At 29.2% G+C, this 71,404-nt stretch overlaps 2 long non-coding RNA genes across 22 annotated transcripts; one reads left to right on the plus strand and one right to left on the minus strand.

Annotated features, from left to right (window-relative positions):
• Positions 1–7,718: 7,718 nt before the first annotated feature.
• On the minus strand, positions 7,719–54,215 carry LOC147816018 (uncharacterized). 20 transcript variants are annotated; one of them, XR_015431567.1, is made up of 11 exons: positions 51,975–52,590; positions 50,524–50,630; positions 49,424–49,628; positions 47,081–47,226; positions 45,995–46,206; positions 25,864–25,953; positions 20,856–20,989; positions 16,997–17,082; positions 14,419–14,545; positions 13,021–13,090; positions 7,719–10,877 (listed from the first exon to the last, which is right to left on the minus strand). It is a non-coding gene; the product is annotated as an uncharacterized LOC147816018 (long non-coding RNA). The 20 variants fall into 20 exon arrangements; XR_015431582.1 differs by lacking the exon at positions 7,719–10,877 and adding an exon at positions 54,067–54,215 and having other exon boundaries at positions 12,650–13,090; positions 14,419–14,501; positions 52,479–52,572; XR_015431566.1 differs by lacking the exon at positions 7,719–10,877 and having other exon boundaries at positions 12,650–13,090; positions 14,419–14,501.
• Positions 29,411–35,604, plus strand: LOC147816019 (uncharacterized). 2 transcript variants are annotated; one of them, XR_015431587.1, is made up of 3 exons: positions 29,411–29,858; positions 31,476–32,324; positions 35,340–35,604. It is a non-coding gene; the product is annotated as an uncharacterized LOC147816019 (long non-coding RNA). The 2 variants fall into 2 exon arrangements; XR_015431586.1 differs by lacking the exon at positions 35,340–35,604 and having other exon boundaries at positions 31,476–31,519; positions 32,238–32,558.
• Positions 54,216–71,404: the final 17,189 nt, after the last annotated feature.

The following is a 71,404-nucleotide window of genomic DNA, read 5'->3' on the forward strand; positions in this document are numbered from 1 at the left end:
AAGGGTCGACTTTGAATTTTTTTTATTTATTTTATATTATGTTTTTTAATATACTTTTCAACAATTTAACGTGAATCAAGTGTTCTATATATAGAAATAACTGTTTTTCTTTTCTGAAATAGCGAATAATAGCTAATAAACGGTTAAATTTGGATAATTTTTATTTAATTATTTATTTTACTTTATGTGATTTTTTAACTTCTTTTTCAATATTTTTAAGTGAATAAAGTGCTCTGTATAAGAAAAAAATTATTATTTTTTTGTTAAAGAGCGAATAATGACTGAAAAAGGGACAAAAGTCGTACCATGAGGCACGCGCACATCACACCCCGTAACTCCCTATAATATTAACCTATAAATTTCAAACTGGGGCAGACATTAGAGTTTAATGTGACGAACAACTGTACCCGAGACCATTTTTATAGACCCATTAGTGTGCCGAAAATGGGCCAAAATATGTTTTTTTGAACTAACCGGGAGGAGGTGTTTTAAGCTGTATATTCGCGGGCCTGGCATGTGAAGCATGGGTCAGTTGGTAGCTCTGTGGGAAAGTTAGATTTGAAGGCACGGAGGTCCCGGGTTCGACACCCTGCAAGGGTCGACTTTGAATTTTTTTTATTTATTTTATATTATGTTTTTTAATATACTTTTCAACAATTTAACGTGAATCAAGTGTTCTATATATAGAAATAACTGTTTTTCTTTTCTGAAATAGCGAATAATAGCTAATAAACGGTTAAATTTTGATAATTTTTATTTAATTATTTATTTCACTTTATGTGATTTTTTAACTTCTTTTTCAATATTTTTAAGTGAATAAAGTGTTCTGTATAAGAAAAAAATTATTATAATTTTTTTGTTAAAGAGCGAATAATGACTGAAAAAGGGACAAAAGTCGTACCAGGAGGCACGCACACATCACACCCCGTAACTCCCTATAATATTAACCTATAAATTTCAAACTGGGGCAGAAATTAGAGTTTAATGTGACGAACAACTGTACCCGAGACCATTTTTATAGACCCATTAGTGGGCTGAAAATGGGCCAAAATATGTTTTTTGACTAACCGGGAGGAGGTGTTTTAAGCTGTATATTCGCGGGCCTGGCATGTGAAGCATGGGTCAGTTGGTAGCTCTGTGGGAAAGTTAGATTTGAAGGCACGGAGGTCCCGTGTTCGACACCCTGCAAGGGTCGACTTTGAATTTTTTTTATTTATTTTATATTATGTTTTTTAATATACTTTTCAACAATTTAACGTGAATCAAGTGCTCTGTATATAGAAATAACTGTTTTTCTTTTCTGAAATAGCGAATAATAGCTAATAAACGGTTAAATTTTGATAATTTTTATTTAATTATTTATTTTACTTTATGTGATTTTTTAACTTCTTTTTCAATATTTTTAAGTGAATAAAGTGTTCTGTATAAGAAAAAAATTATTATAATTTTTTTGTTAAAGAGCGAATAATGACTGAAAAAGGGACAAAAGTCGTACCAGGAGGCACGCACACATCACACCCCGTAACTCCCTATAATATTAACCTATAAATTTCAAACTGGGGCAGAAATTAGAGTTTAATGTGACGAACAACTGTACCCGAGACCATTTTTATAGAGCCATTAGTGGGCCGCAAATGGGCCAAAATATGTTTTTTTGACTAACCGGGAGGAGGTGTTTTAAGCTGTATATTCGCGGGCCTGGCATGTGAAGCATGGGTCAGTTGGTAGCTCTGTGGGAAAGTTAGATTTGAAGGCACGGAGGTCCCGGGTTCGACACCCTGCAAGGGTCGACTTTGAATTTTTTTTATTTATTTTATATTATGTTTTTTAATATACTTTTCAACAATTTAACGTGAATCAAGTGTTCTATATATAGAAATAACTGTTTTTCTTTTCTGAAATAGCGAATAATAGCTAATAAACGGTCAAATTTTGATAATTTTTATTTAATTATTTATTTTACTTTATGTGATTTTTTAACTTCTTCTTCAATATTTTTAAGTGAATAAAGTGCTCTGTATAAGAAAAAAATTATTATTTTTTTGTTAAAGAGCGAATAATGACTGAAAAAGAGACAAAAGTCGTACCATGAGGCACGCGCACATCACACCCCGTAACTCCCTATAATATTAACCTATAAATTTCAAACTGGGGCATAAATTAGAGTTTAATGTGACGAACAACTGTACCCGAGACCATTTTTATAGACCCATTAGTGGGTCGAAAATGGGCCAAAATATGTTTTTTTGACTAACCGGGAGGAGGTGTTTTAAGCTGTATATTCGCGGGCCTGGCATGTGAAGCATGGGTCAGTTGGTAGCTCTGTGGGAAAGTTAGATTTGAAGGCACGGAGGTCCCGGGTTCGACACCCTGCAAGGGTCGACTTTGAATTTTTTCTATTTATTTTATATTATGTTTTTTAATATACTTTTCAACAATTTAACGTGAATCAAGTGTTCTATATATAGAAATAACTGTTTTTCTTTTCTGAAATAGCGAATAATAGCTAATAAACGGTTAAATTTTGATAATTTTTATTTAATTATTTATTTTACTTTATGTGATTTTTTAACTTCTTTTTCAATATTTTTAAGTGAATAAAGTGCTCTGTATAAGAAAAAAATTATTATTTTTTTGTTAAAGAGCGAATAATGACTGAAAAAGGGACAAAAGTCGTACCATGAGGCACGCGCACATCACACCCCGTAACTCCCTATAATATTAACCTATAAATTTCAAACTGGCGGCAGAAATTAGAGTTTAATGTGACGAACAACTGTGCCCGAGGACATTTTTATAGACCCATTACTGGGCCGATAATTAGCCAAAATATATTCTGTTGACTAACCGGGAGGAGGCGTTTTAAGCTGTATATTCGCTGGCGTGGCATGTGAAGCATGGGTCAGTTGGTAGCTCTGTGGGAAAGTTAGATTTGAAGGCACGGAGGTCCCGGGTTCGACACCCTGCAAGGGTCGACTTTGAATTTTTTTTATTTATTTTATATTATGTTTTTCAACAATTTAACGTGAATCAAGTGTTCTGTATATAGAAATAACTATTTTTCTTTTCTTAAATAGCGAATAATAGCTAATAAACGGTTAAATTTTGATAATTTTTATATATTTATTTATTTTATTTTATGTTATTTTATAACTTCTTTTTCGATATTTTTAAGTGAATAAAATGTTCTGTGTATGAAAAAAATTATTATTTTTTTGTTAAAGAGTGAATAATGACTGAAAAAGAGACAAAAGTCGTATTAGGAGGCACGCACACATCACACCCCGTTACTCCCTATAATATTAACCTATAAATTTCCAACTCGGCCCGAAATTGGAGTTTATGGTTACAAATAATTGTACTAAAGGACTTTTTTATAGACCAATTAATGGGAACTCAATGGGCCAAAATAAGTTTTGTGGACTAACCGGGAGGTGCTTTAAGCTAAATATTCCGCGCGATGTGCCCTCTTAAAGCTTGGGGGGGGGGAATTTTTACACTAAATAAAACGAATAGTTTGGGGGGGGGAATTTAGACGAGAGAATTTTTTTTAAGTGCATAAATAAAAGAAGCATTATCATATTATGAGCAAGCAAAGTAGCACTATTTAGAACAAGCTAACATGGAAGGGGGAAGTTAGAAAAAAAATTTTTTTTTGGGGGGGGGGATAGGGACCACTACCGCATGCTAGTGTACCCAACCAGAGGAAATAATTATAGGCTTAATAAGGGGCAAACAATATGACAATCAATTTAATATGTATATACATAATAGAGTGTTTATTATACTACGTTTCACCTTAAGTTGGCACTGCCGGGAAGGGTAGGAAATGTAATAAAAAAAGTATATTTTTATTTTTAACGTTATTTAATTTTCTTATTTAAAATAAATTATTTGTGATACTGAAAAGTGAAATAAGTTCTCTCTATCTCTTTATTACATAAGTATCATTCCTCTATGCTTTGTTTTAAAAAAATTAAATGAATTTTTTTTTTTTACATTTTATAAGGAAAACTAAATGAAAAGATCATAAATAAATAAATTTCTCATTTAAAAAAGAGGATTGGAACGTGTGCGGGGAGACTGTTTCATTTATTGTGGAGAAAGGGAGAACTCTGTCTGAGTCATCACGACAAAAATCTCCAATTCGGCGACATTTTACCTCCAGGAGAAAAATTATTCTTCCTGGATTATTCCTTGCTGCCATATTCTCAGTTTGGAGAGGAAAACCACCCACGGTTAGCCTAACGTCAAATAGACTCTAACCAGTGATCTGTCTATCACGGAGGATATTTTTCATCAGCACTGTGGTCGGTGCAAGTCGGATGCGGAATTTGTATTGACCAGTCATCGCTGGGATTCGAACCCGGTTAACCCCATTGGAAGGTGAACGCTCTATCCCTTGAGCCATCACGGCTCTAGGTAAGTGATATTGGTGAACGCCTTATAAAGCCACTCAGCTTCTTGTAGCTGGGTATATACATTAGCTGCGAGCTGTCAATTTCTTGACCAACTAAACAGGGGTTCGAATCCCAGCGTTGACACCACACTATTTACTTCATTCCTTCTGCACATCAGGAGTTTCTACTGCCTGGCACTTCTCATATACACGGTAAGGTGAAATGCAATAATATTCATACTTACAAAAAATTCATTTACACAGACCCAGAACCGAAGCAATCAATCCGGAGCTCTCATATAGCTCCCCACGTAACTCTTAGTTCTTTTTTTTTTTTTTTTAATAATAACCTATTATCAGTCTTTTAAATTTTTCAGGCTTAACATTAAAAAAGAAAGATTCTCGCGTTTTTAATGCATATTTCATTTAAATACAGATAATTTGTGTCGGGTCGAAATATTTAATTTTCGATTGGATTATGCAACATTAGTTTTTCTTCTGATGTTTAATAATTATGACATACAAATCCTAATGCTATCTAAAATTCCTTAAATATCATGGTCCATTTTATAAAATAAATTTTAAATTAAAATCTAAAACTTAAAAGCGCGCATAAATAAATAGTAAAAATGTTAAGGCCTTAGCAGAGTTTAGGTCATGCGGAACTGCAGCATCAAAAACTGTTCGGCTCCCCTGATCATTAGCTATGAAAGCATTATCTCATTCTAAAATAGTTTGACAATAAATTCCTTTGTTCACCAGATTTTTTATTTAAAATAAATACTTTAGGCTAGGCTTGAATGAACAACGTGAAGGTATCTAAAAAAGAAAATTAATGGCAAAAAGTTTTTTAATACAAAGATTAGCATTATTTGGTCCTTATCCATGTTTAGCTTTATTTATGATTACATAAAACGTGTCTCATATAAGGCGATTAAAAAAATCATTCACTGAATGATAAACTGAACAATCGTGTGTCTTTTTTTTTTGCACTCAGTTTGGCTTTTAAAATGGTGATTTTGTATTTTGATTTTAGACATTCTGTGAAACTGACGTAAAGGAGTCTCGTAATATCGGAAATGACAAAAGGCAATTACATTGGCAAACACCACTCTTTTTGAAAACAACAAATTTTCAAATGTAATTGGGGTTTTCATTTTTCTTTTTCAGACTCTTATGATTTTGCTTCAAAATATTCTGCATTCCAAGAAACCTTTTAACTGTGAATCTTTTATAATAATAATAAAATAAAAACACTCGAGTGTTCAATATTTGCATCATAATCACCGTTTGTAATTAGTTTTCTTTTTCTTAATTGATTAAAATACTGTATCAATCATTCATTTTATTTATGAAGATTAAGCAAAGAATCACGTGAAAGTTTCAAAAAAAAAATAAGATAAAATTAATTTACATTTTAAATAATCTTCTAGATCAATTTTGAAATTTTCCAGTTTTCAATTCTTGAATAAAAACGTCAGTAAATTTAAAAAAAATTAACTTTGGTATCCAGTTAACGGAGATCTGTCTAAGTGAGATCTCTCTGACAAAAACTTATACTATATATCAGGGCTCGAAAAACCACCCGTCCTCGGCGGTCAAAAATTCCCCACGGACAACGAATTTCTCGAATCCGACGTTCGCGCGGACGGCCATTTCCCCGTTATACATTTCAATGAGTGGTGATACATTTTCAATTTTTGTTATCTTATAAGAGTCTATCGCCTCACTTCTAAAATGACCCTCTAATCTAGAAATACATACTGAGCATGGTGGAATTGATGTTTTCTCTGTCTCCCGTACTGCAGCGGTTGAAAAGGACTTTTCAGCAATGAACTTAGAAAAAAAATAAGCATTACGTACTGGTCTTAAACAAGAAGCGTTAAACGCAATTATGAACATCTACCTAAATGGAAAACCCCTTTCAGATTTTTGTGCAGAAACCTCTGTAAATCATTAGCTTGATTGCGGAACTGGCAGACGTCATATTTTATTCATTTAAAAAACGCAGTACCCTCGGATACATTGACATTCCAGATAACTTGACATTTAAATTATTTCATAAAAGAAATAAATTATTTTATAAAAGAAATACTAGGTTCCTATTAGTAACCTAATGTTCCTTTTATTACTGTATAATGCAATCCTAGTAATTGTAATCGTAGTAACTACTAATTCATTGTGCAATTTATATAAATGTTTGTAATAAATAAGAGAAAATTATATTTTTATTTATTTAGAAGCGACGGGTTAGTTTCAAAGGAGGACGGGTACATTGTTGGACAAGCCGTCCTCGGGGACGGGTAAAATTTTTGAGTTTTTTCGAGCCCTGCTATATATAGGTTCCCTGATATGGAAATATATTGATAAAAACTAACTGCAATCAGAGCAACGCAAGAATCAAGCAAGCTGATCATCAGACTCTAAACCAGTAATTTTGTCGCTTTTAACGATCTCGAAATTTGACTGCAGACAAAGAAAAAAATAAATTAAAAAAAAAATGTTGTTTACTTACCTTTAATACACTGTGAAAAATTACAGGTCAATGAAAATAGGGAAAAAGATAATAATAAAAATCTGGAGAAAAAAAATATATATGATTCACACTATTGTATTGATATATTTTGCTTCGGCTATATTTATACAATATTAGAAAGCACTCCTTTTTGCAGACATAATCGTGTGAGCTGATGAAAAGATTATATCTTTTATTTTCCGGATTTTTCTTAATTTTTTTCCTTCAGATTTTTATTATTATTTTTTTCCCCTTTTTTCATTGTTCTGTAATTTTTTTTTCATGTTTTCTCCAGATTTTGAACTTATTTTATGAGTTCTATTTACTTGCAGCTTAAGCGCATCAAATAAACCTAATTGTTTTTCTTCTTTTTGTATTTATTTATTATGCTATATATATATATACCTTGTAACTATTCACATAAAGTGTTGGTCAAAGTCTTTTTAATCCAAATGTTGAAACAGAAATTCTGTTATCCCTATAAATATTTAAGAAAAATCTCTGATTAAAAGCCAGAGAAGTTGACAGGTCTATGTTTGTCATGAGATTGCGGAGCCCTAACCTTCATCACCCTCTAGGCATACAATGGGCTGTTGTAAGAATGCTTTGCTCTTATACTTGAACTATAATGCAGTGAAGAACAATGCTTGGTGCTAATTTTCAAATAAATCTCTTGGCCTGGTTCATTTATTTTTATTCTTTAATTATTCATTCTGCTTATTTTCTTGATGAATGTAGCAAGGAAAAAGTTATTTTCACAATTTTAAAGTAATATTAAAAAAATGAAAAAAGATAACTTGTAAAGCTAAACTAAAAATCCTTTATTTAAACTATTAGCAAATGTTGATACATGACTTCAAATAATATTTAGTACAAAACATTTTTTTTTTATTTTATTTTATAACCGTCGTTGAACAGCCGACCCAAGTTCATGGGTTTACGACTACTAACGTTCAACTCCGTAGCCTTGTAATTTTGAACCAATCCAGAAGACAAGGAAACTCCTGGATCAGTACCCCCAGAGGTATTGATTTGTTGTGGGAACATGGAGGACTTTGAGACTCGACAGATTTAACGTGCATCAGTCACCATTTACTACACGGGGAGTCTTCGGCCGGCGAGGATCGAACCCACGACCTCTTGGATATGGGCCCAGCGCCCTACCGACCAGGCTATCCCGGCCCCAGTACAAAACATTTGAGTTCATTTGAACACTTGCGATAAAAAGCTATTTATTTTAAATTCTACACATGCAGCAGCCTATGAAGGGTTAAAGCCTACTGAGCCCATACAAGTTTTTGTGACTCTAGGCTCTGGAGTGCCAGAGCAAATATTGGGTGATCAACCAAGTGTGGAAATCCCCAATGCTTGGTACTCATTCAAGGTTCCCACTCAATTTCAGAAGGAAAAAAATTCCCTGACTTTTCCAGGTATTTCAGGAAAAATTCAGTGAAAAATAAAAAATCAGTGAAAATTTTTCATCAGAAATGATTTTACTTTTTATTTGTAGTGCCAAATACTAGATTTTGTGACAAAAACAATATCATTGGAAGAGGAATAAAACATGCAAGTTTGGCTAAAATGTTAAATTTTTGCAACAAATAACTGTAATAGATATCAGAATTATTTAACTCAAAAGTTTACATAAAAACTGTGGTCTACCAGAAAAAAACTTTTTAAGAGAGGGGGGAAAAAACTAATTATTGCAAGTAAAAACTTTTTATTTTTTAACATAAATGATACTATCTTGTGATTTTTTTCCATTTTTTGAACATAATTAAACCTATTTTGCAGCAGGCCTCCCACTCAATTTCGGAAGAAAAAAAATTCCCTGACTTTTCCAAGTATACTAAGTAAATTTCAATGGAAATCCAAATCATATTTTATCATACTATGCAATTTTTCATCCAAAAATTTTAAATTTTTTATTTATTTGTAATGTCAAATATTAGATTATGAGAGCAAAAACACATAATAGAATGAGAATGGAAATATAGAAAAGTTTCTCTAAAAAAGGAATTCCAGTTTAGACATACTTTAATATAGTCCTTTTAATATAGACATACTTTATAAAATGACTCTACTAGATGCTAAAATTAACTCGAATCTCGATAACTGATTACTGTTACTGACAATTCTAAGACTGATCTATTACCAGGTATGTTGAAGAATTTTTCCAGGTATTTTGTAAAAAATTACAACTTTCCCTGACAATTAGAGTCAAAATAAAATTCCCTGAAAATTTTAGGTTTTTCGTGTTCTCCCTGCCATTTTATTGACCCACTGAATGGATAAAAGGCTGTGTCAACCTTGCCTGGTCCGAAGCAAGAACTCTGGACCTAAGAATAAGAGTGCAACTTTACCACTGAGCCACCGGGACTCTCTACAGTTAAAACAAAGGGAAAAGGTATAACAGACAGAAATTTTTTTTTAAATACAGGGTATCTGCTACATTTTAGATTTTCAAATCCATGACTTTCCAAGAATTTTTCTTTACTTACAATTGAAGCTACAATTTTCGCCGACAAAAACACAACCATAAATTTGAAAAAGCATTGTAATAACATTAATTGAAATGATAGGTATAACTAAAACTGTTATATTCTGCAAAACAGAGTAAAGAAAGAGTTGCAGCAATAAAATAGCTGAAAAAAAAATACAAAAGCAAATGACTAAATACAGTCAGATATATGTTATTTAAAGTTGTTTTATTTCTTCTTAAAAGTGTTATCTAAAAAGCTTAAACTAGAATTTTAAATTGATAAAATAAAAAAAATAAATAAAAAAAATATTCTGAAATCACATAAGTTTAAAAGTTAATTAATTCACTCTAGAAATGGCGTTCTTTCCTTCATTTTCTGAAAGAACACTACACTTTTTAAAGAACAGGTTAAAAACATTTTATATTTTAATAAAATATGACAGTGAGTGGGGATTTTGTTACAAATTTAGATATTCGTTTTATTGGAACACTGTGAAATTGGGAAAATTCTATTTTAAAAATTACATTTTTCAGCGACCTAAATCCATGACGTATCATGTTTTTTTTTTAAATAGTTAAAATCATAAGATTTTATGACAGATTTTGTTCATTACCGAAATCTATGACTTTCCATGATTTCTCATGACTTTCCAGGTGCGCAGTAGAGATTTTTTCCTTTGAGGCACAGTAAAAAGTAGCTGCTATTTTTTAATTATTCAAAACTATTATAAGCTCTCGAGTTTTAGTAATATTTTCTTATGATAGTTAGAGCCTATAATATATTAGTAAAACTATTATAAGCTCTCAAGTTTAGTAATAGTCAAGTTTAGATTATCAGTGTTTATAGAAATATTTATCAGTATCAACGTACATTTATAAATGTATTCTTAAAAAATTCAACGTTGTTTTTAAACGAATATTTAAAACTAAGATGAAACAATATTTATTTTTTTTATTAACAGGAAATCCATTCAGAAAATATTTGGATTATTTACAGTATTATGGGCTTTAAGACAGCTTTGGAAGAAAATCTCAAGTGATACTGTCAAAAACCAGTTTACGACATCCAAAAATTTCAACCTCCACGGTATAAAATCCTCTTTTTTTAAAATCCAGACACAAATCATCACTTTTGAATTCTTTTTTTTACAATAAAAATACTGTATTTCTTTACTTAAAAGGATTAATTAAAATGAGCACTGCATAACACTCATATAAACAAACTGCAATTAGATTAAATGTTAAAAAAAATTATCTCTCGTTTGCAATTAAATTGACACTTAGTCATTAATATAAAGTGACTTTAATTCAAGTTAAAAAGAAATCAAAAATTTAATAAATATCTTCATTATAGAAATATTTCACAAAAAACAATCTGTGTTCAAAAGTCGTATTCTTCTATAACAATCTCTTCATCAAGCAATATCTTGACATTTTCATCCGACTTGTTTGCATTGTTTCCTTCATCAATTGTGACACCGCTTCAAAACAAATAGTTAAAAATTTAAAATTTTACAAGAATAAAAGTAAGAAATCAATAATGATGAAAATGAGTATCAATAATGGTGAAAATAAAGATCTAAAGATACGGAAATGAGTTTTCCCTACCTTTTAAAAAGATATAGAATAATTTTCAATTAAAAAAAAACATCCTTAAACATATGTTTGTATCTCATTAAATTTAAAAAACTGAATTGACAGAATACTACAAAGTATAAAAAAGTCATTAGTATAAACCAAAGTCAAAAAAAATTTTCTGATAATTCAATGTAAATTGCACTTTAATGCTGCTTCAAATTTATGTTACAAAATTAAAAAAGAGTAATATTTTTGGAGGGAGTGATGAAATTATTTGAGGTAAGAGTAGGAGTTATTTTCTAAGCATATCTGAAGATTTTCTTAAAGCAAACACAGATTTTTTTTTAATAATAAAATCAGCAGACAGAAAACTATGTTGAAAATTTTAATTAATCTTCGTTAATTCTTTTAAAGATATCAAATTAAATAAAATTTAAAAAAATTAAGAATTTTTTATTTATTTATTTACAGAATTTCAGAAATTTACATAAAATATGACTTAGTGCTACATTTTTTAATTGATGTACAATTTTCGCTTGATATATGTTAGACTATGCCTAATTTTTGGAATATGAAGAAATGGAATTCTTGAATAAAAGAATATGAAGATTGCGCTTCAGATTAACTCTGTAAATTCTGCTGCTTGGTATATAAGTTGTACAGAGCCAGCATCAAAAATACAAAAGTAATAATCAATCAGAGTTTTTAAATGAAGGAATACATTGCATAAAACAGATTGCATAAAACAGTTTGCAATAAAGCATTTAGCATTGATTTAAAATAGTTCTTAAGTATCAAGAACAAAATGCAGCTTTCTAAACTAGCTAACATTTGGTGAATGAAACAATCACCAAGTTACATTAGAAATAATCATACCTGCCAGCATTGGAGAAATGAAATCATTGAGATTTTACTAGCGAAATTTTTTAGGCTACTAGTAAAGTTTTACATCATGCATAACCAAAGTCAAAAAGAGAAATTTCAAATTGGATATAATGAAAGCAGTTACATTTAGCGAGGTAAAAAATATGTGTATAAATCTTAATCTAAAAAAGACTTTTTTAAAGCATTATTAACAATTACTTCAAACTATTTTAATTTATAATTGACGTCTAACAGTCTACCCAATTTTTTGGGTTTACAACTACTAACGTTTAACTCCATAGAATTATAATTTTGAACCATATCCAGAAGACAAAGGAACTCCTGGATCAAGTATTGGGAGAAATTTGTCTTTGTGAAGGACTTTTTGATGGAACTAACCCGCATTTGCGTTACATGGAGAGGAAAACCACAAAACACTGCCACGGTTAGACGGCAAGGGGACTCTACCCTATGATCTGTCAACCAGTGAAGATATTTTTACTTAAACTATTCACAATCATTATACTGTAGTACTATCTGTTGAGGAATAAGAAGTATTTTTGCCATCAAAAAATATTTTATTGCCAAATTTTTTAAAAAATTTCTTCAACAAATACGGAAAAATTTGAGAATATGCAGGTAAACAGGAGATAGTCGTAAAATACAGGAGTTTTGGTTAAAAAAACAGGAGACTTGTGAGGTATGAATCATGTAACTCTAGAGAAAAAGATCAGAAAGTCTTTTCTTGAGTGAGGATGCGTGTTGAAATAAAGATAATAATATTTGTTTTCTTAGAAAGAAAGATGCATAATTTATGAAAGAGCAAAATGCTTTGCATTTATTTAATTTGCATAAAAACAATACAGTATAACTGTACATCAACAAAGATTTCAACACAAGTTAGCGTTCACAAATAGTGGAATTCTACAATGCACATATTACTTAATTCTATATATGTATAGAAAAATTTATTTAGGTATATATTTAGAAAAAAAAAATCAATACCTTGGCAAATATACAAAATTAAAAAATATATGACACTTAAATTTTACATTTCATTGCAAAAAATATAAAATTTTATTGAATATTTGAAATCAACGTTCTAATTTTTGGCTAAATTAGAACTAAAACATATTGTCTTTTTTGACAACTGCATTTAAATCACTAAAAATATTTTCTCACAGCATTTCAGTGTAAGTTCTTTTGTTCTCCTGCACGGTCTATACTCTTCTGTATTGCTTTCAAAATGGTTCTAAGGAGTAAAAAAAAAAAGTTATTTTAGATTTGTTTCAAAAACCATAATTTTTATCACTTTTATATCTCCAAATAATCAGTTGCTGAAAAATTTAGTGTTAAGAGTTACGATTCCGAGACCTGTACAGTACTGAGTAAAAGAATGGTACAATCCTCTTCTCTCATTAAAGATAGCATTATCTCACCATATTTATCTTTAGCACAACTTTATATTTTATTTTATAACCAGTATTGAACAGTCAAGCCAATTTCAGGTTTACAACCATCAATGCTGAAGCATTGATGGTTGTAAAATGTACAAGCAACGTACATTTTGTACAAGGTTTTGTAAGGTAACAAATGTACAAGGAAACGTAGTAAACTACGTTTCCTTGTACATTTTGAACCAAATCCAGAAGACAAGAAAACTCCTGGACTAACCAACCTTTGTAATGATGCGCACAATTTCCTTCTTAACACAAAATAGAGGCATGCTGCTTGAGAAGATATCATTTTCAATACTTATAAAACATTTTCTTGAGAGTGTAAAGACAGATGTATCTAGTCCTTCTAACTGGGAAAAAATAATAAATAAAAAATAATCAAAACACAAAATTCCTCAAAAAAAAAAAAAAAAAAAAAAATCCTTCACAAGGTATATAGATCATAATTCTTAATAATGAAAACCTAGAAATATTTCCTCGCAGAATTATGATATATAGTAACTGTTAGGTTATTTTAAAAGAGCAGAATGAAACTTTATAAAAAATAATGTTATTTATGCCCATACAAATTTTATACCAATTATAAAGCATGGAAGAATTAGTAGCTTTTGGAATTTGCTTTGGTTCGTTTTTGAATTGAGGCACTGTAACATATTGTCTGTTTTATTAATAGGAAAAATAAAACTACAAATTTTTTTCCAAGAAAAAAACTATTTCAAGAGAAATGAATGTTTTCAGTTGTATTATTTTTCAAAACTCACAACATAATAATTTAGACAGCAAGAAAGCATTGACTGTATTATTACCAAAAGAATGATAACAAAATTCATTTTACAAAACTACAATTAACCTTTAACCACTCACATAAGTACAGAAAAGTTAAGATATTTTTTATTAAGTGGTAATACCTTTGAAAGCAATTTAGGTTTAAAATTTTGCCTTTTTTTAAAAAAAAGTACAAAGTAACTATTAAAATAAAGTCTCACCACTAAAAGCATATTTCAGAGATTTTTGCTACCGCCACTAGTGTAAGATAAAAAGAAAAAAAAGAAAGAAAATTTAAAAAATGAAAGCAAATATAAAGTTACATGATATTAATTTTGCAAAGAATCTTCATTTATACCTTTGATAAATTTTCATAAAACTGAGGTTTGTGCAGGTCTCCATCTCCTATTATTCACAGAGGACAACTTGAACATCAGACATCTAGATGCCAAAGACACCATACAATCATTCATTGTGTCATGACTCTGAAATATATATATACACTACCTTACAATATTTTTTAAAATTTCTCAAGAAATACTTAGAGTATTATTTAGTAATTTAAGCAGTTTTTAGTTCATCAGATTTTTTATACTTCGCAACAAAGTTTAAAGCTTTCAGAATTTTAAGAAACTGATGATAAATTTTTAAAAAAAAGTATTTTTATAGACCTATGCAAGAAAATCAATTAAGAAGCTTTTATTGCTTATTTTGGTAGTGGTTTGTAAGAACAGCATAAAATTTTATAAGCCTAGCTTAAATATTTATGGAGATTATACAAAACAAATTTCTTTGTCTTATGTTTTTTTGCTATAACTTTTAAAATATTCAGTACAATTAAACAAATTTTTAGAAAAATTTAAAACTATTTACAAAAATATTGATTTCAAATAATTCAATAAGCTCAAGATATAAGTATTTAAAGTAGTTTGTTTATATTGCACACCTACAGAAAATTTAAAAAAAAAAATCTTTTTCATATTTTTCTAATGAATTGTATTTGGCAACTAATGAAAAACATCTGATTTCAATATCTTAAAAATTATCAAGCAATTTCTGTACTTTTTAAAAGAAAGCTAAAAATGATAAGGATTTTTCCACAAGTTTCATTTTGTAAGATACAACAAGATTTATTAAAAATGACACTGGCAATAATAGCTGAGACTATGAAATGAAATTTGCGAATTTAAAAAATAAAAAAATTACTTAGAAAATTGCTTGAGACTTTTTAAGATATTTGAATCAGTACTTAGTTGCTAAACGTGGCTCACTACAAAATTATGATAAAAAAATGTTTAATCGAGCCCCCCCAAAAAATGAAATATTAAGATAAGTTGTTCTTAAAATATTCTGAATTTTTTAAAAAAAGGCAAAGATCATTTTATCTTCAGACAAAAGAGTACAAGGCTGCAAGAAATAATAATTTTTACATGATCAGTTTTCTTTAGAAATAAAAGATTAAATTTAATTTAATAGCTCTAAAACTAATTTGAAAATTTTTAGAAAGAAAGAAAAATATAATGCATATCTTCAGACTTATGAATATGTGACTTCAAAAACTGCTAATTATACTGTCAAGAGATTTTGCTTAACTAAATTGCACGGAACAGAAAAAAAAATTCAACTGAAACAAGTGATTCCAAAACGAGAGAGTGGAGTATTGCAAATAAATCAAGTGTCTCATGACTTTCAGTCCCAGAAATTTTTTTTAATGTCCCAATAAAGCCTTTTGCATGAAACAAATTTATTAAGAAACAAGAATTTAAAAAGAAAATTTCTGCTTTTTTAATGAACATACAACATTAAAAAAACACCGCAATCATAGAGTCCTCGGGTATTGAAAACTTTGCATCACTTTCTAATTGAGCCCGCATGGCAGAACTTTTTCGAGCAATCTGTGACAGAACTCTCAAGCTGTGAAAGAACTCTCATATCTTTCTGCAAGATACTTTTAATAATAACAATAACAAACATATACGTTACTAATTTCAAATGAAAGAGCTGCGCTTAAAAAAAACTGGATAACTATATTTAAAAAAAAACTATATAAATTTTTAATTGAACATGGAATAATTATTCATTCTAATATTATGGGTTATATTCTCGCATTTTGTTGGGGGGGGGTTGAATTATTTCCTTCTTCGCATTCTGTAAATAATCATCATAACAAAAAAAAAAAAAAAAAAAAAAAAAAAAAAAAAAAAAAACAATTAGAAATCATAAAATCCGTAGAAGTATAATTGCAAAAAAAAGATCAGTCACGAAATCACGCAAATCGGACTCCTCAAATGCATGCTTCGTTTCAAGATCAGGCTGTTGTAATAAATATTGTATGAAAAATATCAGATTTAAAAATCATGGTGAAATTAATAGTAATAACTGCCAAACATTTGATAGAATTATTGCCTTAAAAAGTAAATACTCTAATGCACAATTCGAATTTTCCATATTGAAATATATAGGAATATTTAAAATCCAAGTGAAAATCAATATCAACATCTGCTGAAAATACAAACAAAACATTATTTACACACCGACACATTGAATTACGATACTACCAGCATAAATTAAGCAAGTCAAAAAGTGATTATATAAATGCAGGATTCAAATATTACATGTAAATTGTTGTAGAAAAGAAAAGGAATTTTTTTAAAAAAGAAAACTCATTTTGCAAGAGCTCTGTAACGTTCTGCGACAATGTCACCATGATTCTGCCACAGGGTAATTGAGTAACGCTTGATAAAGGAAAGTTTGGAAAAGCTAATGGGTTTGAGCAAATGTGAATATAAAAACTGAGTGTTCGGTTTTAAGAAGACAATAATTTTGGGGGTTCTTCAAATTTGAGGACTAAAAGATACATAAACCAGAGAAAACTATTTCTCAAAGTTTTAATTAAATTATTAGCAGTTTAAAAAAAAAAGTGATAGAGCACTCACATATTCAGCTTTGCTTAACCAATAGGAACAAAGGGAATATCTTGCAAAAACAAAGTAAAATCTTCAGATGTCTTATCAAACAATTCCTAAAATAATACAATACAAGATTAGAAAACATCAGTAAATGAATGAAAGCGATAATCATTAAACAGAGTCTGCATTGCATACCTGCCAACATTGGAGAAATAATTTGAACTCAATCTTTTTGTTAAGTAATAAATAGTTTATTTTGGTGATTAAAGATGTGGTATTTGTATTCTTTTTCATTTTATGATTGTTTAGATTTAAGAGCTTTCTGAGCACATGATATTTTGTGGAATTGTATTTTAATAAACAGCATGCTTAGAAGAGAAATTAAAAATGCAGAATAAAGTAGATAGAAGAATGATATTTTTGTCAAAATAAGTTCTGCATTTAAGAGTTGCTGTAAATCTGTGTATTTACGATGCAGCGACTTCATGTTCAGAAGTGCAATTTCATTTAGACCACACGGTCACCATATCAACTTTCTACTTCATAGTTAAGTACCTATATATTCGACAGAAGCTTAGAATTTACAAGTCAAAAATTCAGAATGGATATCTGTTGGGTGGAAAAAGTATCCAATTAGACTATAATACATCGTTTATACATAATGCTAAATAATTTTCAAAGATTGTGCATGATTATGATTAAATAACCAGTTCCTGACAAAAAAAAACTCTTTTTTTTATTACATTAGTCAAAGATTTGGTGCATATTTAATTAAAAGAATTAAAATAAGAATTTAATAACAAGAATTTTTAATTTTGCTCATTAATGACATATCTTATTTTTTACACTTTTTTGAAGGTCCCTGCATTAACAAATTAAGTTTCTTTTTGCTATCTTCCAAAGCTGTTAAATATTCTACTATTCTCGACTTAGCCTCAGATAATAGGATTGGTTCGCTTTCTATAATCGACATGTCTTTATTATTTAACCCATCTTTCATACTTTTTTCAGCTGTGGCTAAGAGATCATGAGAAGCCTTCAATTTTTTTTACAAATCAATTTCAGCAGCTTTCAATCTGCTTTCCTCAGTTTCAGTGTTTTCACATTCTTCTTTCTCAACCTCTAATCGAGCAGAATAATTTTTAAATGCTGCAAGCGCCACTTTAATCATATCGTTATCAACTTTAAAGTTATTTAAACCCCTATTTTGCTAATATGTGGCACAACTTGTCTCAAACCATTATCACTATGCGAATTTAAACTTGCCCCATTGTCAAGTAGCTTTTTGTTCACACTAAAACCTCTTTCAACATCAACATGTGGTATGCACAAAAGAGCATTAAAAAGCTTTGTTAAAAGAGGATATTTGATATTTCCCAATCTATATTATCTTTCTTCACAAAATAGTTTTTCCAAAACACATCAATTGGTGCATATTCATTTGAGCCAGAAGAATAACCTTCTGGTTTCCACGTAACAAAGATGCCTCTTCAGGTTTTAAAATGGATGGGGTTACTGTTGCCAGATATCTTATTGGCTTATTAGAAGTGTCTTCCATTCTCATTACAGAATGCAACACTTTCAGATGGTACAGTAACCTATTTTCAAGTGGCAATGCTTTTATTGACTGTTTTGCGCATACTTGGAACTTAATTACATAGACTTTCTATCTGAAGAAGATAAGGACGTCATCGCAAGCAAAAGCAATTTAAATAAATTTAATATTGAGTGGCTCATACTATTTTTTAAATTAACAATTACTTTATTTAATTCTGTAAAAGGTAATTCAAAACTCTTATTAATTTAACTATTATTTAAGAATATCGAGTGTATTTTTCTTAAAATTTAAATAAATGTTATTTGTAATAATATATTCAACAAAACATTAACAGGATTAATTTTGATCATACTGAATTTATAGAAATATGTAAAGAATTAAGCAAATTAAGAAACTTTAATAAATTTATATTACAAATGTAAATTCCAGGAGCATTCGGAATGTTTTGGGATGTGTTTAAGACGAAATTTGCTGTATGGGTACTGAATGGCTCTTAATAAATTTTTATTAAAACTGGTTACCAAGCACAGTATTTTAATAATGAAATGATTAAAAAAAATTAAATAATTTTTAAATGCAAATTAACAAAAAGATAAAAATTTAATTAAACAAAAAAGCATAGTTACCTTTTATATACAATACATTTAAAAACATGATATTTAGGGTCAAACCAAGTAAACATAAATATTTTAAAGAGGAATGGAATTGACATGCCAATTTGATGAAAATAATGCAAATAAGAGTAGATAGTTAAAAAAAAATGATTACAAAAAACAAACAGTCTTGTTTAGAGAAGTATTTGAACACACATATAGTAAAAGGGTAAAGATAAATAATTTGGTGCATTTTCATAACAAAAAAAAGGAAATAACATTAATTTTCATAATTAATAACATGTAACGAAAAAATAAAAGCTAATTTTGAAGGTTAGTGTAGGTCTTCAACTTAGATATCTTAAAATTGCCCTCCCCACCCCAAAAAAACACTATCTCTTCCACGAGCAGTATCCCCCTTGTCCACACTATTCTTTTCATTCAGAATTCTTCACTCTCCTTACAGAGTATCATTCTAGGCAAATGGCCGAATATATTAATGAATAAACCAGTATATTATAGAAAGGACATGCTTTCTTCCCCTTACCTGTAGCCCCCCCCACACACATATTCCTTTTTGTCTCTCTAAAATGTTTTACCCTTGATTGTTGGTTTAATTCTAAGCGATAAAAAAACGACTTTTTGTTTTAAAAAATTGTTCCTATGAACTATACTGATGCTGAAAATTTAAGGACTTTAAAAAACAATGTATCAAAATTAAGTTCGTTTAAGGGCCCTTATTTTCCAAAATAAAAATTGAGCAATTTTTTAAAGATTTTAAGGACCGTGGGAACCCTGTAGTAATACAAACAAGAGATAAGTTAGCAAGCAAAGGCATTACACCTACAAAAACAAAATACATTAATAAATATTTTTCTTCTTCCTTTTTTGATTGATAAAAGTTAAATTTTAGTTTTATTCTATTGATTTTTTATTACTTGATAAAGAAAGCGAAAAATAAAAAATATTTTTAAAGCCATAGATTTTATACTTAATTAATAATAATAAAAAACATAACAAACGATACAAATTAAACTGAAGAACTTGTACCAACAAGAAGGTAGCTTTTATGCAAAGCAAACTACTTAATTGTTGTCTAGGAGAGGAAGTAAAGCTTAGCATAAGTTTTTTCATCAGTTAAATAAATTCTGATATGAAAGAAATTAAATTATCCTGTTTGCTAGCAAATCAATATCGGATTTGGAGCAATTTTTCAAACAATTCTTTGCAATAAAAATAATAATTGAAATTTCAAATTGCTACACAATATTTATGAAAGAATTAACAATACTTCCTTAAGTACTCCACAATATTTATTCAAGTGCCACACATATTTCTTTCATAAAAGTTTAAAATCATGGCAAACAAAACAAAATATGACACACATTTTTTCAGCTATCTAACTAATAATAATTTAACATTATATAATATAATTAAAAATAATTCTTAAAGTATCCCTTTTGCAGCAAATAAAATTAACAAAAAGTATTTCATGACTGTTATTCTCAAATATGAAAACAACATAGAGCTTACCTTTAAACTGAGACATAGTCTCTTTTGAGACGACAGAAGAAAAATCGAATTCTGCAATATCGAATTTGCAGGTTAACAGCAAATGTTAAAGATATCTCAACCTTTTTCGAAGAACCCGTATGAATGCATGAAATATGGTGCAAAATTTTATTCAGCGAAAAAGCCTTAGAACAAGGAAGTTTAAAACAAGCGGATTACTTACTTCAGTCATGGTGACTCTTTCAACTTCAACAAGTTTAGTTGCAATTGTCTCAGGAGTAAATTCCAAGGAGCCATATTCTTTTAACAACATCTTTACATTTATGTTATGAATACAAATGTGTTGCCCATCTTCAGCTAAAGTTAAATGAAACAAAGAATAAAACAGTTACAATACTTTAGATTACTTTAAATTCAAACTATCTATATGTAGAATAAACATAACAATAAATGACTTTGGTTTGCTTAACAAAATAAATAAGAATGACAAGAAAGAAAAAAAAAGGGAAAATATATTTTAAAAACTTATTAAGATTCTTCACACTTAACGAGAAATTATTTCAACTTTATAGTATAATAATGCAGTAAAACATAGATAAATAAATACTGTTAGAAAAATGTCACCCCTTTTCTTTCACAGTCTGAAATAGAATTCATACTTGCATCACATATTCCATGCTATTCAGACATTTTGAAACACTAAAAGAATTTTCAGTCATTTAAATATTTTTTTCTTCCTAAAATAGAATTAGAGTGACTGCAATTCAGTAACTTACAAGTTAAAACCTCACCTATGAATTAGAGATTCATTGTGGATCATTGAATTTCATTTCACAGCTAAGTACTGTATTTATTTAATTGGACAACAAAGTACAATAACAGACATAAGGTCATCTCATTATTTAAGCTTGCTCTGAACAATAAATTTCACCATAACAATTTTTTATTTTAGGACAAATATTTAAAAACCACAGTTTTTTATTTATTGTTTTAAGGAAATAATTTAAAGCAGTAAGAAAACCATTAGTTTTAAAACAATTAAAGCTCTTTTAAAAACTAATGAAATGGTACAAAAAAATTACAAAAACAAATTATAATGAGAGCACTACATGAATTTAAAATTAATGTTTCAAAGACATTCATGCACTTTTCAAACAAAGAGAAACTCCTACCCCACAAGTAATTTTAGATTTAAACATAAGAATATCTAAGGTTTCATTAAATTTAATCTACCTAATCGTTTAAGATTTTATAATTTAATAAATAGAAAACTAAAAACAAAAATAAAGACTTCCAATTGAAAGAATAAATTCTAAATGGTGGTAAATTCATGGAAAGATACATTAAACAGACAAGATTTTTTTTTAAAATTAATAGAAAGATTTCTTAAAAATAAAAGTAATAAAGAAATTAGAAGCATCATTGCTGTTTTGAACAAAGAATAAAAACGTATTTAATAACAAATATTTTTTTAAAATTGTGTTTCACCAAAAGATTATAGAGATGTTTATGTAAAAGGATAATGGTAAAAATATATTGCTTTTATAATTGGATGAAGTTTATTTCTTAGTATGTTTAGTTTTGAAATTAAATAGTTATTTATTGAAATAGTTGTAATGTTTATCATGATTTTTTTATTCTTATTCATTGTTAACTCAAATAAGAATTTAAAAATTCAGAAAAAAATAAGGTCAAGCATTTATTCTGCAACTTTGCAATAAATTTTTAGAATAATAGAAAAAATGGGTTGGCAGATATATGAGCATTGATGAAACTTTATAAGATATAATGTTGAAAAAACTTCATAGTACTTAGTTTCCTCCTTATGAAACTGTTGAATGTATTTAAAATTTGGTTTCTTTTAATTTTTCATGAATTTTCTTTTATCTTTAATAAATGATAAGTCTTTTGTGTAAATAATAATGTGCTCTAAGATTCATTTATTAATTTGTTCCTGGCATTTGTTTTCTTCTCTTATATAAAGGTCACCATTCATTGCATTAATAGATTTGTTACAAAATGTTTTGTATTCGTTTAATTGCATTAAAATGTAAAGATATGATATTAGAAGCAATTTTCTTTTAGCACTGACAATAAACAATATTTTAAGTTTGCGAGCATTTATATTATCAGAATTGTGTTTATTACTTTAATTTTGAATTATTTGACTGAAATTTGAGACAAGAATGTAAATTTTTTATTTCAATTATGTTTAAAATAATATAACGGTAAAATAATGATAATAGCAAAAAAATTCTTTGATTGATTTAATGTTTAAAATTTAGCTGAAAATCATCTACATTATAGTAAAAGGAAGAAAAAAAATTGAAATCACAGTAGAAAAGAATCTTGTGTAAATTTTCATCAGAAAGGTCCTGTATAGTCTTTGTGAAAACAAGATTTGTAAATGCTTAATATAGCTTTTTCTATCGCTTATTTATCAATATCCGAAATTTAACTTTAGTATCTCTTCAATTTTTGTATTTTCTTCTCTTAAAATGCCCCATTAAAAGGTTTACATATTACGCCTCTTTTTTGTAAACCTTTTTACGATTCTTGCAATCCACAATTTTGAATGAGCAAAATACATGGTATAGGTTTGCTTTAAACAAAAATAAATTTTGTGATTACATTCTGAAAATAGTAACTGATAGTAGTCTAGTTTTGATCATTAATACTAAATACAGCTTTTTAAGTTGATGTTAAAAAGTATGTTTTTCATCTGCTTTATGTGCAATCACATGTTTGTGTAAATTTTTTTCTAGATAAAAAAATATTTATTACCCTTTTTATATGTTTCGAAATTTAAATGTTATGTTAATTTTTTTGCAAACATTGTTGGTGTAGTACGAAATAATTATAGAACTGTTAAAAATTTGTGATGTGTACACATAAAATTATTTTCACAATAAAAAAAAATATTGACAATTTTTAAAATATTTCATGTTTACCTGGTTTTAATCCTTAAAAAATTTCTTTCGGTGCCTTTGGATTTTGATTCAGATTTTTTTTTAGGTAGAATTTCAAAAACTGAAAGAATATGACCATTGAAAAAAGTGAAAAAAATTTTTTGGAAGAAAGTAACTTAAAAATTTTTAAAATAGTTCTCTTTATCGACATAATCATTACAGAAAACGATAAATTAAATTATTGCATATATAAAGCAATTATTGTTTTGTTTAGAGAGCATTTCAAGATTTACTTCCATGGCAAGGAAGACAAAATAAAAGGCTTTATAGGAACGAAGAAATACATAATTAAAAATGATGAGAATTTTTGTCAATGACGGACTGAAGGGTGAAATTCCCCAGCCATTTTAAATAATTTGATTACAGCTTTATCACCCAAAAGACCATGAGAATTAATATAACCCTGTAACAGAAACATTTTTTTGGTAATAGAAATAAAATAGTTAAAGGAATAAAGAGTTAAAAATAGATTTTGATATTCAATTCAGCCACAACAGTGAATTAATGAGTAATACATTTGTATTAAATTAAAACGTTAACCGTTACATTGATTGTTAAGAAGAGAATAAAATATTTATATTAGCTTTATATAAAATGTAATAAAAATGAAATAATTAGTTGAATTTAATTAAAATTGAATTAAAAATGATTAAAAAAAATTAAATTTAAGAAATTAAAGAAATTTTAAAACCTAAGAAATATGCAATGCCATCTCATCATTCACAAAAAACCAGCTGGACACAAAGTATAATTTGCAGGAAGAGGAAGAAAACTGATGATAGCAGAATTAATTATTATTTAGTATGTACTGCTAAGTAAACAATGAGTGAATGACAAAGCTACTGATCCATGTTTTACTGTTTCACAACAATACAGAAAATTAAGTAAATTTATATTGCTTAAATATTATACTACCATCCAAATCATCCTCTTGTTTATTACAAAAATATTAATTAATGCAAGATAATAACAGAAAATATAAAATTAGATAGCATCAAAACTTATGCAAAATATTACAGCAAACTCTAAATAATATTATTTTGTATAGAACCTAACATTACATGATGCAGAGAAAACAGTGACCTTTTTGAAAGTCGTGAAAAAGATAGATTTTCTGGCTTTCTAATGTTCAAAGTGACATATAAAAGTTAAGAAAGTAGCTCAAAGTGAGATATAATACCATATTCCACTTAACTTTTAACAAATTTTTGAGTTTGGTAAACATAAATTGAAAATTTATAATAGACTATTTGTTATTGATCAAAACCTTATGAACCTTATGATGAAACTTTATAAGATATAATGTTGAAAAAACTTCATAGTACTTAGTTTCCTCCTTATGAACCTTATGCTAGAACTTTATATATAGACATATTATGTCTATGAAAATCTGAATCTAATTTTTCTTTTAGTTCCATTCTACAGGGGTGATTGTGAGCCCAAGTCAAAATTCCGGAAAATTTCCTGGGTTTAAAAAAAAAAACCCAGTTTAAATTGAAGAATTAGAAAATTTTTCCTTTTTCTCAATATTTCTTAGTTTACTTAAAATATGTTTAAAAATTTTCACATACCTATATCATTTACACATACTTATGATGACCTGGAGAAGTAATTAAAATTTACAAATATGTCTTTCTTTTTTGAGTTAATGATTATAACAACTATTTACTGATAAAAAATGAATATTAATTATGAAAATAAGCTTATAAAGTATCCCTCTGGCTCTCCCTTACAAACAAATAAAATAAACTGTGTTTTTAAGTTCCACCTTTGAAAATTTGATTTCCGGAAACTTCTGTGATCAATGATTTTTTGAAACGTCTGGACCTTCGATCTCCGGAAACTTCCGGATCACTGTTAACGAAAAATCCGGAGCACAATCAGCCCTGATTCTAAAAAATATCTATTCCAAAGCAGGGTTTGAATGAGAAAATTTAAACATCATAAAAAATGAGTATTGAGAATAAAATTAGAATTATATCTGATGCTCACTTATTCCACCAACAAGTATAAAAATTAAAGTTATGTATATTTTTATAAAAAAGATGTATTGTTAATGACCTAATATAAAATATTTAATGTTGAAGAATTTTTTTTATAACTTCAAATGGAAAAAAATATCCTTATCATTAAAAAATAACTTTGAACACTAAAATTAGAAAAACGTTCTTTAAAAAAAAATAAAACCATTGTAAAAATGATGGGAATAATTTTAAATACAAATTTTTCATTTTTTGACAATCAATCATAAGAAGAAAATACCTCTATTTTTGCTTTTGAGTCACTCACTCTTTCTTGCAATTTATTTTTTTATAGAATAAAGTTTGAATTCTTTGTTCATAATGAATAATTCTGAAAAAGAAAAATATTTAAAGTGAATGAAATTAGTTATTGCTATTTATTTATTAGAAAAATAACAGCATTACTCAGTCAAACACTCAAAGACTGACAAAGGAAGGGGCATGAGGGGCAGTTGCCCCGGTCCCCACATCAGAGGGGCTCCCTAAACCGAATTAAAACTTTATTTTAGGTTTCCTTCATTAATGAACTTTTTTTTAACAAAATATGTGTACAGTGTAGAATCAGTCAGTTTTATGTTAACTCCTTCATAAATCTATCATATGAACACAAAAGAAAAATCTATATTTTGTAAATTCATGACTTTCTAGTGCGGAATTCAGTTAAATTTTCGCAAATACGATGGAAAAATGTGGTCAATCAAAAGCCTGTATTTTTGCGTATAGCAAAATGCGATATGTTTACAAAATTACAGGTTTCTGATTGGCTTGAGTGAGCCATTGTAATTGCGAAAATTTTGCTGAATTCCGCCCTAACGTCAGCAAGGATATGAATTTTTTGCAGCCAGATGACAAAGTTAACAATCAAAAGTATTTAATTTTAATTAATTCAACATGATTCTACTTTTTCAATTTTGCTTCATAAAGCTACGGAAATATTATAAAATAAAGACAACTAATTGACAATTTAAATCAGTGTTTCCCAAAGTGTGGTATGCATACCCCCAGGGGTACGGGAACAGTTCAGCGGGGGTACACAAAGGCTGAAAGCCCTTATATAGTAAGACGGAAAAGAGCAAAAACTGCTACGAAAGAAATTTTATTTTAGCATTTTTTCGAGAAAAATAAAATATCTGTAACTATCAATATTTCTTCTATAGTTTTAAGATATAAGTAAAACTGCTTCTTTTCCAAGATAAAGAAGAAATTGTTGAATAGTTTTAAAGTAAACTCCTGTCGAAAACTAGCAATAACTTAAATGGTTTTTCTACCAGCCTTTCCTCTTTTCCGTCTCGCTTTCACCCCTGGGGTACACGTTCTTATGCAAAATATCTTGCAACAAACGAAAATTTCAAAACATTTTATTTAAAAATAAAACTAGCCATGAAACTTTATGATTAAGTATTTTTCTATTGACTATTTTTTGCAGAGATAACAGTTAATAATTAGTGGTATCAACAGCCAGATGTGATTTTTAACTTTAGTGCCATTTTTTTACAGTAAAAAAATCCATTTTTTTATCAGTGGTAGACAGCGTTACGAGAAATTTAAAAAAGTTACACAAAAGTCATAAGTTTGGGAAACACTGATTTAAATAATTACAAATATTTCAAGTACATTTAATTTAAATAAACTATAACTTCAATAATAACATTAAAAAAGTTAAAAAAGAAGATTTCGGATTGAAATATATACAGGATCAGTGAATTGCAATAAACTAAAAAAATAGCATTTTCTATTTAAAAATCTAAGGTCACACTTTTTTAAAAATATATACAATTTAATTGTGATGGCAAAATGAAAACTTTATTTGGCAAGGAGCCACAATAAAACAATTTATATACTTTATCACCCTCAAATAAACTCAGTGTTTTCATCTCAGAAAAAAAATGGGTGAGAATTTCTCACCCTTTCTCAAAAACAGGGTGAGATTTCAAAAAATTAAGTGAGACTTCAAAAATTAAAAAAAAAAAACACCAAGAGACTTGGAAAAAAAAATCATTTCTTTAATCATAATGCATTTTTAATATCTTCTAATTTTTAAAGCATTGAATATTTTTGCAGCATCATCACATGGAAAATGTTCTACATCTACTTTTTCATCAGCTATTCTCATCAGGTGATCAAATGCGTATTTGTTTCGTTTTGATCGTTTCTACCCACATTTGTTTCATTTTCATTTGTCCGTTTCGGAGTAGAAGATATTGACTTTACAAGGTATTTGTCCATCTTACATTAACGAGCAAAAATTTGAACATCTTACATGAAGAAACCTTACCTACGGTAAACACGTGGTTGCAGAGAAATGCGTTCTGAAAGAGGTTCCGTGGTTCGGAAGGATGGTGTTCTGTTGTTCTTAAAGGTTCTGAACAATACTGGTAAATAGGGAAGCTAGATAATGGGGCAGATGTTGAAAATAATAAAAGATCCAGGAAGAAAAGTGAAACGGATTTTATTCTAAATGGCGCAAATGAGAAATTTTTTTCAAAATGCGAGAAATTCGCGAATTTTGAAATTGGTTTATAGAATGCGTGAATTTCTCGCGGTTATCATTTTTTAATGCGAGAATATAAAAAAATATGCGAGATTCTCGCGTTCTCGCGCTGTAGTGAAATCACTGAAACTGTACATTTAAAATATTTATATAACATATTTTTAATAAAAAAAATTTCCTGCTTGTTGAAAAATACAAACAAGATACTATAAATTTTTCATTTCAATTAATTTTTAAATTCATTATTAAAAAATTTTGATGAAATCCAAACTGCTCTGATCTATTTTTAAAAGCTGCTTAGATGTAAAAGTTAAATTTAGCTATTATTTTCATTTGTCTTAAGCGATTAATATGTATTTCTTACAAACTTTATTTTTATACACAGTAAAGCATTATTTTTATGTTCCTCACTTATCCTTTTCCCTTATTAACATTTATTATTACCATTATCATCAGTTATTTTATTATAACTTTTATTTATCTCTTTCATTTATTTGTCATTTCATAGTATTTCCAGTTTATTCTTAATCTATGCATCTTAATTTTTTTTTATGTTAAAAAAACAATTGGTTACATGTCTCATTTTTTTGAAGTATATAATTTTTTCGCCTGGATTCATAAAGTTCTAAGCAAGGCTCACAAAAGGAATCCTCCCCCCCCCCCTAGAACTATAAAAAAAAAACTAGAACTATAACAACTCTATTTTAAAAAGAAATACAACGTTATTAAACTTAACAACGTTTATTATCTAAAACATAACGAAAGCATAGCAAAGAAGCGTTATACCAAAGATAAACAAACACAAGCTCAAACATAAAAGCAAACTGAAACTAAAACAACACGTTACAATACAGTCACAGTTAACCTAGCTGATGCGTCAGAAACTACATCAGTGGCGAAACTAGATCACCCATCCAAACTAGGTCACTGTTTAATTTAGGATCCAGTTCATCGCTTTCAACAAAGGGTTTTGAAAGAAAAGAGTTATTTCGGATTACTTGGTAGTTTTAAATCCACGGTCTATGCATGGTCTATTCGAAATATGATCACAAACTAACAAAAAATATGTGCGTGTTATTAGATACGCTCAAGGTTAGCAAATTGCTAATCTATGCACAATCCTAAACTCAACTGACTACTTGCTGTATATCGCCGTTTGACAAGAGTAAGTAAATCGCTCTGGCAATCATACATTTACATTAGTCCAGCGAGCGTGCATTAAAAATCGATCAGGGGCGCCATGGCGCCGCGTTGCCTACCCCTGCTATAGACAAACAGCATGTAATGAGCATCGCACTGTCTTGGCTGACCGCCCTCTTATAACCCTAAACTTTGGCGATCAGCTGAAATGGGTGATTGCCAAACGAAATCTATCGCCAACTGCTTGGATGCCCGCTTTTTGAACGTGATTGAAAATGGCGAAAATGTTTGAGCTGGAAGTACTCGGAATGATTAAGCAATGAAACGAATTCGCTAGGTAAGTCATATTTTTAATTGTAAATTTACTATATTATCTCCAATGTTCTTTCGAATGCTAAGAGCTGCACCATTTGCTCAATTAATTCAAAATGCCTTGGATATTTTTACTTGCTACCCATATATTCCAACTACCTCACTACTGAAATCAGTTATTTTGCATCTATAGTTTCCTGTCATATCATAAACAAAATTATTTTTCAAAGCCATTTTCTAGATTTGATTGAGCTGGATTTTATATTTTGTCATCATGAAAATTTTATTTACAGGTAATTCTTATTAATTAAAGATTTATAATATAAGTGTATGTTTTAAAAGCATTATATTTTAAAAAATCATGAGATTTTGTTAATATTAAGAGATCATACTAAATTTCCTGAAAATGCAAAGATTTAGAATTTAAATTACATAGTTTGTTTTCCTTTATGTGTAAAATTTATGTATTTTTGAAAATCATAAACCAAAAGAAAAAATTTTCATTTATCAAAGTTTTTCCATGTTTCCAGAAATCTTTAGTTAGATTGTCTAAAATTAGCAACGCAGTTTAGTAATGAAATTTTTTAAATTTAAATGATGAGTTGATTTACGTTTATTTCAGAGACATAATACAAAGAGATTTTTTTTCTAGAAAATATGTTAATTAAATTTTATTTTGATAGGAAGCTTTTGTATTGAATTTTCTTCATAACAGGGGAGAGTTCTTAAATCATATTCAAAATAGTTTTGTTTCAATTTTATTATAAACTTATGTTAAAAAGAAATTCTAAATATGAATCTGTAAAGAAACAGAAAAATTCTTATTTTGAATTTTAGATAATATTTATCATTTTCGTTCACAATTACTGCTCTTATTATTCTTTTAGATTGTCTAAACTATTACATAAATTATGAGCATGCATACTATAATCAAGAAATTTTATTCTATATGTATCACATTTATGTGCAAAACAATTTGTACACATAATTTAATTTTTATTTCAAATGCATATAAAATTATTATATTTCTTTAGAATATAACTCATATTAACAAATTAATAACAATTTAAATTAACTTATTTAGATTTTAATTTGAAATTAAATTTTTCATTTACTACAAACTATTTATATTTTTTTCTATCTATAATTTTTATTTTCTCAAAATTCCAAGATTTTTTACAGTTAATGTTTAAGTCAAAAACTACTATGTAAACCAAACCTTGCTTATTTCTTCTGTACTTCTGTCCCCTTTACTCTTTTTACTAAGGGATTCCATGGTGACATATTTAACTGTTTTCTTAAATGTTTAACCTTATTGAGATATTGATGTTGTCGCAGATGAATGTATTAGCAAAGATGGCATTCATTAAAACTGACAGGGCAATATTCAGTCTGTGAAGAATGCATGACTAAGTTGCTAAAAAGAAAGTGTATGTATACACGACTTTATGTTTACTTATATATATGTTAACTAGATTCATGAAAACATTGTACTCTTGTCTTGACATTTAAGCCTGATCACCACAACTCAGCCCATTCAAACAAGAGAGAGTAGTCAAAGAACTGCATCAGACTTAGCACTTTGATGCTGTAAGGAAAAATATTCAGTAGAAAGTGTTTTTTTCCCTGATATTCTTCTTTGTACTACTTTACACAATGGAGAAAAATGTTTAGAGGCAATAGAATGTTATGAGTTAATTTAAGTACTAATTCTCACAACGGTTGTGGTTCTGCCCCTGAGGGACAGAGGGAAGATCGCTAAGAACATTGCCCCTGAATTATAAATACTCTTTCACTTTAAATATATTTGGTATATACAAAGTAACGTTATACAAAACTAAGTTGAGAGATTACTGTAATAAAAATTTGTCTATTGCACAGAGATTCATCTAATTTTATTCTTTTTTTAGCTTAAATGACAGACAGATTAAGAGGAGCCAATACGAGTATTTCAGTTAGTATCAGTAGTTAGTACTATTGCTACTAGTATAATGTTTTTTATTTTGATTATTCAACTAATTGTATATTAACTGTGGCATTTTAAGTGTTTTAGTTTTTTTTTCTTCAACTATATTGTTGTAGTATTCTGTTTGCAAATTAAAATTTTAATAAAATAATAAAAGTCAAAATAAATATCTTTTAATGTTTATCAGTATTTGTCTTTAATCAAATGTAGGTTAAGAAAAAGTCAATGTTTTGCTGGTTATTATCTTCCTCTATTATTATTAAACAATAAATTTATTAATATATTTTTTATATTAATTATTTTAAAAATTATTTATTCTATTTGCTTTATCAATTTTAGAAATTTATTATTTTAGCATTCAATCTCTAAAAATGGTGAAAGATTTTAAAAGTATTTAAATCTTACCTCTTAATAAATGAATTATCATGCATAAGTATTCAACATGGTTGATTTTTACTTATAAAACTTTCAAAGTAATGTAAGGTCTCTTTTTTCTCCCTAAATGACATATGGGCTAAAGAAGAAAACAGAAAAAAAAGCAATGAAAAGTTTATAAACTTTTATTATTAAACCATATTTTTGTTAATATTGCTTTGATGCTGTGGTTATTTTTTAAAGATTTGTATTTTCCCCTTTAAGGTTAACATAGTTCTTGTATCAGAAAGTTAGTTGTTTATGTTATTTTTTAAAAAATTTCTTATTTCAGCCATCAGTCTGTTACTGTCTGATCGGAAAAACCAGAATTAAGTTTGCAAGTTGTGTGGTATAAGAGGCAGTCTAAAAGAAATATGAGGTTTGTTTTTTAATATTTGATTCTATTTAAATTTTACTTGCTGATTTAGTAGTATTAGCATAATTCATAACACAAATATTTATCATGTTTTCAAATAAACTACAGTTACATAGTTTGGGCATAGTTATCCAGTAGCACAGTTTATTACTAGCAGTTTAGATGTAGAAACCATTATTTATTTCTCTTGAAACCATTATTTATTTATTTCTTAAGTTATACTTTAACAATACAAAGTTGAAAAAAAGCCCCTTTTTTTCTCTTTTGAATAAAAGGTTAAATTAATAGTATGTTACACCCTAAACTTAAAGTTACCAATAAGAAGTTATCAACTTTCCTTGATTTAGCAAGTTGAAGCAAGCCAGTCATTGGCAATTTTTTTATTTTTTTTATTCTAAAATTAGAACTGAAAAATCAAGTATTTCTTTCCTTATCAATGAGCAAGAAAAGTATTTTTAGAATATAATTTTGCAAAAAAGAAATTAATTGCTTTTGTATTTTTCAGCTATTTTATTGCTTCAACTCTTTATTTATTCTGTTTTTTAAATTAAAAATCAACTGAGGATGCAGATTACAACAGTTTTGGCTATACCAATCATTTCAATTAATGTTATTATAATGCTTTTTTAAATTTGCTGTTGTGTTTTTGTCAGAGTGTAGTGTTTTGTAAAGTTTTGAAAAATTCTTGGAATTAATCATGGACTTGGTAATTTAAAATGTAGATTTTATTATATTGCTAGTTTTTGAAATTTGGATTACATGTGCTAAAGTTTTTATGCTTACATACTTCATTATTTGTTTGATGATGCAAGAATAACATTACTACTATAAATGATATTTTTAAATTAATATTAAAATTTTGAATAATATTAAGGGTTCATGAATCAATAATCGAAAAGAACAAGTTCTGTTGTATCACAATTTGTGCTTCATGTTTTGTTTATCCAGTTGCAATGCTTTTAGTTTTCTTCCAGGTTGTTATGATCATCAGTTATTGTGATGCATCCTTAAATGTAGAGAGAAGGCTCCTTCATCGACTGAATTTTCAACCATGCTGGCCTGAGAATTATTACGATTTCCAGGTCAGTGCTTGTTGAAATTCCAGTTTTGATCCGTCGTTTCCAGTTTTCTGTCAAATCAACATTAAGAAGGAAGTTATGATATTGAATAAGTATAAATTTTAATTTGTTTTAAAGATATATTTAATCTTGGTTTGTTTACGGAGTTAATATATTACGTTGTACTATATTTTATATTAACCTTACCTATTATTAATATTTATAGTTTTATATAAAGAAAATTCTATTAAAAATATATGTATATATAATTTATATGTATTTTAATATCTTACATAATTATTAATATGGTATCTCATCAAATTTTGTTTCATTATTGTCGCATCATTATTTTTTAAACATTTTTTGTGGTTAAAAGTCCAAATTATTTTTTGTTGTAGTGAGTAAAACAATTAATTGCAAGAAATATGAAGAATTTCAATGTACTTTTACTATGTCTTATTGCCTTTATTAAATTTTACATACATTAAAGTTTTAGATTTTGTGTTTACGTTTTTTATTATTTGTAAGATTCTACTTATTAAACATTTCTGTAAATGACATTTTTAAATCTAATATTATAGTTCAGAATAATATGGAGAGACTAGTATAGAATTTGAATAGTTGAGAAGAAGCACAAGTAAGTAGCAATTGTATCACAAATTGTAATTTGTGCGTCTTCGTGTTTTGCATATCTAGATTTGTTGCAAGTTGAGACTTTCTTTTCATCAACTAATCAGGTGTATCTTTTAAAAGCTCCTTCAGCATGTCTTTGTCTTAAATGGGAGTGATGAAATTGCTTGTTATGACCATAATTTGTCGGAATAGAAATACCTACTGGAATACATGCTGTCAAAGACTTGTGTTGATGCTGAGTAAGTATAAGTGTCACATTTCTTGCCTAAATAATTGTTAGTGTGACAATTTCACTTGCTAGTCATTTATTGTTGCTGCCTCTCTGCATAAATCTAAAATTGGTATGCACCTCCGACATATTTTATATTTGTAGATATTTTAATCTCTTACATTATAATTAATTAGGTATCTTTTTCATTGCATTATATCTATGTGGGGTAAAGCAATTTTTTGTGCTTCTAATTATTATATTGGATATAGTTACTTATAATAGTATGAAAATATGCATATTTGAATTAGTTACTTGTGTATATTGAATATTATTTGAAAGGAAATATGAATGACTAATAAGTTATACTTTAATAATACACGGTTGGGAAGAAATCAGTTTTTTTTTCCTCTTTTGAAGGTTAAATTAGTATATTACACCCTAAATTTAAAGTTACCATTAATAAGTTACCAATTTTCTTTGTATAAATATCTTCAAATGGTATAAAAAATTGTTTTACATTTTATTATATTGCTACTTTTTAAAATTTAGATTACATGTGTTAAAGTTTTCTGTTTACATACTTCATTACTTGTTTAATGATGCTATGATTACATTACTACTATAAATAATACTTTTAAATTAATATTAAGAGCTCATTAATTTTAATAATTGAAAAAGCACAAGTTGTGTTTCATGTTTTGTATATGCAGTTGCAATGCTAATAGTTTTGTTCCAGGTTGTTATGATCATCAGTTAATGTGATGCATCCTTAAATGTAGAAAAAAAGGCTCTTTCATCCACTGAATTTTTAACTACTCTGACCTGAGAATTATCAGAATTGCCAGGTCAGTGCTTGTTGAAATTCCAGTTTTGATTCTTCAAAAATTCTGGGTACTCCAAATCAACATTATGAAGGAAGTGGAAATATTGATTTAGTATACATTTAAATTAGTTTTAAAGATATATTTAATAATGCATGGGTTATTTACAGAATTTATATATTATATAGTAGTATATTTTATATTGACTCTATATTAATTTGATTGAGTTAAGAAAATTGATTCAGGGTTATCTTTATAAATATAATGCTTTTAATTTTTTTTTTTTTTTTTACAGATTATTACAATTTTCAGGAATCTTTTCATGAGTGGAATTTTAGAACTTAAGTGACTTTTTTGTAAGCTGTACTGTGATCGTTTTCTTCTAATTAGAAGAATCTGTTTGCTTCACTATTTATAAAAATTTATGCTAGGCTGTAATTAAAGTGTAGAAAATTTAACAATTACTATGATTTTTCATGAACATTATCAATTAGCTCAATATCAATATTATCAGTATCAATATTTTAATATGAAATGCAAATGCATACTAACAATGTACCACAAATTATTTTATAAATAATATATGTGTGTGTGTATCTCTTTCCATAATGATTGAACGAAAGTTCTAAAATATTTATTAAAAAAATTTATCAGGGCCATGAAATTCAGCTAATTATGGAGCAAAAAACCAGGGTTGGGAATTTTTAACTTAATTTTTTCAGTGGTAAAATATTTTAGGCAATTAATTAAAGTTGTTTTATTAGACTATTTAAAAAGTATTTCCTAAAAACGTTTTCTACCATTAATATTTTAATAAAAAGTAAGAAATTTCCCTTTTTCCTATACATTATGTTAACAAGTCTACTTACAAATATAAATGTATTGGAAGCATAGGTATAGGAGTGAGTTATGCTGGCTCTTTGCTCCTCAGTTCTATACATAAAAATGCTGTTCTTCAGAATTATATAATGTCCTTTTTCCAGGGTAGGTATATAGTTCAATTACTTATAAATTAAAGATATCTTGTTTTATTTTTCTCTTGACATAATGAAAGTTTTAATATTAAAGAACATGGAAATTCTTATGAAACTTTTAGGCATAACACAATATACTTATAAATAATGCAGTATTGGATAAATGCATTTATTACTTTAAAAAACTTTAAAAAAAAATATCGAATCCCTGAAAGAACCGATTCAGGTTTTTTCAAGGAATGGGTTTTTCCAATTTCGTCTGATTTTGTCTTCATTTCTTTAAATTTTTGTAGTTTAGTCTTGCTGCATAAATAAATACCATAAATTTTATTCCTAACCAAGCCATTAATAATAATTATTTAAACATTTCATTATCTATGTCATTAGTCACAAGTAACAATACTATTTTAAATGAGAGTAAAAAAGTCCAATTACCTTTGTAGGATTTACCTATTCTGTTTTAAAATAGAATTATAAAAAAAAACTGCTAAATGTTTTAACAAAGAATTAAATTATTTATTTTAATTCAAATAAAGTTTTTTACTTGGTTGTTGTTAATTTACGTCGCATTAGAGCTGCACAATGGGCTATTGGCGACGGTCGGGAAACATCCCGGAGGATGATCCGAAGACATGCCATCACAATTTTGATCCTCTGCGGAAGGGATGGCACCCCGCTTCGGTAGCCCGACGACCTGCGCGCGAAGTCGAGCACTTTACGGTAGCACAGTTTAGCGAGGACCAATACCGCACACCCTCGGTCCCTACGCAGACTGATCCAAGTGGTCACCCACCCGCACACTGACCGTAGCCAGTGATGCTTGACTTCGGTGATCTGCTGGGAACCGTGTCTTAACGTCCACTGCGGGACGGTAAAAATTTTAATAATATTACAAAATAGCATACAATGCCTTTTATGTAGAGTTTCATTAGAATGAATTTATTTGTAAATATTAGTTAGAATATTAGACTTAGAATATTTTCACATCCTACGAAAAATATAAATATTAAGGAATAAAAGTTCAAATTATATTATCAATGTTTGAATTTCCTTATGGGTGTAATATTCTAATTTTAAAAAAATTGTTCATTTAAAATTAAATTTTACATTACAACCGAAATTTATTGTAACAAAAAGTTTAGGACCAGATATCAAATTCGTAGAAGTATGCTCCGAAATGCTATTGAAATATGGGAAATGTTGCAACAAGTTTTTACGGATTCGTTATCGAACTAATGAATGAACAACCGGTATAATAATTAACGTTGTAATGATACACTCAAGAGCCAAAACATTATGACCACCTCTTAATAACGAGTTGGCTCACCTTTAGCCCGTAACACAGTTGCAACCCGCCTTGGCATGGATGCCACAAGTCCTTGGTAGATGGCCGGAGACAGATTGTACCAGATGTTTAAGCAACGGTCACACAAATCCGAGATATTGCGACTCAGTGGTCTTTGAACTCTGAGCTGCCGTTTCATGACATCCCAAATGTGTTCTATCGGATTGAGATCCGGTGAGATAAGTGGCCAGGACATTAACTGGAATTCAGCGTCATGTTCCTGGAACCAGTCCAACACAATTTGAGCCTTGTGACACGGAGCGTTGACCTGTAGGAAAATTCCATTTCTAGCTGGAAAAACAGAGGCCATGTAAGGGTGCAACTGGTCCGCAATGATGTTCAGATACCCTGTAGCATTCATGGTCTGCTCTGCCACAACCACGGGCCCCAGTGACGCCCAAGAGAACGTCCCCCAAAGCATGATACCGTCACCACTGCCTGTGTATGACCTACAGTACATTGAGGGAGCAACTGTTCGCCTGGAAGACAGCGTATCCTGACGCTGCCACGGTGGGATGAATGATAAACCGTGATTCATCTGACCAGGCAACTCTCTGCCACTGATTCATGGACCAGTCGCGATGTTCCCGGGCCCAGCGCAGGCGTAGTTGGCGATGACGCTTGGTTAGCAAAGGCACACGAGTGGGACGTTTGCTGCGTAGCCCCATATCCAACAGTGCCCGCTGAACAGTGTGCTCTGATACTACTCTACTTGACCCTGCATTGTATTGGGCTGTCAGCTGAGCCACTGTCTGGCTCCGGTTTTGCTTCACCAAGCGAAACAATCCCCGACGACCTCTTTCTTTGATAGCGTGTGAAAGTCCAACACCATGTCGTCTACTGCTGGCTTCACCGTCATTCATCCACTTTGCATAAGCACTAACAACTGTAGATCACGAACAACCCACGAGTCATGCAGTTTCGGAAATACTTGTTCCGAGCCTTCGAGCCCTTACAATCTGCTCTCTATCAAAGTCGCTTAGATCCGCAGCCTTTCCTATCACACACAGAAGTAAGTGAAAGAATGATTCTTCAAACTCTCCAGCAACAGTTAATACCACTTCCACCTGATCACGTACCTTCCACGTCATCCAGGAGAGTTCGTTGCAAAATGTAGGGGTGGTCATAATGTTTTGGCTCTTGAGTGTATAAAAAATAAACTTCTCCAGAAATCTTGATAATTTTAAATAATTTTTTTATTATTTTATGTATTTCTTTAATAAATTATATATTAATGTCTTGTCTACAACCAATCATTTCTTGTTTACATAGCCTCTAAGATGATTTAAGGAGAAATTTAAGACAAAACAATAATAAAAGGATGGATACGAACAAAATTGATAAATTGGTTGCATATAAAACTATCCTCATTTGTCCTGATATTTAGTTTTCAGTCATCTCTTCAGAAGATCTTTGTTGATAGAAAATATCAATTCAAAGATTTTGTAAAAATCGATTTGAAGAATCAAAAGATTTAGAATTTTGATCTAACATCTTTTTATTCGCATAATAGTGCTAGTAAAAATAGCAAAATCTAATAAATCAAACTTGAGGACCGCACGCTGTGTATATACAAAGTTAATTTAAGCTCTGTGATTTTAACCAGTTTATAACATCTCAAATTTACAATCCGCTATTAATATTTAATAGGATAAATGTATCCTAAATTTAAACATTATACTATAACTTAATAGTAAAGTAGAAAATTTCTTAATTAAAAATTTTTTTTCTTTCTCCCTTTAAGTAGCACTAAAACTTAATTAACTTTATTTCAGATTCATTGCGCATAAAAAAGTAATATTCATGCCGTGTAAAATGCATATACAAATCTTACTTAACACTAGATTGCCTAAGGAAGTCATTTTGACCGCTTTTTCATTTTCAAAAATTGTACGAATAATAATGCATAAATTTTTTTCCCAAGTGAAGTAATTTTTATTCCCTTAATATTTATTATTAGCTTGTTATATAACTGTAGATAATATAAAAAATTATAAAAATTACATAAATTAATTTTTTTACACATTAGCCATTCTTTCAGAATGCAATCATTTTGATTGCTTTTGGGCAATATAGGTATATAGGTAAAAATACTATAGGTAAAAGGGCAGTATGGGTGAAAATTACATAAATTAATTTTTTTACGCATTAGTTACTCCTTCAGAATGCATAGTAATACTTTTTCAGAGTGCAATATAGGTAATACTAAGTTTCAGTCTTTCTAGTATTAATTAAAAATGTAGTAAAATTTTTGTGATATAACTTTACAAAAAGGTTTTCATGTCTCCTTTTCAGCCGTGTTACTGAAGACCGTAAACTCTTAAATTACCGGTAGAGGAATATTTAGAGTATGTATTTTTTATTGTTCTTTGTACTGCGCTGAAAATTTAAGGAGTTACTCGTTTTTTTTTTTTTTTTTTTTTTTTTTAAATCCTGAAATGTGCCTCAAGAACGATTGCAAAATTCACTTTTTATTTATAGCATGTGAGCAGAATACCTTTTCTTCGTATGGACTGAAAAAAGCAAACAATGAATTAATCAGTGCTTAACCACATTGTGGAATATGCACAAGACAGAAAGACATAACAATTTAAAAAAAAGCGAAAATTTTTTAAATATTTTTATATAGTATTTAATTTAGCCTTAACGCTTGACTTTACATAATTATAATGAGCGAAACACATTTTCAGTTGTTCGTTATGATTAAACAGGGTCATGTTATGCACGAAAAAGATTTGCTAGATTTTTAAGAAACATATTATTTTACATAAAATGGTTTGATTAAAAAATATAACTAAATGTATTAATTTATATCAATTTATTTTAGAAGTTAAAACCCAATTTTTAAGCTGAAATAGTTTATCTACGCAAATATCTAATTTCAGAAAGAAATTTTCCATCCTTATAAGTTTTTTTTTTTAATATCTAAATTTAATTTGTTAAAATCAATTATATATTGTTTATCTAATCTCTTCTGCCTTGATCTTATTTTCTTAAAAAAAATAGTTTTATTTTTAAAATTCAGTGATTTTTTTACGGAAAAAAAAAAGGCAGTTATTGTTTAGAGAATATAACTATGATGAAGTTAAATTTATTCCTGTTCTGTTTTCTGCTCTAAATGAACTCTTAATTATCAAATCGTATACTGTTTATTAACTTTACTAAATGAATATAACAACAGTTATTAATTAGTTATTTGTAGAAAAAAATTATAACGAAATCATGTAAATATTAAAGAAGTTATCAAATACCTGAGTAAAATTTATATAAAATTTTTAAAAGCTTGTTTTATACATCTGAGAATGCATCCAAAGATTTTTTTTATCGCTAAATAGTGTCAATTTGAATAAAAAAAATTTCAAAATTTCAGGAAATTGACTTGCATAACGAATAAAAGAAATTGAATAAATTTGCAATACATCGTAGTAAACTTGATATTTAGTGATAATCGATATACTTATATTTATTTCATTTAATGCCCAGACCAATTATATAAAAAATCATTATTATTGATAAAGGTTCAATTCTAAAAAAAGGACACATAAGTCATCTCTGCTAGAGTTAGCTAACTAGAAAAAAAATTCAAGTAAAGAAGAGTTAATCACTATATAGAATATATCATACAGTTATATTCAATATGAGTTTTACAATATTTCATTCATGTCAACAGGGTGCTCTACAAATGGGGATCTGAAATTTGCAAGTAAAACAAACACCATATTCTTAGAAGAATAAATAACTGGTGTTCATTTAGCATATGATACGAACATGCATGAGTAGTGCCTCTTAATGTAGTTTCTAGAGAGTTACGGGTGCGTGTGGAACACTTGAATAAAATGCTAGTTATTGAATTAACTGCTAAACGTCAGTCCTGAGATACAGTTGCAGATACATAAATTATAGTTTTGAAACAAATATTTATCACTCTAAACACAAATCAGCAGGAAAACTTCATGAAAAAAAAACATTCTCACGTGCTTATGTAAAAACTGAGATATGCTTTTATCCTGACATTATATGTAATTAAATTAAATAAGTGGCAATGAATGATTTAAAAAAACAAACGTAACACATTATTAAAAAAAGAAGGAAAATAAAACCAAAGCATTTACGCATGATATTGATTACTTTTTTTTTCAAACCTCTTCTTAACGTACTTTATGAATATTCAACTAATCATCTAAATAATAATTTTCTAAGAAAAATTACGATCGCAACAGAATTACATAATTGGGTATAAAATATTATACAGCTAAATTTCCGAAAGCAAATATAGAAGGAAAAAAAAATCTATACACAGAAATCAATACAAGTATATGTACCTTTGTACTATGTTAGCACTTTGTTGTAAAATACCTTGATAAGTATGAATACTATTTAATTCGTTAGAATCCGGAAGAAAGAAAAAGAGAGTACATATAGTATATTTATTTGATTTGAATTAACTCGCATGAGTCTGAAAAAAAAATACGCTTGCAAAACTTTCTTGCAACGATTTTTAAAAATAATTATTAGACGATTTCACCACTAATTTAAAAAACATATCATCAAAGAAAGCTCTTATTTTATTAAGCATTCAGTTAATTCCTTCTCCTCAGTTAAGTTCATTGACAGTTAGATTTTTATTGGATGTCATTGATACGTGACACCGATATGGTTGACACTGAGATATGATCACACACAAAAGTATCAAATTTAAATTAAATAACTGCCATTTTTGAAGAAGATAATTCAGTTGTTCTCTAATCCGGGCAGTTAATATATATTTTACGAATCCTTATAAGTAATGGAATAAAAAACGTGTGTAGGGATCAAATTAATATTTAGGAGAGAAAGAACGCACACGCTGCTGAACTTTGATCAAAAGCATGATATAACGAGGTTAATAAGAGATGAAGGATTAAAATCATCTGAAATTATTTTTATCGAGAACAAAGTTTTTAGGCGTTTGTGATAGAAAGCATATTTCAAAAAAATCAACAGGTATTTTTTGTCTCTTCCTGACTCAAAGAACATTTGGTTAGAAATTTTTTTTTCTCCAGATATATCAGATATTTCAATATACATATATCAGATATTTCAAAATACATATATCAGATATTTCAATATAACATATATCAGATATTTCAATATGACATACTAGAATAAGTTATTAGTAAAATAATAAAATCATAGGAACCCGAGTACTTAAGTTTTTTAATTTTAACACTGTAAAAAAAAGATTTATTTTATCATTTGGATATTTTCGCCATTACAAATATAATACTATTTGCTCGAATTTTATTCAGATGTTGACAAAAGACAACCTGATGAACCGTCAAATTTTCTAACAGTAATGTAGAAGAATCATTTTTCACTTAAAAAAAAAATAATAATAATGGTAAGAAGGGAAGCAGAAAATAAATCAGTTTATTGAATCAAATTATACAGGCAAGTTCATCATAATTCCAAATTCTGGACATTCTGGACGTATCAGTTTTATAATAAAGCATTTACTCTGGTTTTTGGAGTGGTTAATAATGGTATAAATATTTTTCTTCCTTGCTTGAATAAAAATTTGAGAAAACAATCATATTTTGCATTATACGTGAAGGAAAACCACGAAAATATCTTTCAGATGGCTTGATTCCATTTAGAAGTTCAGTAATCGCAATGAATTTTTTTTTATAATGAATCATTTTTCAGCATCTTTGAGAGACTTCTTTGTGACTATAACGAGATGTTATTCAAATTTTTGTAGTTTTTAACCGAAAATCAAAGTAACTCGCTATTTTAGTATCGGAATAAAACCATATTTACGTTATAAAAATAATTATGTTTATAAAAATAATTAAGTTATAAATAAATTAAAGTTAAGTTAAAATAATTAAGTTAATTAATTATTTTAATTAATTAATTATAAATTAAGTTAAAATAATTAAGTTAATAAATAATTAAGTTGTAAAAATAATTAATTATAATCAAGATTAAATTGAAATTAAAATTATCAAATTTCGCGTTACACGCTATGAAAAACAGACAAAAATGTTTTTCAGATCGCTGTTATTGGTATATAAAATAAAATAATTTGCAATTTAAGTATCGGAGTAAAAATTATAGATAAACATTTTTTCATTGTTATTATCCTTAATAGATAGGGTACCATCTTTCTGAACAGAACGAAAAGCTCTTCTTATTAACTCAACCCAGAAATCAAAGTGTGAGCTTTTTTATTTTGTGAATGTAATGAAACACCCTTATTATGCTTAATTCAATTCAGAGATCAAAGTAATTAACAATTTAAGTATCAGAATACAATCATATTCATGAAAGTTATAAGAATAATTTATTTTAATGAAGATTAAATTAAAGTAATCAAATTTGTGTTACATGCGAAGGAAAACCACGAAAAAGTCTTTTAAATTGCTTAATAGTAATAGGTTTCCAGCTTAATGTTGATTATCGCAATAAAATTATTTTTTAATAATGAATAATTTTTTTTTAATCATCTTTGATAAATAGTAAATGCTGTGAAATGCTCTAAATTTTTTTTGTACTTTTTTGAATTTTTGTAGGCCACCCAGATATCAAAGTTACTTGTAATTTAAATACAGGAATGAAATTATATTTTGAAAGACTTCTTGAATGAAAATAATTAGAATTTAGATTACGCACAAATGAAAACCATGAAAAAGTTTTAATAACTAACTAACTGAACGCTAACAGGCAATTATGAGACTCTATCTCAGCAATTATTAACATTTTCCAATTTATTGTTCTTCATGAAATTAAATGCTTTGGGCAGCTTAGATTGCTTATAAAACTGTTCTATTTTATTTTAATTATTTTATTTATTTTTTAGTTACTTTTATATTTTTTATATATTTTTAATAAGCACTTAAATTGTTTTTTTAATATTTATTTCAAGTATTTGAATTTCAGAACAATATAAAAATCAATTTTTTAAAATACATTAATTTTTTCATTTAAAATTTACAAATTATAAATCTTTAAAAAAAATTTGTTCAGATTTTTCTGGCACAGAGACAGAATGTTATTATTTATCATAACAATTTATGAAAATCAAATAAAAAAAATAGAGACCGGTGATGTGTCCAATGTTTCGTTCACCCTGACATCTGTTTGGTACAGTGATTGATCTTTCCATCTTTATGTCTTTGTTTGAGTATACGCAAGCAAAGGAGAGGATACAAGCATCTATATTCATTGTCTACGAAGTACTTCGATTGGTTTAAATAAATTATCAAACTGAGCATGCGCGTTATTAAAATTCTGCCAAGCAAAAATGCTAAAAGCGCCATTCTAGTAAACCTGACAAAACGATTAAGCGATAACGATGAAAACGATGATGTAATCGACCAATCAAATGCCTCTATTTATTAAAAAAGCGGTCAGCCAAGCAACAGCCAATGAGCATCTATGCAAAATTTCAATAAGATAAGGCAAAACAATATTTAAAATATCCCACTTACCAATAGAGAAAATAACGAAACAGGTTTTGAGCTGCAGTAACTGCACTTATATTTAAAAAAGAATGAAACGGGGAAGAGAAGTGTAAAAGAATGTAAATAAAAATTGCTGATGAGTTAAGAAAAGTTATTGAATACAGTTATCATTCAATATCAGTTTAAATCACTGACTCATTAACCTTTACTATTGAGAAAATAGCTGCAGCAAAATTTAAAAAAATAAACTAAAAAATAAATTTAATTCCTAAAATATTTAATGAGATAAACACATTTAAAAAATATTCATCATTTATTAATCAAACAAAAAAGTGGTGATAAAATATCGAAAAAACGAGTAAAATAAAAACTAGTAAGTAAATAAAACGAGTAAATTTGTTAACTAGCTATATCTCAAGATTTGAATGTCAAAGATAAATTTGACATCAATTCCAATTTAACTCTCAATGAAATAATAAAAGTTATAAAAACTTTTACAAGCCTTAAAAGAGCTGAATCTTAAAAATGCTGCTTATAAAATAACAAAATCTTTAAAAAAAAAATTGAAGCTATTTTTTTAATAATATATGACATTTAAATTAAAACCATTAAAATTAAACAAAAATACAGAAATTAATTTAGCCACTGTAGTATTTGTAAAGTTTAATATTGAAACCTTTTTTTTAAATTTAAATGTAGAATACCAGTTAATAAAATTAGCCACTTAATACAATCAAACTTCCTAAGAATGAATAATGCTTTATTAAGTGACAGGCACTGTATATTATTAAAAGACAAGTCTTGCTGCAGCTCCCTATAAGAAAATGGGTTTTTAAAACTTTTATAACTTCTTCTCTAACTAGGACAAAAAAAAAGTTTGGGAGAGATGAAAACGAATTTGTATTTAATATTGAAATCTGAAATTTAATGATTTACTCATAATAAGCTTAAAAGTATATTTGGTTACCGTTAATAATAAAAAATAAATGAAATCAAATAAAAATTAATTACATTGATTAAAATCAAAAGCTGAATCATAAAACATGCATTAAAAGCTATTTCAGTTTCCCTATAAGCTAATAAAAAATAATTCATTAATAACGAAAATATAACTGTAAGGAATATATAAAAAACAATCCTGAACTTGAATATGTGTTAAACTGATAATACACTAGCTAATACTCACTCCATCAGTTCTTAATATTTTGCTCCTCAGCCATGAGAGGTAATATACGTGTACTCTACATTTTTCGCCAGACACTGTGACAAGAATATTTTGGTCATCTAGGACTTCCATTTGCCGAAATTTTCTCCTGGATATTAACTGATACACCTTACCTTGACCACTACGGTCAAGAAGCACGAGTCCATTCTCTGTACCAATCAGTAGATTTACTCCTAAGTAACAACAGTTTATATTAAAAAAACAATAAAATAAATTTTAGCTACAAAATTAAGTTCAAAAAGAAATTAATATAAAAAATGATAATTCCAAACAACAATCTGATAAAATATTGCTATCAGCAATGTAAAAATTCCACCTAATGCTTAAGTCACAGTTAGTAGCACAAACAAATAAATAAGTAAATTACACAATGCAATGAGTTTAAACCAGCTTTTAATCTATTTTAATAAATGTTAACCTGCTTTAATTCCAATTAATATCAGCAAATTACTAATTAATTTTTTTCTACAAAATAATTTATAATTTTATTATGCCATATTAAAAATTTAATGTCCTTGTTCGTTACCCACGAGAAAACTTAGAAGGATACACAATAAAACATTTAAACATCGTGTTGCATTAATAATGAGTGATAATTTATTAATAAATTAATAACGTAAGGTTTACTGTTTACTTTTCACACTAAAAATAAACACCATCAAGGACTTTAAAATTATTAAAAAAAATATTTCACTATTGAATGCTTGACTTTCAAACAAATGGCATGTTTTTACAGTTTTTTATTTATTTATTTTGATTTCTTTTGCGAGCAGCAGAAACGATCATCCCCTGGTGAATTATCTTGAGAAAGCAAGATCCGCTGTTTAAAGTGAAATTATTTAGTTGTAAGTGAACTCATTTATTTAAGAAGGTTGAAATAACAATCATATTTCAAAATAAAACAATTTAATTTGATAACTATTGATGAAAATAATAATGAAATTATTAACAAAGTTAAACTCATAAAATCTATATGAAAAATATTAATGGTTAAAAGCCTAGTTTTTAAAATATACAAAACAATGCCATCCAAAAGTTGAATTGTACTTTCTTATTTCTGGAGTGTCATCAGATGGTGTAACATTGACACTAACTCTCTCCTTGGAGATGGAAAGGGACCAGTACCATCACCAAACCCAAATGTGAGAAAAGAGTGCTGTTTGAGGAGGGGCCTTTCCAACAGCTTGCCTATACTGTTACATAAAAGAATAAAGTTATTCAATTAGAAAAATAAAACTAAGAGGTAAACAGACAATAAAGCAATATAAAAAGCAAGCATCAAGAAACTATAAATATTAATTCATGCTGTATTATTTAAAATTAGCACAACAAACAAAGCCAATACTTATTTTAAAAAAAGTGGTGATTTTATTTTAACATTTAGGGCAATCGCAATAACATATAAATTTTTTTTTAACACTTCCTTCCTGATATATCTGCAATGAAAATTAAGATAATTTTATTATACTGATTTCTTTAGAATATTTAAAGCGAAAGTCAAATTTATACATAAGTAATATTACTTTTCATTTCAGTTAAAATAAAAACTAAATATTTTCAGCAAAAGTTATGTAATGAATGTATATGTAGTTACATATGTTATAGTGAATGCTAAAAACTTGGGAATTTCTCTTTCCAATAACATAACTAATTACTATTAAAAAAGATAACCATACACAAAATTTTAATGAGACTTAAAACTAGAATATTATATTATGTTGTTCCATTTAAAATATGTTATTTATAAATTCTAAAAACAAACAAAAAAAATTATCATAATTCCTACTTAAAAAGCATAACTCTCTCAAATAGAAACACATAAAATTTAAGCGAATATTTCATTAAAAAAAAAAAAAAATCACATATTAATAGCACATGTGGGTATATTTTCTGATAATTAACTTTAAAAATTATTAATGTTTCAGTCACCAGAATATCTTACTTAAAATATATATTGAATGAACCAGTTATACAAGTCACAATAGGAAAAAACGAATTTCTTAATTCTAACTAATATTTTGCAGGGGTGACATTAAAGAAATGGGGAAACAGAAGGAAAAAAAATATATTATGCTTTAAAAACAAATAAGAATATTTTAAGTGCAATAAATGTATCAAGTAACAAATCAACTAGATGTTTCCAGGGGTCTGTCCAGACATTTTGTGAAAGGTCCGTTTTTGTAAAATTGTGAAAAAATTAATCGTAATTTGTGAATAAAAAATAAACGTTAAGTCGCATTCTTTCAACGAGGGTCCTGCTTTTGTGAATTTGCGCAAATAGGGTCCCGTTATTGCAAAAATCCTTTACAATGAGTTTTTAAATTGTAAATGGATACAAGATTATGCTCAACACTGTAAAATAATAATGAAAACAAATTAAATTTTCAAGAATAAACAGCTATTGCTGCTACTAAATTAGAAATGCAACACACAAATATTTGGTATTTAGTCTATACTTAGTTCCTTTGCATTTGTCTTACTCCCCCCCCCCCGCTTCCTGGGAAAGGTTCATTCGATTAGCAAAACAATAATGAAGATAAACAAATCTGTGAAGGGTCCACTTTTAAGTAAAAATATTTTGTTAAGGGTTTGTTAATGGACCCAAATTTCTTCGAAATAGACCTAAATTTTTGAAATCAATGCCATACAGTATGCTTATTCACAGCACTACCCCCTGACACTTGACATATTCGGAGTTTTCATGCAGCTAGTGATAAGCAGTGTATGGTGTACCTGCTTTTATAACAACTAATATTCCTACTCTGAACCGACAGGATTTTTGTCCACTTTACACACTAATTTACTTTTCACTCAATGGCAAAGCAAAGACAGCAAGAACTTCATTAGTTACCATATATTTATTATATTAAATATTAACTCATGCATGCATTTTAAAGTTTAAAATACACACACACTTAAATATAGTAATATAGTTAACAATTATGTTTAAATTGAGATTATAGTTCAAAATTAACTCCAACTTTAATTTAAAAAATCTGTGTTAAAATATAAATTTTAGTCAGTAATTTTATAAAAAGAGTTTTCAGAAGAACTTTTGTTTATTATACTATGGTCAATACTTAAAGTTTATTTATATACACTGGTTATTTTAGATAATAGTGCATAATAATGGTGAAAATTTTGTTTTATATAATTTGAATTCTTAACTGTAACAAAAGAGGAATTTTTTAATACACTTTTTCTCATAAGTTTAGCTATTTAAAATATCAATATTAAGGTTTTTGATAGCTTTCATTGTGATGGTTTCACACACAGTAATCTTAAAAAAGCTAAAAGTGCAACAACAACAAAAAAAAAAAACTCGTTCACAATAATTAAGTCTTACTACAATTCTAGTAACACAACAGTTAAAAAAATCACAAGTAATACCTCATCTGATATTGTTGAGTCTTGAAGCCTATGCTGTGGTGAAGACTGATGATCAGATGTGTTCGAAGCATGCTGCTGCAAGAGATCAGGTACAACACCCATAGAACGTGCTAGCGGTCATCCCTATATTACCAGGAGAGCTTTGAGTCCAGGACCTCCATCACGGCCACCGCTGGATGAACTCTGATCCGTTGGCTCCCTATCACTGCAAATAACAAAAGAGCTTTAGTTTTCAGAACTAAACACAATTAAAAAGGAGAGAAAATTTAAAATCTCTGGAATTTAAAGTACAGCAAATATGCTTCTAGTCAGCTACACATTTATGCAGATTTTATTGCTATTACAAGAGTAATACTGTTTTACTACAGTGTGTTCCATAATTCAAGCAGGAAATAATTTTGATTGAAAACACAAGTTTTAAATCAAAAATTGTGATTTTAAAAAAAACCAACCTAGAATTGCATGTGTGATAGCGCATTTGAAATTTTAATAGTCTAAACACTGGCATTTTATTTTCAATATCCGCATTTTATTAATCAAATGACATAAAACTCAAAGATTGGGTGACTTTTAGAACACTCTTTATTGCAAACAAATAGCATTTTTTCAGCTAGGAATACAAGTAATATTATGTAATTTTTTCAAAATTGTTAATACATGAATTAGGGTAACAAACCATGCCACAAAAATTTGACATCCTTAAAACAACTGACAGTAACAAAAATGACTACTAAAACTGTTCCCTAAGAGCTATCTGCTACTCTATTAAACAAGATTTGTCTTACTTATAGTTCTGAGGATAATATTATTTTTAATTTTCACAAATAAACTTGAAACTTATATATCAGTTTCAGAATAAATACTTAGTACATGAAACAATACTGTATTAAAATGATAAGCAATGCCTAAAATTAATGTTAAATAAAATGATACATTATTGCATTAAAAAAGAAATGTAAAAAGATTAGCAATGTGTAATAAAGTAGACATTATATTAAATCATTTAAGTTCGTGTATTTTGAAGAAAAAATAATTTTTTTAAATACAATGCAAAGATAGAAAATTTTAAAAATAGAAAGGTAGTTTAAATAATAACTAACCATCAAATCAGTTAATCTGTTTTGTTTTTAACTACCAGTGATACCACCATCAATTTTTTTATATTTGTAATCTCAGCCTCCAAAAAGATGTTCAATATTTTTGTCATCTGGAAAGAAAAAACATTTTAAATTAAGTGCATAAATAGGCACAGTTACCAACATGAAAATAACAATCCGAAGATTTTATAAAAATGTAAATTTCATACCAATTCACAAGTCATTTATATAACATTCTAGAAAAAGGAAATTTTAGAGATTTTATAATCATTTAGAAGAAACTGGTATTTCAAATTTGCTGCACTGCTTTTAGTTAGCAGTTGTCTATAAATAAATTTGAATACTACTTGTATTTATTATTTTAGAAATAATGAATGGAGACAAAAGAACTGTTGCTGTCATGTGGACCCCAGACGGAAAACAAACTAGAGTAGTTTTGAGGTCTAGAACAGGGTTTCTTAACCTGAGGTTCATGGACCCCTTAGGGGTCCATGAGCCATATTTTGGGGGTACGCCGACTATTTTTAAAACGATGGGATTAATAATATTTAAATAACATTGATCTTTTTTTTTCTAAAAGATGAAAATACATACAAATTTGAAACTAGGTGATTGAGATACCCCAAATTCAGTGCGGACCCTCTAATATCCCAGTCATATTTTTAACATTCTGCACCAACCGACTTTCCGTTTGAACCATCCAGGGCAATCCCCTGATTACATCCGATTTGCTATTTCATATAATCTTCTATCAACCCCTCATTTTTTATGAGCTGTCCCTTTGCTCTTTTCTCTTAGATATGCCAGATATCCTCCACAATATGAGGAGCCACATTCGCAAACCATATAAAAGTTTAACATTTTTAAAAACACAAAGTAGCCTTCGAATTTTATTTCAATTGAAAATAAAGTAAAAATAGTTGATGGTTTTTGCAATAATTTTTTTCACAGGGGTCCATTATACCAAAAAGGTTAAGAAACACTGGTCTAGAATGAACATTGCAAACTTAATATCTTAGCATAAAAGTTACAAAACAAAGAATTAAAGATAAAATTTCTATTAAAATATAGCAATCGGAATTCTGAGAAATAACAATGCTCAGAACATTTCAGATGAACAAAATTTAAGTATTACACAATAAACGCAAATTTATTAAGAAAATAAATAAACAAAAGATCAAGGTCCTTGAATAACTACTGTCTTTAGCTACTTAATGAATTATTTAAATTTTTATCTCTTATATTAATAATTTCTACCTTAGTAAATTTCTTGTTTACTTTGTTACAGAATAACAAATTACTTATTTATCACTTCAAAAGAAAGGAGAACATTTATAATAAATTTGAAACTAAAACTAGCTCAAAAATAAAAAGTACAGAATCCACCTAAAAAAAACAAAAATCCATAATTTTTTCGATCTGATGATATCCATATACAATTTTAGTACATATACCTTTTACTACAGACTCTTCCTTAAAAGTAATCAAACAGTAAGTATGACGTTTTAAATTAAAACGGCTACTCGAAATAATAATATATTAAATTTAATAATAAATTGAAAACGCTTAAAACTAATTTCGTTGGACTTAATTGACGTGTTTACATAATTGCATAAACATGCAAATTAATTAAATTCATTGGGGCAATAATAATTCAACTTTAACAATTCATCCACAAGGAACATCTAGCAGAACAGACACAAGGGCTTTCACACCAGTTACGATTCATTCAAAAGGCACATTCAACAGAACAAATAACAGAACTTCCACACAAATTAACATTAACAGGGCGATTACAATTAAGTTAAATTGATTCATTCAGAAGGCACATTCAACAGATCAAGCAAAAGAAACAGTCAAATGATATGCAAATATGTAACTATGTCAACTCATGTAAAGAATTTAGCGCCATAAACAATATTATTTATATTAAATTACAATAAATGTCGCCAACATGCCTAAATACTCGAGTATGCGACCTTTCATTAGTCAACCAACAATACAAGTAGCTGTGAATTTAAAAAAGATTGTGCACCCTGAAATAGGTAGATACTACACTGGTTATCATAAATTAAGGAAAAATCACAAAAATAGCGATAACTCTTTCAAAAGTAAGCCAAACCGTGCAAAATTTGCATATGTTGTCCACTAAGAGTAGCTGAGTAAAATTGCAATATGCAAATTAGTGGCGCTGCACTCGGCTTACGTCATCTACCTGGAGCATAAAAGTCCAAGTTTGAGAGAAAGCACACAAATTTTACTGTGATTGCGACATTGAAAATCTGAGATAGCCAATTCGTAATAATGACCTCTAGGCATCATTTGCCTGAAGAACTACGATGGAGAGCCATCGGGAGACTAGAGGCAGGGCAGAGTCAATCAGAAGTGGCCAGATGGCTAAATGTGAGTCCATCTGTGGTTCATAGACTTTGGAGGCAATTTCAAACCACAGATTCGGCATCTAGGAGGTTCAGTCAAGGACGGCCAACTGTTACGACCAGTGCCGATGACCGATATTTGACATTAAGTGCACGCAGGAATAGAACCGCTACTCCGACACATCTTAGATCCTCTCTTGCTGCAGCCACCGGAAGGTTGGTGTCAACGTCAACTGTGCGCAGAAGGCTCCACGAAGGTGGTCTGTATGCGAGACGACCAGCCATTTGCGTGCCGTTCACATCACGCCATAGGAAAGACCGTTTGCAGTGGGCCCGACAACATGTCCACTGGACGTCAGATCAATGGAGGCCTGTTCTCTTTACGGATGAGTCCAGGTTTAGTCTAGAAAGTGACAGTAGACGTTATTTGATATGGAGAGAACCTGGGACCCGTTATCATCCATCAAACATCCGTGAAAGAGATGCATACGGAAGAGGCAGTGTCTGTGTTTGGGGAGGCATATCCTTAGGAGGGCGCACATACCTCCATGTCTTTCCAAGGGGAACCGTGAATGCTCAGGTTTATCGAGACAACATCCTTGATGCTTATGTGCGCCCAGATGCCGGGGCAATTGGTGATTGCTTCCTGTTACAGGACGATAATGCAAGACCACACAGAGCTCGCATTGTTGATGATTATCTTCAACAGGAAACAATTACTCGCATGGAGTGGCCAGCTCGATCCCCGGACTTGAATCCTATCGAGCACGTTTGGGATGCTCTAGGGAGGCGTGTATCTGCCATCAATCCGCCCCCTCAGACCCTTGCCACGCTTGCAACTGCTTTACAAGAGCAATGGCTCTCACTTCCTATTGAACTGATAGACCGCATAATTGAAAGCATCACACATCGCTGTTTGTGCTGTATTGCTTCTAGAGGCAATCATATTCCATATTAAAGGTACTTTTTCTATTGCAAACCGATACTTCCAATTTGTTTATTTTATACATGTGCTAATTTCTATACTACTATTAATGTCTGATAATTTCTTTTTATGTTGTTTAATACCTTACTATGTGTTGTATATTGTGGGTAAGTTTCATAAAATTCCATGTGTAATTTCTTGAGTTATCGCGATTTTTGTGAATTTTCCTTAATTTATGATAACCAGTGTATTTTTAAAAAAAATGCATTTCTATTTTAATTGAATTCTTTAATTTAAAAATCCAAACTAATAGCAAATTTAAATAGTAAAAATAAAGTATTGGTTTAAAACCAATTTCCAAAGATTGTGCGAAAATATTTACGGTTTTAGCTTACTTGTTTTCTATGACGTTTTTAGTTTTCCTTGGAATTCAAATTTTATAAGGGGTGAGATAAAAGCGCGCAGCAAACTATTAAGTAAACATCTTGAAAGGGAGCAGAAATAAGAATAAATAGCTTTAGTGTAGAGGTTGCTGGTCGAATCCTTTTACCCTGGATTTTATTCCAAATATTCCTATTTCCTGGTATATATAAGTCCCGCAGTGGTTCCCAGGCAGATCACTGAAGTCAAATGTTCGAATATAACACCAATTTTCCTAAACAACTCGTAGACAATTTTGACTGAAATAAAATTATCGCCGATTCCCAGAAAATATTAGTTGCTAAAAAATTACCTTTGATTATCTTCCTGGATCAAGTATTGAGAGAAATTTGCTTTCGTAGAGAACTCTTTGGTGCAACTATCCCACATTTGCGTAACATGAAGAGGAAAACCACGAAAACTTATTTCGGTTAGCCTGACGGCAGGGGGACTTTAACCCATGATCCATCTACCACTGAGGATATTTCACATCAGCACTGTGGATGGTGAGAGCCGGGTGCGGAATTCGTATCGACCAGCCATTGTATCCTACCAGGTTTACCTGATCGGGAGGCGAGCTCTCTATCCCCTGAGCCACCACGGCTCAATACTATCATTTTTATTTTATGATCGTCTTTGAACAGCTGACGTAATTCTGGGTTTCGATTACCAATGTTCAATTCTGTATCCTTGTAATTTTGATCACATTCAAGAAAACAAGGGAGCTCCTGGATCAGTACCCCCAGAGTTTTTGATTTGTAATGGGAACATGGAGGACTTTGTGACCTGACAGATTTAACGGCATCAGTCACTCTTTACTACACGGGGAGTCATCGGCCGGCGATCTCTTCGACATGGGCCCTGTATCCTACGAACTCCCTCTCTTGTAGTAGTTAAAATTGGCGATTCAAGGTCACAGTCACTTCCTTCGTCGCTATGGTAACAATGTGACTGCCAACAATGCCACTATTTTTTTTCAAGCCGCAATTAATGAATATCTATAACTCATAACTGTATATTATTATAATTACGGGGGAAAGTGAGATATGCGGATACTGTGGTGAAGTGTACAATCACCGCATTATGTGGTTCGGGCAGAATATCGAAAATACGATATTTCATTTATGAAAACCAATGTTATCATTTGGGATGTGAGCGAAAACTCTTATCTGGATGAACTGCATAACTGTCACTACATTTAAAAAAAAAAATGAAATAATTAAAGTTTGTACAAACGAACCTCGCTATAGTGAGCGTTCAAAGGACAGAAATTTCGGTTCACTATAACCGGGACTTCTCTATAACCATTCCGCAAACGATTTTAACTAATGGTTCCAAACTCCCTCCTTTTATTACGCATTATTTAAATTATTGACCCATAGAACGAAATACAAAAATGACTGAAAAATAATACGTAGTAACAAAAATATGTTTATTTTTCTCTTCGTCTTGCGTACAAGTTATCTTTAGTTGATGAGCAATTCTCAATATAGTATATTATTCCCGACTCTCCGATCATTTTTCTAGAATTTATGTTATTCCGCTTTTTATTAAACCAGCCATTCGAGCACTTAAAAGTAATCTCACCCAATCGCTTAGCAAATTCATCGGCTTTGACTTGAATCACTTGTGGCCAGACCAGGGCCCCCATCAGGGGGGAAGGTGGGCGCACGATGCGCCCGCTTAAAGCTTGAGGGGGTGGAATTTTTACTCTAAATAAAACGAATAGTTTTGGGGGGGGGAATTTAGAATTTGCCCAATAATTTACCCAAGAGCTTGGGGGCCACTGGGCCAGACATTGGAAGAGGGCGGCTTCTTTGAATGCTGAACCCATTCAATAATGAAGCACACAAGAAAAAATGCGTATTGCTACATTCCATGCTATTTTAAAAATCGGTATATGTATTTGTTTTTAGGTAGACATTTCAAAATTATTGCGAAAAAATGAAGAAAATAAGATGAAAAAAAGTGCATACTATCCAAATTCTCTTCTGTCTTTGGTTCACTATATCTACAAAAAATAACATTATACGGGTGCAGCAAGGCAGGGGAGCGAACATTTCGTTCACTTTATCCGGGAATTCACTATAAACCGTGTTCACTATAGCGAGGTTTGACTGTATTCTCAACTTGGTGGTTCATGATATTATTGAATTCACGAACGCTGATTTAGATAATAGCAATTCTTCATTTTTTCTTTTTAAATATAATCTCCATCTTGCTAGATTGCTTCTCATTATGTTTTTATTTAAATATTATTTTTTGAAAAAAATAAAATAATTTTTTTTTTTTTGAGAAATAAAACTTATATTTAAGAACTATCGCATTTTGTGAATTTGCATTTATAATTGTTGAGAAACATTTATTAATAATTTTAGCGTAGAAAAATAAACGAAACACTAATTCGTATCTCTGAAGCAATAAATTTGTGAATCAATCATAGACACAATGAATGAGCAAATTTATGAAACAGAGAATTAATAAAGTCGTCAATCAATAATTATCAGCGATTCAATAAATTAGCAAATATTTGACTTAATGAATTGATAAATAAGAGAATGCATGTATCAACAATCGATTCATCAGAGACTTAATCATCGAATGCGTGATTTAACAGGTGAGTGAATTATTGAATCGATAAATTTGTAAACGAAAATGAAAGAGAATCAACACATTACTGAATCAATAAATGCGACTAATACTGAATCAATTACTGAATGCGACTAAGAGTTAATCGACTAAAAGTTCAAAGAATCACTGATTACTGATTCGCTTCTCATTGATTCATTTTTTCTTTAATACTCTAATTCAGTAATTCGCTGTTTCATTTTCCTACTAACAATTTAATTCATCTTTTCTTGCTTTCATCCTCTGACTGATAATCAGATGCATTCAATTTTTGTTTATTTCACTTGATCCGTTTTTTAATATGGTAATTTATTTTTGATACATCGATTCACTGTTTTTTTTCTTCAATTTAATGATTCATTATCCACTGACTCGTTCATTTATTAATTTGCTCATTCATGGATTTAAAGATTCTTGAATTTCATTCTTAGCCTTATTCTATACTTATTTGGACACTTTATTATACTTATTTCATTTTTTACTGTTATGTGTGCACTAAATGCGAAAATACGGATAACTATTACAATCTAATAAGTAACTAGGAGTATATAAATAAATTTCAGATGTTTATGATAAAGATAAATAATCAAATTTTTTTTTAAAAAAAGGAAACTCTGGTTAGTAAGCTTGTTTAACTGAAATTCTGTAGTTTCATATTACATTCAGAAAATATTTCTGACTCTTACTAAAATAAGTAAACCGTTTCTAAGCTTGATTTCTCTTCGTTTCTAATAAGTACAGAAGTAAATCAATGAAAGAAAAAAATAATAACTAATTTAAGCCAATCCATCACTAAAATTCCACAATATAATTGTATTTTCCACCATATATGAGAGTCGTTCAAACGAAACCTGGCCAATGCGTCTAACTTTGCATTAGAGGTAATGGGGCGCCACGTAACTGCGTGTATGGTTGCACCATCTATTGGTAGAGAGACTGACGTATGAGCAACGTTTGAGGTTGCATAGCGACAGTGTGGTTGCACGTCGAAGTTCATGCAAGTTATCGTCCACTACGGAACATGCAGGCGAGTAAGCAGGAGCAACGAGTTTCGGTGGGAAACGCTGGAACATCTACCGTACTGTCCAGACCTTTCACCGTGCGTCTTTCATGTTTTTGGATCTCTAAAACAAGCTATTCAAGGATATCTTTTCGAAATGGACGACGAGGTGTGTGACTGGATCCAGGCCTGGATCCGACAGCAGCCTACTAGCTTCTTCAAAGATGTAATAGACCAGCTAGTGTCGCAATGGGATGAATGTGTGCTAACAGTTTCGGCGACTATTTTTGAGTATGTGTACTATGTATAAGTACATTTGTGAGTTAATAAAATCGTTCCCGTTACTTTACACTAATGACCGGGTTTCATTTGAATGTCCCTTATATACATAACATAAGCAAGAACATAAACCAACATTGAAAGGAAAATGATTTTAAAAAATATTCAGCAAAACGTCATCACATTAAAAAAAATAATTTTAATACATTTTTACAACTCTTTTTTCAAGAACTTTTACTTTATCCTCATCGTGATGCCGCAAATTGCCTCATCTTTAAATACTCTTCATATTATTTTATGTATAACACGCAGAAAGAATTGTCCTTTGTTATCATCTATGAAAAATATATATTCTTATCTGAAAAATAATATACTAGCTTCTTTAATACTTTATAAAGGTTTGTAGAAATTAAATTTCTTCCCTTCTAAATCCTCCTTAGTAGAGCTACTTTCTTTTACTGCATTCCATTTGTATGAATACATTAATTGAAGAATTTAATGAACAATAAATAAATAAATTTATAATCGAACATTTACCTGAATCCTGACAGACAGGAAGCAGCCATCTTCTTCATGAAATTCATTTCTAGAAATATTATAGATAATGCATTATAATAACTATAAATACAACTTTATTATGATTAAATAAACTAAAACGGAAAGATTTGATTAAAAACACTTCATTCTCTTCAGAAAATATACAGACTGAAAATAACAGTCGACATGTTTCAGAAATAGGCTTCTATTTTCAAGGCTTGTTACTTAACCTACGAAATTTGTTACTTTACAGAATTTACTTCGCCGTTTTTTTTTACAGTTAGTTATAAAATTGCTTCAATCCTCTCCAGTTTTGGTTCATTTTGAGGTTTGATAGGTCTCTAAAACATTCCATCAGTTTTGATAATAGTTGAAGGCACATTCCTTGCAGTACAACCTTGACTACATTCCTTGCTGTACAAACGCTTTAAAACTTGATTGAAAGTACTCGACAGACATTATCAGGAATATGAGAAATCATCAATTGCTGCCTCATGGACCCGATGCGTCGTCGCTTTCCAATGAAGTAAAACGAGTTCGAATCCAAGCGATATCGGATCGATACGAACTCTTCACCCAGCTGGCACCGACCACAGTGCTAACTTAGAGTATCTTCAGTGATAGACGGTTCGTGGGTTAGAGTCCCTTTGCCATCGGGCTAACCGTGGTAGTTTTTCTAAAGTAAATTTGGGATTAGTTCCATCAATGAGTCCTACATTAAAGCGAATTCCTCCCAATATTTTATCCCGCAGCTCCCGTGTCTTCGAGACGAGGTATAAAATTACAACTCTATGGAGTTGAAAATTAGTAGTCGTAAATCAAAATTGGGTCAGCTGTTCAACGATGATTATAAAACAAAATTGTCGCACATAAGCAGTGAGGGCTGAGAGGATAGAGTGTTCGAATCAAATTGAGGTGATTTGAATACCAGCGAGGGTTAGTCGATACGCATCCGGCTCACACAAACCACAGCGCTGAAGTGAAATACCCTCAGTGGTAGACGGATCATGGGTTAGAGTCCCCTAGCAGTCAGGCTAATCATGAGAGGTTTCCGTGGTTTTCCACTCTGTAACTCAAATGTGAGTTAATTTCAACAAAACGTCCCCCACGAAGGATCCAGGAGTTTCCTTTCTTTCTGGATTGGGTTCAAAAGTACAAGGCTACTTATATATTAGAAGTACACCTTAAGAATGTTTTTACCTTAAAATAATAAAAGCTAATTTTGTCAATTGAAGGCACAATTTGAATAGTAGTAAAATCATCGTTAATGATACTGCTTCCTAGAGGTATATTACTTACTTATCAACGAAACACTGAGTTTAATTCAAGAAGATTTTTACTATAATTCTTTTTTTTTTCTGGTTTATCCATTCAATAATTATTTTTTCTGTCTACAATATTATGAATTCTTATTTATCATTATTTTTTAATATTACTTATTGCTTGAATTACCCGATTTTTTTTAAAATTTCTTTTGTAAAAACAATTTCAGTTTACAAATAGTACTAACTTAAATAGGAATTTGATTCACTGCATTTTTATTGTATGTTTTTAGTTACTAGATATAACTTAATTAACTTATTCGTTATTTAGTTTATTTAGCTAATAGCTTTAACAATGGTATTTATTAGTGATGATTATAAATACTAAACAGTTATAAACAGTTATAACTTATAATGAATTCTCCATAAAGCATTAGTTTTGTACAACTCTACGACGTTTATTACATAGAAGTTAAACTTCAGAAATTTATAAAATTCTCAATTCCAGAAAATTCAGAACTCTTTGTTTGATCAAATTAAAACAAAACTATCTTCATCGATTTGAGAGAAAAATTTATCATAAAAAAGTAAATTTGTCTGAAAAATAATAAAGTTTCTTTAAAAAAATATCAAAAACATGTTACTTTAATTTTTTTTTCTAGAGTTCAAAAATTAAGTAAAAAGATATGAATATTGAACTCTGTGAAATAATTGAAATTTTATTTCCTATTTTTCCTTAGCGAACGGAGAAAGAAGAAGCACTTTGCCTAAACTCGAAAAATATACTTGACAAATCTAGTTTTCGTTTTTTTTTTTAAACGTTAAACCTAATTTCATTTAAAAATTCATCTAAAATCAACTATTGTATTAAAATGTTCGCAAAAGAAAGAAAAAGAAACTGCCATACTGACCCAAAACATGCATGGTGGAGCTAACCCTCATTTGCGGTACATGGAGAGGAAGACCATGAGAACCTCCCAAGGTTAGCCTGACGGAAAGGGGACTCTAACCCATGATCCGTCTACCACTGAGGATATTTTACGTAAGCACTGTGGTTGGTGCAATCCGGATGCGGAATTCGTATCGACTGGGATTCGAACCCAAAATACTACTTAGCAAATCCCAAATCTACACCCCAAAAAAGCAATAAGCATCCCATTCTTTTCCATTCCATCAACATACATAAACAAAACCCCAAAGCTCAGTTATTCACAGGGCTAAAGAGAATAGAAGGGCTGGTTCACTCCTTTGAAGTATCTTTCGCCGAGCCGATCCTCCGACGTCACTCTAGTGACGTCACTTTGGCGCAAAGCTCGCACTTTTACTTCAAGAACGGAGCGTTTGGCCGTACTAGCTCTAACTAATATTGGATCATTTCTTTTCGCGAGATATTCTAAGACATTTTTTATTTTCTATAATGACTTTCCTCAGTTTTTGCAGTGAATTTGCAAGAATTTAAAACTTTTATCGAAATGCCAGTTTGCGCGATTGCAACTTGCAAAAATTCTGATATAAAAACAAAAGGAAAAAGTATAATTTTTCGCGTGTTCCCTAAAGTAAATGAACAACTATGTAAAGAATGGATTCCGAAATGACACAGTTAATATAAAACAGCATTACGTTTATTCTGTCGTAAAGAACTTTTATAAAAATTCATTATCTGAATAGAAACCGTCTCGTTACTTCATAAAGAAAGGCAGGTGAAAAGAATTAAAAAATAGATAAAGTCAAAGAAAATTAAAATGCAAGTAAAAAGTATAAATAAAATATATAGTATATAGTTGAAATTCTCCTAATTTCATAACATATTTTTTAATGTAGTTATTCTAAATATTTATAATTTTTTTTTTAAATTATATTCTCTTCAATTTAAATATCTATAAATTATATCATCGTAAATTTAAATGTCTATAAACAATTGTAAAATTTCTAATGTCATTATGAACCTAAATTATTATTTTGTTTCAGTAATTAGCGTTTAAGGTTGATGTTTCCTAATGATTAAGTATGAACAAATTGCTATTAACGACATATTTTAAAATCAGGGATTCTAAATTTAACTTATCGTTATAAAAGAATATGTAGATAAAAAAAGTGTCGATATATGCCTTCATTTTTCTTAATAGTTAAAGTTAAAACTGAACTTTTTAAAATAAAGTATTTATCGTGTCATTTTCACCAACTAGCAAAACATTTTTATAAGTTTAAAATGGTATTTTTTTAATATAATAACCAAAAAAGTTATTTTTGAACTATGTTTATGAACGGAAATAATGTGTTAATTACGTAAAGTTTGAAGGCTAATAACCAGAAAAAGTCTAACTTATTTTTACAAAGAGAAAGATGCAAAGTTATCATATCTTTGCTTGCGATCTCCGAGATCTGTGGACACAGTGACGTCATGAGGAGGGAAATCGTAGCTTCAGCTCTAAGAGCGGAGTGAACTAGCCCTTGTATTCTCTTTAGCCCTGAGTTATTCATCAGCGATATTCTGTCAAAAAAGCCAAAAACGTGCAGATATTTTCATGCTTAATTAAACCGGATAGAATAGTAATAAATCAGAACATTGAATGTCAACGTCTGTGAGACATTAAACGAAACTTCAACAGCCATTATGAAAATTTAAATAAAACTTTCCAAATTGAAATCATGTGTGCTTGACTATGGGCTACTGGACTTAAAAAGGCTCGTCTCATGTTGTTCACTTCATTTATATGAGGATTTCATAGAAATAAAAACTAAAATCAAATTTATAGAAATTATATTTATAGTCATGATTGGATTTTTATACTTTAATCGAAATTTCCAAGCAAGGTGCTTTAGAGATTATTCTATTTAAATTACGAAAAACCGTTGCAGAAAAAGAGTAAATTTAAACTTCTTGTATGAGTTTACCTAAACATATTATATACCTAAATATTCAAAGGAATTCATTGGTGAATATATTGGAATTAAGAAAATTATTACAAATGAAATTTTTTATTCATTTTCATTATCTTTTCTTAATTAACTAAGGGGAATAAATTTGGTTGCGTTGAAACAAACCACTGAAATCAAACATTACGATGAAACAGTTCTACAAGCTTTTTTCTTGTAAGAAGTGATAAAAATGCGAGGTTAGTTTAAAAGTTTGCCTTCCGCAATTCCATTTTCCCACTCCTTTGAGAAACGTATTCATTGGAGTCTCTTTTAAGCTTTCCCATTATTTCAACTGTTTTCAATTCTGGAATTTCACAATTGAAGTGAAAATTCACGATTTAAATGAAATCTCATTTAAGACTTTTATTAAAATTTTTGTAAAAACGCATACCAACTATCCTAGTTTAAATGTTAAAAAAAAAACTTTATTTAGTTGCTTCACAATGGCCAACATTCTAGGAAAAATAACCACAATTTTGATCCTATGCAGAAAAGACGACTCTCTTTTTGATAGCCTATATTTGAAGTCGAGCACTTTAGGGTAGAACAGTGCGCCCTCTGTACCTTCGCAAGCTGATCTACTGAATCGCGTCTGTAAGAACTTATGAAAAGGCGAAATTTACCTTCACTTTTTTAACGTAAAAAATTAGATACTTACTTCGAGATCTTTTTCTTCTTCGAAGAAAAGTGGATCTCAGAGTACTAATAAAAAAGTGGACCTTAAATATTTCATAGCTTCTAATATAAATTTGATTCAACTAAAATTCATATGTTATTTCTTTTCGACTCTTCAACGTCTAAATACATTAATATCTAAATTTCGGATTTTATAAAGATTGCAAAAATTCCAAACAGAAAATAAGTGGGGCTTAAAAAAAACTAAATTTAGGAAACTGTAAGATATGTTAAGTTTTGTTACTACACTGATAGAAAAAAAGCTTAAACTAAGATTTAATTATTTATTAATTAAACAGATAGAAATATGATTTTCGGATGCCTTCTAATTACCGGACAAGAAAACTATAAAAGGTCATTATATGAACAGGGCTACTATCTTCCTACGTTTTTTGTAAAAATTTATTCTAGTGGTAGTTTTATTTATGTTTGAATGCATTATTTTTTATTTATTTTTTTAATCTTATTTTCCGCAAAAATACATGTAAATGAGAAATTTATATGCAGAGATTAAAATGTTGATTTTATGTTGATTAAATGTTGAAAATTTTGGTTTTTAGATGTTCACCGCTCTATAAAATATTTTGCAAAAAGTGTAATAGTTGGCATGCGTAGCTATCTTTTTTTTTATAAAACTAAATTATTGAGGAATATTCTTACAGATTTGCTTAAATTAGAAGATCAGTTTGTATAAATTTGCATTAATTTTGCAAAAATTCTAAACAGATACACAGTAACTATTAACTTGTCGGAAATTACATGAAAGATCAATTTTTGAACTCAAATTTCTGCTTAGTTTTTAACGATAACTACAAATTTTAACTACAATTTTCACAAAAGTTTTAAACTATAAACTTCAAAAAAGATCAAAATAAGGATCAAATAAAGTTATCATTTGAACAGAAAAAGCATTTGCTAACAGAGCATTTCATTTAAGATTTAATGCATATTGGATTAAAAAAATTCAACTCTAGTAAAATGTTAAATGTACTTACTCACTTTAAAAAATAATTTAAAGTTTCGAAAATTTTAGAAAATAATCAATTTAAATAGTTATATTGTTGTTAATTTACGTCGCACTAGAGCTGCACAATGGGTTATTGGCGACGGTCTGGGAAACATCCCGGAGGATGATCCGAAGACATGCCATCACAATTTTGATCCTCTGCGGAGGGGATGGCACCCCGGCTTCGGTAGCCCGACGACACCAAATTTTATAAAGGTAAGATAGACCTGCGCGCGAAATCGAGCACTTTACGGTAGCACAGTTTAACGAGGACCAATACCGCACACCCTCGGTCCCTACGCAGACTGATCCAAGTGGTCACCCACCCACACACTGACCGTAGTCAGTGATGCTTGACTTCGGTGATCTGCTGGGAACCGTGTCTTAACGATCAGTCCACTGCGGGACTTAAATAGTTATAACAATAATAACTATGCAGATATAATTAATTTTGAAGTTTAATTTCAATAATAATAGTTATAATTTATCAAAAAGATGGAATTTTAAAGTCGCTTTATTGACGATATATAAGTCACGTGACGAATCTAAACAATTAGGGGTTGTCAGAATAAGAATAAGAAAGCCTTAAAAGTAACCAAAAAATGGGTTAATTGGCCCAATCAATAATCACGCAAAGTACAACATAAAATATAGCTGTCAAACTATACTTCTGTCCCAGTAGCCAGGGTAGAGATAAAATGTATCTACGAAATGTAAATATATTGATTTCATTATTACAATTTTACCAATCAATTACTCGTAATCACCTTATCATATTTTTGATTACAGATGTAATCGTGATTACAATGGTAGATTACAGCAATAAATTTCTTGAAATCTAGATTACAATTCCCCATAATTTTAGTTACAACAGTTATTGTGCGTCCAAAGAATAACAATAAAAGAATGATTGCGTGTAATTAACATTATAAAGGATCAAAATATGTGATTCCAGGTAATCGTAACAAGTAATTTTGATTATTGTAATCAAAGTATACGACTACAAAAAATTACGATTCTATACCCTATGCAAATACAGTAAATGTGTGCGTACATATTTTTATTCAAAATCAGCAATAAAAGAAATGATTTTGAAAATTTTTGAAGGGTGGCTGTATTGTCATTCTGCAAAGTGTTATGACGATAACTCAAAAAAATCTTTTAAATTGTATACAACAGTTAACAGTAAACATCGTTGCTTATTTTGTTGAAAAAACGCGCATTTTCTGAAAAAAATATCATTTGCATTCGATTTTAGTGTGCAAAAACTACCCCTCAAATAAAATTTCATAAAATTCTGATCATTAAAGTGGGGTCCACAGAGATAAATGAAGATATGCATAAAAAATGGAATGTTGCCAATGTTTGCGTTGGTAGAAACATTTAGCAGTCGTACTGCCTTTAATTTCGTGCGTTAACTTGCGATTACGTACAGAGAAGTAAACCTGACCTCAAATTTCAAAAATAAATAATATTTTTTTTAAAATTTATTTATTGCTAAAACGTGTCATACCACTCTACTAAGTAAATCTACCCCAAATTATCAAGATAAATAAAAAGGTAGTGGCAAGATTTGTTTCTGCTTAAAAATTTAAAAAAAATTTTTTTAAAAAATTGAAAAAAAAAAAGAAATAAATAAAGCTTTCTAAAAAGTTTTCTTCGTTCTTCTTTGAGTTCAAGTGAGTAGACTAAATTATAACTTTTGCACTCTATTCACAAAATTGTATTTTTGAAATTCGCAAAGAAATAAAAAAAAAAACTTCATAATTGTATTTTTTTATGTCTTGAAAGAAATGTGCGTTTAAAGACAGCGTGTGTATATATGTATGTATATATATATATATATATATATATATATATATATATATATATATATATATATATATATATATATATATATATATATATATATACAGGGTGTCTATAAAAGAACTCCGGGGTTTTGAGGCAAAATATTTTAATGAAATAAAAAACATACATGCATGTTTTATACATGACTGAAAAGCTTACATTTTCAAGTTTTTTTTAACACTTAGTAAAGTTCTATATGAGCCCGGTTAGTGGCACGGCAGACGTCTAAATGGTATTCTACCTCTTTCCATGTCCTGGCGAGCATGTCTGGGGGGACGGTTGCCACACAATTGACTATTCGTTCCCTGAGATGTTGAACATCACGAATTTTCTCTGCATACACAAGATTCTTGATATGCCCCCAGAAGAAAAAATCCAACGGAGTCAGATCAGGGCTCCTTGGAGGCCATGGAATAGGTCCCTCCCTTCCGATCCACCTGTTGCTGAGCCGAGCATCCAGTGCCTCACGCACACGTAAACTTAAGTGTGGCGGGGCCCCATCTTGTTGAAAGTAAACTAAATCCTTCTCCGCCTCAATGTCATGTAACTGAGGAAAAAGATACTCCTCCAACCTGCAGCGCCACCAACAGTTGATACAAACATTCCCAATTGGTATGAGTAAAACTTTTTGAGCTACTCTTTTCAGAGAAATCGACTAAACTTTGCTATCTTTTATAGTTAGTGAGATATGAATTTTTAAAACCCCGGAGTTCTTTTATAGACACCCTGTATATATATATATATATATATATATATATATATATATATATATATATATATATATATATATATATATATATATATATATATATATATATATATATATATATATATATATATATATATATATATATATATATATATATATATGTGTGTGTGTGTGTGTGTGTGTGTCCCGCAGTGGACTGATCGTTAAGACACGGTTCCCAGCAGATCACCGAAGTCAAGCATCACTGGCTGCGGTCAGTGTGCGAGTGGGTGGCCACTTGGATCAGTCTGCGTAAGGACCGAGGGTGTGCGGTATTGGTCCTCGTTAAACTGTGCTACCGTAAAGTGCTCGACTTCGCACGTAGGTCGTCGGGCTACCGAAGCGGGGGTGCCATCCCTTCTACAGAGGATCAAAATTGTGATGGCATGTCTTCGGATCATACTCCGGGATGTTTCCCAGGCCGTCGCCAATAGCCCATTGTGCAGCTCTAGTGCAACGCAAATTAACAATATATATATATATAAATATATATATAATCTTTTTATGTTATTCCTTTATCTAAATCTTTTTCTTAATTTATTATTCTAAACTAAACACTCTTCTTCATCATACTTTAATATTCACATCCAATCTTTCATTTAGTTTATACATAAATATATAATTACGACGTTGTAATGGGATAATTTTTAGGTGACTTCTTCAGTTTTAAAATTCGTACTCTATTGTCTGAAATACTATAAGAATTTTTTTTCCCATTGGCAAAATGAGTGTTGTTTCGGGTTTGATGATGTGAGCCCCTTATTTGGACGTCATCACGCTTTTCTACTGTGTTCAAGAGTAATAGTAAACAGTTCGCATGTGTCGTCATTGCATGCGTTGACATAACGATTAATTCTTTTTTTTTTCACTTTTAATTTTGTTATGCATTAAGGTGGTAAGTTTATTTTTAAGATATGGGACCAGAGAGATCCCATAAATATTTCTTGAGTTGTAAATAAAAGAGAATTTAATCATTTGAGAGATATTTTTTTGTTTCAATTAGGAATCATAAATTCTAATCTACAGTTCAACCTGAAAAAAAAAAATTTACAACTACCATTTTGTCCATGGGTAACCTGTGATTATTTTTACTTCATTTAATTATTATTTTCTTTTGTAAATTATTTATTATTATTTTAACTTCCATATTTTGAATATAAAACATAAGTGCTAACTTCTGTTTCCTTTTTACAGGGGAAATATGTTTATTAATGTGAATTTAGTCTTTATGGGTAACATTAAGGTCAGGGTTTTTGACGTCAAAAATTTGTTTTTGAAATAGCATATCAAAAACCTGTCATTAACTTTCGAAATTTGACAAAATCTGTCGAAAACCCGGACTCAATAACTGTCATAAAGCTTTTTTGTCATTGGGGACATTTTATTCAAAGTTAAATGAAGCAGAATATTTTATTTACTGCTATAATGATGATTTATATTTTATAACATCAATAAAAATATATTAAAAATTATTGAAATTATTAGTTTATTTTACTAAAAATATGGTACCATTAATACTTTAAGATCAATATTATTTGCAATATTACAACTATCCAGTTCCTGATACAAGTAAAGAGTTTTTTATTGTTATCAATCTAATTATTTATTTTAAGACACAATGAAAGAAGATTTTTTAGCTTAAATGAAAAAAAGGCTTGCCAATAATCGTCTGATCGCACCTTGCGATTTTTTTTTTGAATTTTAATATCTGTAGTTAATATGTACAGTCCGCAAAAAAAAAAAAAAAAAAAAAAAAAAAAAAAAAAAAACGAATCACCCTGAATAACTTTCGTTCTAATGATCGGATTTTCACGAACGAAGTGTCAATCTTAATGGTTCCTGGGGGTGACCTCAAATATGCTAATTAAATAGTGCTAACTAGTAATTAAGTTACGAAATCGGACACAAAAACGTACTTTCTCTGAATAAACATACATTTTTTTTTACATATTTGGATTTTTAACCTTCAAAATATAGGGGGTAGCCGCAATCTGGGAAATATGGTCCCCATAGTTTGGTCAGGAGAGCGATTCAAAGTTCGTACCCCTTAATGTTAATTTCACTTTTTACGTTTTTAGTCATATTTTCAAAACTAATAAAGCAATTCAAAGAGAATTGCACCCACTCATTAAACTCATTTACCCAAAGATAATTTCATGAAAAAAATAATATTTAATAATTATTAATTATTTTTTATTATTTAATTAAATTGAGGATGAAAACATTTTGAATTATAAGCTAGGAATTTTTTTATACTATATTAATCTACATATTTTTCAATTGACAAATCTAAAGTTTCAACTGCTTTTATTTACTAGAAGCTGAAAAAAATTAAAATTAATTATTTTTAAAAAAATAATTTGGCGACAATAAAGAAATAATTAAATGGGGCGATTAATATTAAAATGTGATAAACTTGCGAGGAACTTGATTTCGCGCGCGTAGTGTAAAATCTCATTCATATTTTTTTCGCTAATAATCGTTTGCTAATCTTTTCATTTTTATTTCTTTCTAACTATAAAATACAATGCTTCCTTTTTAGTCGCTTAATAACTTATTTGCAATTTAGTAAAGAAATTTGAATAAAACATTTTGAATAAAAAACACTTTATTCATGGAATGTCTAGTTTTATAAAATAGGATATGATATGATCTTCTGATATAATATGATTATACACCAGATTGTGCTTATTTAATGTGATTATTTTTTATTTTTTGATTTTGTTTTTCAATAACTGATACAATTTCAATAATATACATACGTATGCATAGATTTGGACTAATATATTTATCAATTTCTTGAATATATATTTTATAAATATTAATAGAAATACGTAGTCAACATTTTTAAGCATCTCTCACAACATCGCAAATTTCTCAACATCTTATAAGGTAAATTAACGAATGAAGGAACACTTAAGCTTAGCTTGCCTTTAAGAAAAAATCATGAAAATCTCAAAATTTGTAATTTTAACTAAATGATGGTGGCGACATATTTGTTATTAAATACAAATTATGTAAAAAAAATTTAGATAACTCACATAATATTGTTTTAAGCTTTTGGTGGTTTAAATAATAAGTAGTAAGATAACCAAGTGAAGGAACAGTTCTTATCAGTGAATAAACACTAAATTTTCCAGAGAATGAACACTTAATTTAGAGAATGTTTGATGCTCGTTAGGAATCCATAGGCCACACAAATGTGTAAAAACAAGATTTTTTTTGGAATTACAACTTATAATCACAGTTAACGTGGAAAATGTTACTTTTTTCAGTCATGGAATGGAAAGTAAAATGTGTTTGAATACATAATTCAAAAAAAAAATGTTTTTCATTTTTTTCTCTCACAGTTTAATAGTCCGTTGTAAATTATGAATGTTTATCGTTGCGTAATCCGATGATGTTTTTATTATTATCATAATTAGATCACTTTTTTGTTTACTCTTTTCCCCATATTTTTTTAAGCTATTTTTTAATCTCTTTAAGTATTTTTTTTCTCTTCGTCATATTTTCTGCTTTAACTTTTTTTTCAGCTCTTTCAATCTCTTTAAATTTTCGTTCTTTTTCTGAAGTTAATGCAAAAAAGTAATAGTTTTCTTTTGATTTAACCTTCCTCTTTTTTCCAAAATTTTGGCCAATGTAAATGTATCTTCGAAATTTCTTTTGATTTTCCAGTACCATTTCTAGAATTCCTCACTGGATAATAAATGAGAAAAAGGAGTTTCGAAGTTTGAGTAAAATCCATCTCTCATTGACTTATATCTAGTGGGTCTACAGCAGTACGTACCATTTTCTTATGGAACCAATTGTTTTTGAAACTAACAATGCCTCAAGAGGATTTATATCAAAATCAGTTTTCAAGATACTTTCATTATCAATGTTAGTTGTATCAGCTGCAGTGCCAAAATTTGATTAACTAAATGTTCTGTTTGAAATTAATTCTTTAATATTGAGAAAAGCACAGGCTATTGGATATTTGGGAGATTAAACTTTTCTGTCGTCAATATTCCTTTAAAAATTTGCAACATAACTTGTGAGACTTCCTTCTCAAGCTTCTGAAGAAATAGTGCATCGTTACTCTCGAAGCATGTATTTTGTTGATAAGTTGTCTTGCTCATTAACTCTAGGTGTCTGTTTTGCATGCATTTGTTAAAGTCAACGTTTTTTACATCGAATGGAAAAATATCGCATTTCATAAAAGCATTTTAACTTCATCAGTTGATGCCTAAAAATCTTATTTAAAAATGGCTGTAAAA

This window comes from Parasteatoda tepidariorum, chromosome 2 (assembly GCF_982258835.1).
Source record: "Parasteatoda tepidariorum strain Cologne lab strain chromosome 2, Ptep-v5.0, whole genome shotgun sequence".
Lineage (NCBI taxonomy): Eukaryota > Metazoa > Arthropoda > Arachnida > Araneae > Theridiidae > Parasteatoda > Parasteatoda tepidariorum.